The 52,294-nt window shown below is 40.4% G+C and overlaps 1 protein-coding gene across 1 annotated transcript; it reads left to right on the top strand.

Moving 5' to 3' along the window:
- Positions 1 to 9,343: 9,343 nt before the first annotated feature.
- On the top strand, positions 9,344 to 38,576 carry LOC149435007 (up-regulator of cell proliferation-like). Its single transcript, XM_089663104.1, has 3 exons — positions 9,344 to 9,414; positions 27,401 to 27,708; positions 31,989 to 38,576. The coding sequence occupies exons 2-3, from the start codon at positions 27,420 to 27,422 to the stop codon at positions 36,707 to 36,709; spliced, it is 5,010 nt and encodes a 1,669-aa protein (XP_089519230.1). The 5' UTR covers positions 9,344 to 9,414; positions 27,401 to 27,419; the 3' UTR covers positions 36,710 to 38,576.
- Positions 38,577 to 52,294: the final 13,718 nt, after the last annotated feature.

The following is a 52,294-nucleotide window of genomic DNA, read 5'->3' on the forward strand; positions in this document are numbered from 1 at the left end:
CCAAATCTTTAGCAGCTCTTAGGGGGTAGTGCTACATTTCAATACTAAAATCTCTAGGTTACACAGAATCTAACATCAGGCAAAGGCAAAAAAGGTTGTATATCATTAAAGGATAAGTTCACCTTTCATAACATGTTACACCCATATTCAGGGTGTAACAAGTTATGAAAGGACTGGCCCACACTCCCCAGCTTTGACAGCTGGTGGGGGATCTTCTGTCCCCCCCACTAGCAGTCAAATTAAAAAAGATTAGGGTCATGAGAAGCTCTGCCCTCCTGGTCACGTCACTTATTCACAGGGCGCACAGTGGCTAAATGGTTAGCACTTCCGCCTGGTTCAAATCCCAACCACTGCACCACCAGCCTGGAGTTTGCATGTTCTTACAGTGCCTGCGTGGGTTTCCTCCAGGTACTCCAGTTTCCTCCCACACTCCAAAGACATGCTGGTAGGTTAATTGGACCCTGTATATGTATGAATGTGAGTTAGGGACCTTAGATTGTAGTCCGTTGAGGGTCAGGGACTGATGTGAATGTACAATATATATGTAAAGTGCTGCATAAATTGATGGTGCTATATAAATACATGTAACAACAACAATAACAGTCCTCTGTGAATGAGAAACTACAAGTCCTGACAGCATTATCGGCGCTGTGGAGCACCGTGGTAGTTAATTGATTCTTCCTGTCAGTATATCTGCTTGCTCGTACATCCCGTAAACTCCATACATCCTGTAGAGGCAAGCAGATAGACAGGCAAGCAGGAGACCAACAATCTGCTGATCACTGGTGCAATGCTTTCCAGGCTCCAGCAGAAAATAACTGCACTTTTTTTTTTTTACCTGCTTAAAAATGTGAATTTAATATTTGTTAGCAAAAGGTGAACTTATCCTTTAACATCAATATTCAAAGATATAATTGAGGGTACTGTAAAGTAGACCAATTTTTTTATTTTTAATGCTATAAGCAATACCATGAAATTCCATGGTAAAAAAATTGTGCATATCTGAAAAACCATGTGTCTTGAGGCTTATCGGGTTTCCTTGCTGCTGTGCAGGTATATCAGCAATACCAGGGATTCCGTAAATTTCTTGGCTTCATCTCTGATGTCTGCAGTGTTCAGAGGCCATAGGATTTCCACTCCTCCCTCTTTGTATGTCATTTTGCTCCTATATTTGTGTAAGGAGTGGACATTATCACTGCACAGAAGAATGTGGCCGTTCCCAGTCTCACTCTACATTCTCCTTCTCTTTTTATTGGCAGTTGCGTTCAGTAAAAACAAGAAACAAGAGGCTGATAAAATAGCAGAGATAGGATGTATTAGGGTGAGGATAGAACCACCCTATTACATGCCCGTTTTCTGGCAAAGGATGAAAATTATTCCTACAGAAAACCTCCTGTGAGGGTATGACTAATTAATTTCTCACAGATGGTAGTTGCCAAAATTTCAAACATGATCCACCCAATCCCCACAGAAAATGAACCCAGGCAGATTCATTCATCCCTCCTGAGGAGAGTTGTTCAAATGAGTTCTAGTGGGAAAATCTGAGAGACCTTCCAAAAAGCTCCCCCCACCATGTGAATACGTATACATAGTACCCTTTGTTACTCATTCAGGAAAAAAAATTAAAAATGAAATAAAAAGAAACATACTGTGAAAAAAAGCCTTAAAAAAAGATTGTTACCACAGCGAATACCAGAAAGGCGTTGTGTCGGACCTGTACAAATGTCTCTCTAACACCCGATATGCAGGTATGGGAAAACGACTTGGGAATGGAAATTCCAAAGGAGGACTGGAGGGATTGGTCAGTGAGGACATATAAGGGTATCATGAATGTCTCCTTAGTAGAGGCTGCTTACAAGGTGACCTCTTGTTAGTACCCGAATGACTGCAGATGTACCCAGATTCCGCGGCCCTGTGCTTTAGGGGTCGCAGTCAAGAAGGTAAAACGATCCACACATGGTGGACATGTAGCAAAGTTAGATGAGTTTGGATTGGAGCCCACTCACTCGTATACTCTGTAACCATGGTGAATGTGATCAAGGACCCCAAAACGTCTCTACTTAATAAACTGGTCAAGTAGATTCCTCGACATATGCAGACCCTAAAAACTTCATGTTTCTAGCGACTAAATTAGCAATTGCTACCGCTTGGAAGAAGGCGGTGGTGGAGTTAGCGGTGATGAAACACAATCTTATCTGGATAATAATTAATGAGAAGCTAGTTAGTAGAGATGAGCGAATTTTTCAAAAATTTGATTCGCCTGATTCGCCGAATTTTCCGAAAAAAGTTGATTCGATTCGAATTTATTCGCTGCAAATTTTACTTATAAAAAGGGTTTCTAGGCTTCAGAGAGCCTTTATATTAGTGCAGAACACTGTACCTTTAATTTAAATGCCCTTGGAGTCTGCTGGGGAAGAGAAATAATACTGTCAGTCAGTATGACATGCAGATGAGTGCCGTCGATCTTAGAATCACCGCACACTTCACTCATTTGGGCAGTCACGGGGCCAAAGAAGAAGAAGGAGAAGAAGAAGAAGAATGAAAAGAATGAAAAGAAGAAGAAGAAGAAGAATGAAAAGAAGAAGAAGAAGAAGAATGAAAAGAATGAGAAGAAGAAGAAGAAGAAGAAGAAGAAGAAGAAGAATGAAAAGAATGAAAAGAAGAAGAATGAAAAGAATGAAAAGAAGAATGAAAAGAATGAAAAGAAGAATGAAAATAAGAAGAAGAATGAAAAGAAGAATGAAAAGAATGAAAAGAAGAATGAAAATAAGAAGAAGAATGAAAAGAATGAAAAGAAGAATGAAAAGAATGAAAAGAAGAATGAAAATAAGAAGAAGAATGAAAAGAAGAATGAAAAGAATGAAAAGAAGAATGAAAAGAAGAAGAAGAATGAAAAGAAGAATGAAAAGAATGAAAAGAAGAATGAAAAGAAGAAGAATGAAAAGAATGAAAAGAAGAATGAAAATAAGAAGAAGAATGAAAAGAATGAAAAGAAGAATGAAAATAAGAAGAAGAATGAAAATAAGAATGAAAAGAATGAAAAGAAGAATGAAAATAAGAAGAAGAATGAAAAGAAGAATGAAAAGAATGAAAAGAAGAAGAAGAATGAAAAGAAGAATGAAAAGAATGAAAAGAAGAATGAAAAGAATGACAAGAAGAATGAAAATAAGAATGAAAATAAGAAGAAGAATAAAAAGAAGAATGAAAAGAATGAAAAGAAAAATGAAAATAAGAAGAAGAATGAAAAGAAGAATGAAAAGAAGAATGAAAAGAATGAAAAGAAGAATGAAAAGAATGAAAATAAGAAGAAGAAGAATGAAAATAAGAATAATTCCAGTAAAGCAAAAAGTGTATGTGCAGAGTTCCTCTATTTCTGACAGTTCTCTGACAGTTCTTTCATATTTACAGCGATTGAAACATTGTATCTATTTGTTTCCTAATAAAAACATCTGTATCCTAAATGGAAACAAATACATACAATGTTTCAACCGCTGGAAATGTGAAAGAACTGTCAGACAGCTGACAGAAATAGCGGAGCTCTCTGCAGGGACATTTTTGCCGGCTGTAGAAGGGATGAAAACGGCCGATCAGGAAAAATTCGATTCGACCATCCGAAGTTGGCAAAAATTTGGATTCGTTGCGAATCGAATTTTTCCTGAAATTCGAAACGAATTCCACTTCGCCTGATTCAATTCGCTCATCTCTACTAGTTAGTATACTTCATGACACTACTACAAGGTTTCAGAGGGTCTGGAATCCTTGGATACAATACTCACAAACTCCTGCATGAAGAGTGTTCTGACAATGACCTGAGGGGTGGACAATCTATATCTTGACTTTGCTTTTCTCTTTCTTCCTTTTCTTTCTCCCTTCAATCCCCTTTTTTATTTTCCTCTCTCCCCTTTCCTTCTGGAAGCATGGCTTCTTTCAGAGGCCCAGTTCACAGTATTTATTTTCTCAGTTCTTTAGGATTGTTTTGCTTTGGGGTTTTTTCTCCCTTGGTTCGGTTCAGCTTTATAAATTCATTTGAGATTGATCATATGCTGGGGGAGGATTTGCCCATTGTCGCATGGCTCTATCGCCCTATGGAAACCTCATTAATGATATGATAGCATAGCTGTTAATAATATTCCTTAGTATATTATGAGCACCACCTGGTTGGTTTTAAGGCTGATTGTTGTCTTAATTTCTATGTACCCACTGTATACCACCTATGAGGTGATACCATCCCTTCTTTTATGGGTGAATATCTCAAACTGGATCACTTGCAGGCTGAAGGCTTTTATATTGTTTTTTTTTTATTTTCTGTATTGTATGTAAACTTTCAATAAACATTGTGGAAAAAGAAAAAATCTATTAATGCCACCCCAGTGTAAATCAAATGTCAATCACATCATCCAGTAGTTCCACATTAATCACAATCAGTGCTCCCTGATGATGTTGACCCACTGCCATGAGAACCCCTTGACCTGCCCTACCACAACCTGCAACAAATGACAGCTCCCAGAGCAACTGGGATGTAAAAATGACAGCACTGGGGATCCTGATCAATGTCATTGGCCAAAAATACAGCCGTGACCATATTTGATCAATGACATCACCCAGGATCCCCCAGTGCTGTTGCCTACATTCCAGCAGCACCAGAGATTTGATGTCATTTGGCTGTGCTACTGATAGTAATAGTTAAAAAATGTGTTTTTACTTGTGAGCCACTAAGAGGTGCTTACTAATATCTCTATATATACAGTCAGGTCCATAAATATTGGGACATCGACACAATTCTAACATTTTTGGCTCTATACACCACCACAATGGATTTGAAATGAAACGAACAAGATGTGCTTTAACTGCAGACTGTCCGCTTTAATTTGAGGGTATTTACATCCAAATCAGGTGAACGGAGTAGTGAAGCCTTTTGAACATTTTACTTTTTGAATTATTTTTTGAAAGCAAGCATCAAAGATTGGTCTTTGTTTTTATCATAACTTACATCTGTTTGAGATTTGACTGGACTTATCATTTTTTTTTTTTTTTCCAAAAACGTTTTATTGAAGTATGAAAGGTAAAACAAGTGATAGACAGATACGGATCGCAGTCCGTGCACATTCTCTTATATGTTCTCCCGTAATGCAGACGGGATCAGGACAATAGATTAATTTGTAGAACATCAGGAGACGGAGTCCCACAGTAAAACAGATGTAATAGCCGTAACCATAGCAATACTGACAATAGTATGTACTTTAGATAGTTATGGTATACGCTAGTCTCTATGTAAGGAGAGTTCACATAATAGGACTATGAAGTGGTCGACAAAAGTATCCTCTCAAGGCATCTATGACTTATGTTTCCATATCTAAAAAGTGTGGGTTAGTGTTGTGGAATATTGTTACATCTGTATATCTATGAGTGTTCCGTACCTAATGACAATTATAGCTAATTAGAATATGAGAAAAGGGGGTGCAAAAGAGAGAAAGAAAAGAAAGAGAGGAGCGTGGGAATGGAGGAAGAATATGAGATGTGATATCATAATGAGGCTGGAGGGGACGTACAGGACAAATAGATGGGGGGAATGGGGAGAGAGAGAGAGAAAAGAAAAAAAAAAAAAAAGGGGGGGGGTGAGGTTTATATTTAAATAGGCATAACCAAACCTGGACTTATAATTTATCTGCATCATGTAATAACTGATATGTGTTCCCAAATGTTTCGCCGGGCCCTGAGCTAAAGAACGCTCAACACTGCCTCAGTATAAAAGACTGAGAAATGGTCAAGTAGCACTTTGCCCAGCCTCTAAAGCCTTAATGGGAGGGATCTCTTTAGGTTCTGCCTACTACTGCTACATCATGTTTGGATGCATGCTTCCTATTTAGAGGAAAGTTTTAACCCCCCCCCAACCCTCCCCAATTCCAAAGATTACAGTGTTCCAGGTGGTTTCTGTGACTAGGTCACCAGTCAAGAAGGAGATGTCACTGTTCTGCAAAATAAGCTGCTCCCTAAGCTCGATGGAGCCTCTGAACAAAGCTCCATTCAACAAGACTTAAGTGGTTGTAAAGGCTCAAGTTTTTTTTAGCTTCATATTTCTAAAAAACCTTCTGTGTGCAGCAGTGCCCCCCAGGCCCCTCAATACTTACCTGAGCCTCATTGCTTCCCAGCAATGTGAACAGCCTCGGCTGTCCAGGGTCTCTGCCTCCTCATTGGCTGAGACAGCAAGAGGGAGGCATTGGCTCCCACTGCTGTTGATCACAGCCAGTCAGCCAATGAGAAAAAAGGGGGTGGGACAAGTCAAGGGTCTGTGTGTGAATGGACACACAAAGCAGCTAGTACCCTATAGCAAGCTGCTTACTGTGGGGACACCCGTCAGGAAGGAGGGGCCAGGAGAGCCTGCGGGGGACCCTAGAAGAGAAGGATCCAGGGTAAGTATAGACATGTTTGTTATTCTCAAAAAAAATAGAACCCTTAGAATCGCCCAGGTCAAAGATGTCAAATGGTGCCCCCCCCAAAAAAAAAAACGTGTGAGCATTATGTGTCAGCAAAAATCCCCTCCTTCCGCCCAGAAAAATTCTAGCACTAATCTCCACACTTGCGCCCTAAGCATGAATTCCCTTTGCAAGCCAAAATGCTCCCCAAACAAAAATTCCCCTTCTTCCAGTACAAATAACCTCTCCCCGCTCAAATTCTCTCCCTCCCCAAATGCACCCTGCTAGCACAAATTCTCTATCACTCAAATTTCCCCTCTGAGCATAAATTCTATATCCCTCTCCAAATCCCCCAAATACCCTCACCTAGTACTAATCTCCACCCCCCACCCACAAAGTTCCACTCCTAGCACAAATCCCCCAAGTCATCCCTACTAGCATAAATCCTCTCTCCAAAATCTCCTTTCCTAACAGAAATCCACTTTCCTAATACAAATTCTCCCTTCAAATCACACCTTCTAGCTCAACCCCCCAAATCCCCACCATGCCCAGGGCAGCCGCTCCTCCTGCCCACCTCTTGTCCCGGCCCTGAGCCCATTTATCCACTTGTGTTTTATTTGGCCCTATTTTGAGCAAGTCTTCCATCGAGTGAAAATTGGAAACCCTTATTACCTTACTTCTGCTTCTAGCTGTTGCCCAGGCTTCATGGAACAATGATGCAATGGTGCAATTACACTATTGCAAAAATATTAACTTGAACTGTTGGGTATCCCACCATGTTCCTGCATTTGCCTAAGGCAGTGTTTCTCAACTCCAGTCCTCATGGACCCCCAACAGGTCATGTTTTCAGGATTTACCTCAGATGAAACAGCTGTGGTAATTACTAAGGCAGTGAAACTGATCAAATCACCTGTGCAAAATAATGGAAATCCTGAAAACATGACCTGTTGGGGGTCCATGAGGACTGGAGTTGAGAAACACTGACCTAAGGGAACTTCTATAAATTGACTCGTTTATATGAGTCTGGATGGGTAGAGTCTCTACAGGGATGCTTCGTGTAGTGAGAACACGTCACATTCCCAGAGAAACTGTTTTTATCCCAATCCTGCATATTTTCAATGGATGGCCTGTTAGAGGTAATTCATGTGGGCTTGGGTAAAATTATTTTTACTGGTATTTCTAACAGCGCATTTTGAGGAAAAGGCTGTTTGTGTTGGGTAGCTAAATGCAAATGTATTCTTTATTTCTTTGAATTTCTTTCCTCTCTGGCGATTACTCATACTGCTTTACCAGGGCTGTGCAATAGATAGAGATGGAAAATAGGGATTGTGTGTATACATTCAAGGGCATGGCGAGTCAAAAAGGTATACAATCTGAATGTAACCTGTATATGTTACACTGTTCAACAGATTTTTATTTTTTGCCAGTTTTGGAAACAAAAGGATCCATTTCTTAATGAATTTCACATTCTGAGTTCAAATATAACAATGAAATTTGTCAATTGGCTCTAGTTTTTCTGTAAACGGAAAGTTTTCTACTATAGGCGTAATGACTACATAATGCACAATAATTATATAGATAGATGTCTTTCCACAAATATAAAGCAAGTGATATTGACTACATAACAAAGCCTAAATGGCATAATATATTGCATAGGATTACCAAGAAAAATTATAGCCATAAGCTAAGTTGAATCATTTTAATACTTAGGATTCTCACTAGTTTTGTCTTCAGTTTGTGTCGGTTTTGCTTCTCTTGGCTTTTCTCTTGTATTCGAGGAAAGGGCTATCTCTTACAACTGCACGTGACTACACGCTTCAGGTTCTTCCTCACTTGACTCAACCACGAAGGATTCTGGTGCTTTAGGAATTGGTAGCCCCTCTCCATGAGGAACTGGACGTATTGCCGATGGAATATTTGGATAGTGCACAGATAACTTTTTCTTCCTATTTAGCCCTTTTACAATTGAAGGCACCATACAAAAGTAACAATTACTAACATGATCTGTTGGCTCTCTCCAAATCATTGGCACAGAGAAAGACATAGATGCCTTTTTTCCATTCAACCATTGCTCCAGTGCCGTCCAACAAGAATTGCAGCATATATGTGGTGCCCAGCTCTTGTCCTGGTCTCCTATCTTGCAGCCAAAATACAAGTTGTAGGCTTTCTTAATCATTCCTGTTATCCTCCTTTTTTGTGAGATAAAAGTTATTTCACCGCAGATATAGCGGAAATTATCTGCTTTATTCACAAAAGTTCCAGGCATTACTGAGTAGCCTATATAAGCATAAAACGAAATGTAAAGACGAACTACAATCAGCTACAGATACTGCAGCTTTTATGCAGTGAAGTGATGCAATTAAAGGCTAATATTGCATCATCTCAGTATACATGCAATTTTCTATTGGTCACCAGTATCAATTGCGCAATATGCAGCTGAAGTTGCATCATAATTTTGAATGGCTTACGTCATTAGATGGGTGAATATATCATGGAAACTAGAGCCAATCAACATTTTTTAGGGTCATTTTCGTTTTCAGCACCCCAAAATTATGTAAGATTAGCTAATTTTATGCCCAAAACTTTTTACCTGTTGAACAGTGTTATCATTGTGCCTCTTTTCTCAATAAAATTGTTTTTGGAAAAAAAAATGTGTACAAGCAATAAGTAGGCTTGCTGTATAGGTCAAGGGTATCATCTGCAAACACCTTGAACTCCCTCCATCTTGCTACTTGAATAATGATACCACTCCATTCATTAATGGTTTGGGGGCTGCAGGCCACATTTTTATAATTAAAATTATGAAGTGTAGTATATCACAGTGAGTAATAATGAAAGTAAAACCAGTACTTGTTTAGTTAGTTGGAAATGGTTTTATGCCTTTAAAAGTCTTCCCCGCCTACACCTGACTTATTACAAAGCAAGTAAAACCTGATTGCAGTACAGAGGAGACTACCGCGACACTGCTGAGAGCTAACAGATCATTTTCATAAAGAATAAGGTAGGTACAATATAATTGGTATGAGTATTGCTGTTAGGGATGAGATTGGGTTGACCCTACCATGGTTTTTAGGCGAACCCTGCATGTTCAAAGTCTGCAGCCAAAGTAAATTAATTCAGGATTTCACTGGACTGAATTCTTTGTAACCATAATGCACTGTATGGCCATTGAACTTTGATCAGTTGGCTTACAAGGGCCAATAATGGGGGCTTTGTTATCTTCCGCCACCCCTCAGTATATAAGAGTGATTTCCCAGCAGCCATTTCTCAGTGTGTTGTAGTAATTTATGGTGCACTGACAGTTGGTGTGTAGGGACATTTAAGTTCTACTATACTGTGCTGTGTTGTGCTAAATTAATGTGGATTGAAGTGTGTGGACTGCATATTATTGCATACCCCCTGTGCTAATAGTTCAGAGACTCAAGAGTCATTTCTACTACCTTTTGGTATGTGACCGCAAAAATCTGTAGTTACTGTTAGCTCCAGTGTCCCCTCTTGTACATATATACACTATATCGCCAAAAGTATTGGGATGCCCGTCTTTACATGCACTGAACATTAACCTCCTCGGCGGTATGATTATTTCCGATTTTTTGTGCTGAAAGCGGTACCATTTTTTTGCATGGAAATATGTAGTTTTTTATTGTAGGCTGTAATTTTTAGGAATAACTCACTGAAATCTGTCCGAACAAGAGTCTAGTAAACATCCCGGGGATGATAAAATTTGAAACACGAAATCATAAATTATAATTTAATAAATAATCATAAAAAATAATAATATAATAATAATAAATTTAATTCAATAATATAATCAAACCAAAAACACTGAAATTTGAAATACAGAGGCAAATTCGTACATCGCTGAGCAAAGTCGCAGAATCGTTTTCAGTGTCTGATGACGAATTTCCCCCACAAATCATTATCACTCAATTCTGCAAGTGGTTCTGATTTACTATCGCTGTTCTCTAGCCGGTCTAAAACCGCTTTTGACGTAAAGGGACGCTTTTTGGACGCCATGGACGTTTCTAAGTTTCCAGGCAGAAAGAACAGTCAAAATGCAGGCAGGGCGCCGGACAAAGCACTCGGGACAAAATGTATGTGAAATGCATTGAAACAGCAATGTTTTACTATGTAATAGTCATTTTTAAAAAAATGACATTTTTAAAAAATTTCAAATTTGCCGCCGGTTCCGGCGCCCGTACGTCCCGACGTCACAGGGACCGGAACACGAAAGCCGGATGCCGGCATCGGCCTGAGGAGATGGCCGGGGACGCTGCAGGGGACACATCGCGGGAGCGAAGGACAAGGTAAGTGCTGCAGGGACTTCCTGAGCAACGCCGCATGGTAAGCCCGAGTGTAGCTCGGGGTTACAGCTTTTGGTATTGACATTTTACCCCGAGCTACACTCGGGAATACCGCTAAGGAGGTTAATGGCCCCCCAGTCTTAGTCCGTATGGTTCAATATTGAGTTGGCCCCGCCCTTTGCAGCTATAACTGTCAGGAACATCAATTGATGAATAATACATACAGTTCAAAGTACTTTGGGAACACTGCGACACAAACACCTAGATGTGAGAGGCAGAGTTCAACTTCTCTATTATTGATCAGGCCTTAAGTAATAAATGATAACACGGCATATTTCAGGTGGTTTTCATAAAACACCAATCAGATTACAGAAAAAAGATCTCAGAAAACTACTATATGGCTAGTCATAACAAAAATTCAACAGAGTAGTAACTTCTGCAATTTCTCAAGGGAAAAATGTGTGCATAGATAACAGCATTTCAATCCCAAGAGAACATCTTGATTAAAATAAAGCAGTTAGTAGGCACAAAGCAGAAGCGAGTGAACTATTAACCCTTTCACAAGCTCCCTTTTGTCACAAACTAACAACTGCTGTATTCACCTTTTATACCTTTCAGTATTGACTTACTGAACGTGCCATTGTCACTAAATTGGGGATACACTGTATACAACAGCACACTCCAATTAGGCCACAACATGATATTATCAATCCACCCATTATTTGCCTCAAACTTCCTAGGCCGGGTATTCATCCAAATACCCAGTCCCACCAATTGCCAGTAACATCCTGTTTAATTCCTGAGGCTAACTCATGTAAAGCCTTTATGTGTGATTGTATGGAGGTGGAATGCTCACTTACATTAAAACAGCACATTCCGTCACAATGTTCCCAACCATAATTATTTTTTAGCAGTAAATAATCTATCTAATAAATTCTTTTGTGATACACATACAAATCCCCCAAAATACCTCCAAATATAATATATTTAAATAAAACCACACATAATTTTAAGTAAATAAAATAAATACATATATCTAAAAATATATTAGCAAACCCCCTTCAGATGAAGTCCGGAAGTGACGAAACGCGTTAGGGAAGTGACGTCATCACGCACATACGCTAACCGGAAGTGTCGCCGCGGCCATTTTGTTGGTTGGAAACATGTGGTTTTCAACCTAGGATTTGAAAGATGATTGTTGGAAGCTGGATATCCCTGTTTTATAAGTAAGTTTTGATTAAAATCTGTTCCTTTTTATGGATCCTGCTTAAAGAGCCTTTCTTTACTTGCATGAGGAATACCCTGGAAAATGAAGGATTGAGAGATACCATTTCTCTATGTCAGCTTATGCCTGAAAATATTGGAAGAGGGTAATGGTACTTGGTATCACTTTTGGCTGGAGTTTAAAGGGTACTAGTACCTAGCAACACTATTCACTTGTGGTTGTAGTGATCACGATTTTTCACGTTTTTGGTCTTCTTTTATTTCATTTTTTCATTATTAATTTGGATTGATAATTTATTTAATTTAATTTGCACAATTTTGATGTGTTTTGTGTTGTGCACAGAGTGAAGTATATAAGTTTATATTTTAAGGGTAATACACTATGGATTTTTTTCTTTTCTTTTTTCTTTGAGGTTATCACGGAGTATTCTGAATCGTTTTTGCTTCACTGGATTTATAAGAAAATAATTTTTGAAATAATTTTTGGGACTTGGACACTTTGGGGTTTGCTAATATATTTTTAGATATATGTATTTATTTTATTTACTTAAAATTCTGTGTGGTTTTATTTAAATATATTATATTTGGAGGTATTTTGGGGGATTTGTATGTGTATCACAAAAGAATTTATTAGATCGTATACTTTCTAGGGAGAAAGTAGTGTTTTGTGGTAGGGGTGTAACATAGGAGTTTATTGATTGAGTAAATAATCTATAGTATCTAAATTCTGAAGAACAGATTTACGGGTTCTTTGGAAATCGAGCAACAGTTCCTACAAAGCCATAGAAGTATGATTAAGACGCATGACTTAAATCAAGGACGGTGTAATATTGAATTGTGCAGGGAATAGATGTCACCAAAGACGATACATCTGGGACAATTGGGGCCACTGATACTACAAGAGCATTAACTGCTCTCAAATCTTGAACAAATCTGTATGAACCATCAGACTTTTTAACAGGATTGACTGGGGTATTATAAGGTGATATCACAGGGGTCAAAATTCCCTCTTTAAAAATTATTTCAATCATGGATTGGATGCCTTCCAACTTTTCCTTGGCAAAGGGTATTGCTTTTGGAAAACTGGGTGTGTGTTAGGCTTCAGTGTGGCATTATATGGTGTACAAGGTATAAATCCAACATCCAACTTATCCCTTGCCCACACTTTGGATTCTACCTCCTCCAATTCCTCTCTAGCAACAAAACAATATGGGGATTCCATATGAACACCCATATTGAATCTCTGCCTAACAAATTTACCGGACAATTTGGAATGACCTTAAAAGAATGATTTACAATGTGACCTCACCCATAGGTATTGCTCACCTCTAACGGTGGAGCTTCCCAAGTTTTGGTTAAAACCCCAGTTATTCCCATAGAAGGTTCACACTCCAGTACAGCACCCTTGTAACACGCTGACCTTAAACATGAACGAGTAGCTCCCGTTAAGAAAGATAACATCACCCCTCCTACCAAAAGAGATATAGAGGGTTGTTCAGCAACTTCAGAAGAAAGCTGGGGAAGCATGAGGGGAACACCTTCCGGGCAGCCCTATTGTTGTTGATTTTGCCATTGGAGGGGATATTTCATGGCAGGCTATGCGGTGGGAATAAAGTGAGGTGTGTGTGGTGAAAGAGTTTGTGAAGACACACTTGATATATTGTGATTCTGTGGTGTCACATGTGGGCACTGATTTCTGCAATGTCCGGGCTGGCCACAGGTAAAACAGCGGTCATTTCTGGGATTAAAAACTCTAACTCTTCCCCCTCTACCCCCTCCCTCCCCCTGGGATGCTCATAAACTGTCCCCTCTGATCCCTCTGTCTGGCATTTCTAGGATCACAGTGCTGTAATACTTGGAAATTAACCTTTGTACTTGCTTTAGAAAAATAAAAACAGCCTGCTGAATCTTTCTCCATTACTCAGGTTTCAAATGTTTTAACATCCATGTTTGTCCACTCTGACACTGTTTGATCAGTAGTGAAATCTCTGGTCTCAACCCCTGTATAACTGCCTGTATATATATATACTGTAATTCCTAATTCACTTGTCAAATCTAATCCTGCCTCTTCTTTCCAGACCTTCTTAAAACTTTTTAAGAACTCCGTAGCTGATTCCTTGCTGCTCTGCTTACAAGCAACTGCTGTAGCTAGTGACCATTTATCTTTCCATAACCTTCGCATTTCTTCAGTTAGCTCCTTCCACTTCTGTCCCTCGACAGTTCTCCACTCGTTGTCTGCAGCCTGTTTACATGCAAATATCATACAACATGCAGAGCTTAAATGGCTCAATAATATCCTTAACCACTTCCCGACCGGCCGTTGCATATAAATGGCCGGACGGTGGCACTGCAGGGTCGGGTGGTCGTCTATAAACGGCCTCCCCGCACCCTGCTTGTGCGCGCTCCCTGGGAGCACGCAGCACCGCGATCCGGTGCCCGCTGTGTCCTCCGGACACAGTGAAACACCGATCGTCGGACGGGACCTCTGTACGAGGTCCCGATCATGTGATCACTGATTGGCCAATCAGTGATCACATGCAAAGTAGTAAGCAAGATGTCACTTGTGACATCATTGCTTACTACGTGTGAAATCTGTGAATGATCACAGAGGTCACATCGTACAAGCCTATTCACAACAGCCTTGTACCATGTGACAAGCTGTGACCAGTCACAGCTCACTCAGTACTTCTCAATGAGTGCAAGAATGCACACAGAGAGAAAGAGAAATGATTGCTTTTACATCCTATATGGGTGTAAAAGCAATCAGTGTAAAAAAAATAAAATAAAATCTTCATCACCCCCCACAAGTAGTACAGTGTCACCATGGTGACACTGTACTGCTAGGGTGACAGTATGTAAAAAAAAAATTAAAAAAAATAAAAAATAATATAAAAAAATAATAAAATAAAAATGTAAAAAAAAATGTTTGAAAATTATAATTTTTGTTATAAACTAATTTGGATTTTTTTTTTTTTTACTAAAAAGATAACGGAATAAATTTTGGCAAAGATTTATGATGAAATATTATTTATTTGCAAAATTTTATAAAAAAAAACTTTTCAAAATTTTTGGACATTTTCATTTACATAGCAAAAAAAATAAAAATCCCAGTGGTGAATAAATACCACCAAAATAAAGCCTTATCTGTTTTAAAAAAAATGGTAAAAAATTCATTTGGGTACAGCGTTGCATGACCGCGTAATTGTCATTCAAAGTGTGATAGCGCTGAAAGCTGAAAATTGCCCTGGTCAGGAAGGGGGTAAAAGTGTCCGGTCTTGAAGTGGTTAATGAATATCTGTATAGCGTCTCTGATGACAGATCCGAGTACCGGCTCCCGTTGCAGGTACCATGTGACCTGCTGTGACCAATCACAGCAGGTCACATGACAGTTGTATACAATGGATGGCTTCATTCATGATGCCATCCATTGTATACTAGTGCCTAGCTGTGAAAGGTCACAGCTAATCACATGCACATGTCATGTGATTAGCTGTGACCAAATCACAGCTAAGCACAAAAAAAAAAAAAAAAAAGAAAAGCTGAATGAATCGATTTCATTCAGGTAAATGCTTGCTTATAGCAAAGTATTTCTTTGCTATAAGCAAATTGTGCAAAAAAAAAAAATACTGATCACTTCCCCAAAGTAGTACAATGTTACTATGGTAACATTGTACTACTTTGGTCACAGTAAAATATGAAAAAAAAATGTTAAAAAAAAATAAAAAAAGTAATAAAAAATTAAAAATTAAAAAAAAAATAAAAAAAAATAAAAAAAATATATATTTTTTTTTTTTCCATACTGTCACCAGTCAGTGTCCCTGATCACCGCCATGCCAGTTATATGATGATGCTGTACTGCACTGGTGACAGTATGTAAAAAAAAAATAGTGAAAATAATTTTTTTAATTTTTTCATTTTCCGAAAAATTATGACAAAAAAAATACAACTTCAAAAAACTCGCCATGCCTCTTATGAAGTACGTCGGACTGTCTACTCTGCAAAAAGGGGTCATTTGGGGGATATCTGTACTATTCTGACATTCTTAGACCTCAAGAAATTAGATTGGCTGTCAGTACTTCAGGATTGATCAATAATCAGATCTATACCATAGTTTGTGAACTCTATAACTTTCCTACAAACTAAATAATACATCCTAATTTGGGTTATTTTCACCAAAGACATGTAGCAGAATACATCTCGGCCTAAATTTATGAAGAACAATTATTTATTTGTAAACTTTTATAACGGAAACAAAGAAAAACGTGTATTTTTTTCAACATTTTTGGTCTTTTTTTGTTAATTTAGCAAAAAATAAAAACCCCAGCGGTGATTAAATACCACCAAAAGAAAGCTCTAGTTGTGTGAAGAAAGTGATAAAATTTTAGTTTGGGTACAATGTTGTATGACCGCGCAATTGTCATTCAAAGTGTGAGAGCGCTGAAACCTGAAAAATGGCCTGGGGGCAGGAAGGGGTAAAATTGCACGGTATTGAAATGGTTAAAAAGGTGGACTCAAAGAAAAAAGAGCCCAAGCACAAAGAGTTCCATAGTGCAACACTGCTTTATTTAAATTGTGCATAAAATATAGAATAGTAACACTTACACTTAAAATTGCCTATTGGCACCTGGCCAGATGAAGCATCCACGTGGTAGGGTCACTGAGAGCAACTTCCTGACATGTTTCGTGCAATAGCACGTTATCAAAGAAAGCCTGTTTACATGGTTCATGAAACTCCGAAATAGTAGTCACATTGTCCCAATTCCAACCTGATTCTATTTCATATCCCAAAATTCCATCGATGATTATCCTCATGTCCTGTTATGGACATTGTCGTCCCTGAGTTGCTCTTTTCAAGTAGTTAGTGGCAGCAGTTGAGCTTTTCCGAGGATCAGGACAACCCTTTATAATGCCATTAATCTCATTCATATCCAATGGTTTAATTACAACATCATTGCTGACAATAATATAGGGGTAATCTTGGGTGGCTCCCTCGTCGTCTCCTGCGTCTTTCCTGGACCTCAAATGATACTCACTGAATTCTTCTGAATTATCCTGCTCCTGCTTACTCACCTCTCCATCTCCTGCTTCTTCTGAGTCCTCACTTGCTGTGTCTCTCTCCTGTACTGTCTGCTTTCTTACCATTGATGTCTGTCTGCCTGATTTAAAGTAATCTTAAGTAATAAATGATAACACGGCATATTTCCATAAAGCACCAATCAGAATACAGTAAAAAAGATTTCAGGAAACTACAATATGGCTACTCATAACAAAAATGCAACAGAGTAGTAACTTCTGCAATTTCTCAGGGGAAAAATGTGTGCATAGATAACAGCATTTCAATCCCAAGGGAACACCTTGAATAAAATAAACCAGTTAGTTGGCACAAAGCAAAAGTTAGTTAACTATTAACCCTTTCAATAACAGCTTCAACTCTTCTGGGAAGGCCGTCCACAAGGTTTAGGAGGGTGTCTATGGGAAGGTTGGACCATTCTTCCAGAAGCACATTTGTCAGGTCAGGCACTGATGTCGGGGGAGGAGGCCTGGCTCACAGTCTCCGCTCTAATTCATCCCAAAGGTGTTCTATGGGGTTGAGGTCAGGACTCTGTGCAGGACAGTCAAGTTCCTCCACCCCAAACTGGCTCCTCCATGTCTTTATGGACCTTGCCTTGTGCACTGGTGGGCAGTCATGTTGGAACATGACTGCCATCCCCAAACTCTTCCCACAAAGTTGGGAGCATGAAATTGTCCAGAATGTCTTGGTATGCTGACGCTTTAAGAGTTCCCTTCACTGCAACTAAGGGGCCAAGCCCAACCCCTGAAAAACAACCCCACACCATAATCCCTCCTCCACCAAACTTTACACTTGGCACAATGCAGTCAGGCAAGTACCGTTCTTCTGGCAACTTCCAAATCCAGACATGTCCACCAGATTTCCAGACAGAGAAGCATGATTGGTCCCTCCAGAGAACACGTCTCCACTGCTCTAGAGTCCAGTGGTGGCGTTCTTTACACCACGGCATCCAACGCTTTGCATTGCACTTGGTGATGTAAGGCTTGGATGCAGCTGCTCGGCCATGGAAACCCATTCCATGAAGCTCTCTACACACTGTTGTTGTGCTAAGCAGAAGTCCTCACAAAGTTTGGAGATCTTTAGCTATTTACTCTGCAGACAGTTGGCGACTTCTGTGCACTTCAGCATGCGCTGACCCCGCCCTGTCATGTGACGTGGCCTACCACTTGGTGGCTGAGTTGCTGTTCCCAGTGGCTTCCACTTTGTTATAATCCCACTAACAGTTGAGCGTGGAATATTTAATAGCCAGGAAATGTCACGGATGGACTTATTGCCCAGGTGGCCACCTATCACGGGACCACGCTTGGAGTCACTGAGCTCCTGAGAGCGACCCATTCTTTCACCAATGGGTCGGGCTTGATTGTATATACCTGTGGCCATGGAGGGGATTGGAACACCTGAATCCAATGATTGGGAGGGCAGGCCCAATACTTTTGGCAATATACTGTATATTTTGCTAGGTTAAAAAATGTTTTCTTTTCTTTTTTTTGCATATTGGGGTTGTAAAGTATTGTGCACCAAAGCACCACATACTGTATTTATTCCCCCTATTGTCATATTTGCCATTCATATGAATCCTCTTTATTGAAGATGCCAGGCAGGTCTAAAGTGAGAGACAGAGGTTCTGTAAGTGGTGGAAGTAGGAGCAAGCAAGTTCTGCAGAACAAAGTAGTGGTGGGGAAGCACCATCTATAGGTAGGGCAGTTTGCCTTTGTTATCTCAGAGTGGTCGTGCTATACTGCCATAGCAGACAGATGAGGTATTGTATGACTGATAGAACTGTCTTTTTTTTTCCTCCTCCCATGTGAAGAGCAGCCAGTTGCCTGCAATGGCTGTTAATATACCTTCTCCATTTTCTTCAACCTCATTTGCTAATTTTGCCATAGCCCTGCAGATTGTCATTGAAGAATCATCAGATTTAGTTCATAACATGATCAGTCACTTGTTTCAGAAGGATGTTCTTGGTTACGTGCAAGCAATTTTCATTTCAGATATCAAGGATGAGGTAGATATCACAATGACTATAGGGGAAGAGGACATCAAGCAGGGAGCAACAAAAGGCAGTGATGTTCCACCAGCTCAAGCTTACTGCCAAGTGGGTTCCAGCAATTATACAGGAGTGGATTAGACGTGAATAACAGATTGAAATACAACAGAATACAGTAGAAAATAATAGAGTAAAACGGAACAAAAGAGAATAGAAAAGAATAGAATCCATTAGAATAGAATAGAAAAGATTAGAATATAAAATCAAAGAATAAAATAGAAAAGATTAGAATATAAAATCAAATAATAGAATAGAAAAGAATAGAATCAATTAGAATAGAACAGAAAATAAAAGAATAGAATAGAAGCAATTATAATAGATTAGAATATAAAATCAAAGAATAGAATAGAAGAGAATAGAATAGAAAAGATTAGAATAGAGAATCAAAGGATAGAATAGAATAGTATCGAAAAACAATAGAATGGACTAAAATAGAAAGAATTTAACTGCCTTCCAAAATTTTAATTTTGAATAGAATGACTTTGAATTTGAACAGAATATATTAGAATAGAATATAAAAAAATAGCATAGATAAGACTAAAATACTTTACAAAAAATTGTGAGCTGTGCTATGGTGACGTGAGTAGTGATCAACAAAGGCACTGTGAAAATTTTGCTGAAACAGACATTTCCAATATGGTCACGCAACTCTTCATATAACCCATATATACCATCAAAAACACATTTGGATTGTGGATTATGGATTGGAACATTAGAATTATTATCGAATCCGTTCAAAATTTTAAATTCGGTCGAATACGAATAAACAAAACAAATTCCGAAAAACGAATTAAACAACTGTAACTATTCGAACAAAACGAAATTAGTCAAATAATGAATTGAAATGAAACGAAACACAACAATTATTTTTCATTTTGCACATGTCTAGGGTGGATAATGAGGTTGCAGATCATCCACAGGTGCCATCAATTGAAGAGAAGAGAAAGTTCTGATGGCAAGGCAGAATATTAGCCAGGGGTTATTTTTTTTTTTTTTCCAGGGACAAGGAGACTGGAGGGGCAGCCATCCTACTGCTCCACAGTTACAGGCCACTTTTATTCCCAGGACTAGTCCATAGAGCTCTGAAGTATAGGCCATTTTGTAACGTATCTGCTGCTGAAAGCATCCCTGTGATCTGCAACCACTGCCTGCAGTGTTTCAGCCGTAGTAAAAGTTCCATCGATTTGGGTAGCACATTCATGAGAACACACATGACTCTACAGTACAGAGTTTGGTTGGAGCAGCACCTTGGTGGGACAAGTCAGCAGCAAAAGGTCTTCTATTCAATCACTATAAGGCAGAGGCAGCAGACGACAGAGGAGAAAAAGGACAAGGAGGGTAGGAGTTCTGAGGGGAGGAAGAATGAGGTTCTAGGGAAAGGTTTCACACCTTCCAAACCCCAGGAGTTCTACATGGGTGAGGTGAGATTGTTGAGGACAGTGTTGTCCACTGTATAGTATTTGTTGCTATTGTCTCAAAATTATTACACTGTCAAGACAAAGCCTGCCTCATGTCCCCCTCATATATTGCAATTGTCATCTTATTGTTCTGTACAGCCACTCACAACTTGAAGGCATCTCTCAGGAATGTCATCTAACCTCTTCATGACCAAGGTCAAAACAAACCTTAATACCCAACCCCAATTTAACAGCTTTATCACGTGTTAGTAAAACTGTACATATAGACGTGTAGCACAGACCCCTGATGGGCTTTGCAGATTTTCCCCAGGTTCTCTTTGGTGCACAATCAACAGGCATACAGTGTTCCCTCGCCACTTCGCGCTTCATGTTTTGCGGCTTCAGTGCTTCGCGGGTCAGCAGCCACATTGTGGAAAGGAGCGTTGTTTCATGTTGATGCGCGAGAGAGAAGAATCCCTGCATGTTAACCAAAGAGATGAGTTGCGCGAGAGAGAAGGATCCCTGCATGTTAACCAAAGAGATGAGTTGCGCGAGAGAGAAGAATCCCTGCATGTTAACCAAAGATGAGTTGCGCGAGAGAGAAGGATCCCTGCATGTTAACCAAAGAGATGAGTTGACTCAGAGTACTGTACTGTACATACCACGGGCTTTGATAAAGGCGCGTGATTGGTTTCCAGTGTGACATCGACCAATAAGAGTACGAGTGGATTTATCCCTGTGAGTTGATTGTCTGCGCATCATTGCAGCCTCACCTAGCATCTTCTCTTGTTGTATCTCACCAGTCTTGTCCATGATGTTGACTGTCTCGCATACATTCCTGGGGGCAAATACTACTTCGCGGTTTTTCAGCTTTCGCGGAAGATTCTGGTCCCCATTAACCGCGAAAAATGAGGGATCACTGTATTTGTTCTTTGTACCCATAATAGGGTAAGAATTTTCTTTGCCCTACCTAAGCACACTGACACTAACACTAGCACTGACACCAAATATAAAGCTTTTTTTTTCTACCAAAACACACTGACCCTAGCACTGCCATTAACACGGCCACTAACTGACACTGACACAAACTGACACACTGCCACTAACTGACAATTACACATCATCTAACACTGGCAGTAACTCATATTTATACTAACACTGAATGATATGGAATGGCGATGATTGAGCTGTCTTTGGACAACTCAGATCATAATCGCAATGTACAGAGTCAATCAGAGTGGCTCTATACCTTGTGATCACTCTAAACCAATCGCAGCCATTGCAAGTGTAAAAACAGCTAGTGTTTACAAGTAGTCAGCCCATGCACAACAGAGGAAAGGAAGCGATAAATGTTTATGAACACAGGTGGAAAAGAGGAATTGAAATCCCAGTGTTTATGAAATATCACCAAAAAAGTTTTCTGTCTCAAAAAATGATGGTAACTTAATGTGTGTTTAGTGCTTGAGGTTCTTTCTAGTAGTCTACATGTTCATGTTTATGATGTACCGTATTTTCCGGCGTATAAGATGACTTTTTACCCCTTGAAAATCTTCTCAAAAGTCGGGGGTCGTCTTATACGCCGGTATACGGCATGCTGACACTTTTTAGGGGGGCGGCAACAGAAGGGACACTAAGTACAGGGGTGGGCAGGGGCTGCTGTCTCTTACCTGGCTCCGGTCCCACGACGATCCGGTCCAGGAAGCGCGGCTGCTCCTTCATTCGGTTCAGCCACTGGATGTTCGCGCGGCTGCTCGGCTCTGCCTCCTCACCGGTGATTGGCCGCCAGAACTGTAGCTCAGGAAAGGCACACAGGCGGCCAATCACCGGTGAGGAGGCGGAGCCGAGCGGCCCCACGAAAATCGAGTGAAGGAGCGGCCGGTAAGTGTGCCGTGCAGAGGTGCTGCTGCAACCACGTATGCTGGCTGCAGCAGCACCATACTAGAACAGGGGTCAGCAAGTGTAATTGGTGTCAGTGGGAGAAATAGTGCTCCATCATTGGTGTCACTGATACTAATGATGGGGCATTATTCCTCCCTCTGACACCAACGATGGGGCACTTTTCCTCCCCCCCACTGACACCAACGATGGGGCACTATTCCTCCCCCCCCACTGACACCAATGATGGGGCACTATTCCACCCCCCACTGACACCAATGATGGGGTACTATTCCTCCCACTGACACCAATGATGGGGCACTATTCCTCCCACTGACACCAATGATGGGGCACGATTCCTTCCACTGACACCAAAGATGGGGCACTATTCCTCCCACTGACACCAATCATGGGGTACGATTCGTCGCTCTGACACCAATAATGGGGCACTATTCCTCCCACTGACACCAATGATGGGGCGCTATTCCTCCCACTGACACCAATGATGGGGCGCTATTCCTCCCATTGACACCAATGATGGGGCACTATTCCTCCCACTGACACTAATGATGGGGCACTATTCCTCCCACTGATACCAATGATGGGGCACTATTCCTCCCACTGACACCAATGATGGGGCGCTATTCCTCCCACTGACACTAATGATGGGGCACTATTCCTCCCATTGACACCAATGATGGGGTGCTATTCCTTCCACTGACACCAATGATGGGGCTCGATTCTTCCCACTGGTGTGCATTGGAAGAGGGGTAGTCTTATACGGCGAGTATAGCCCAAACACTAAATTTTAACAGGAAAAGTAGGGGGTCGTCTTATATGCCCAGTCGTCTTATATGCCGGAAAATACGGTAATTTCTGGTTCTAATAAACCAGGAAGGGCTCTGAGCAATGTGTGCCGTAGCATCTGACTGGTAAGAAAACACATCTGTAGCAGCTATCCAACATACCCAAACATAGCTCAATAAATGATTTGCTTAGCATACACTTTAGGATAAAAAAAAGTAAATTATAGGGTCACTAAAATCTATTTCCCCAGACGTCTTCCAGGACAGCCCTTGGAAGATGGCGCTCCACCCCTCCAGGCAGGAAAGATGTTTTAATTAATTATTAAAGCCCCAACAGCCCCTGGTCAGTTGTTTGTATTTCCTCCATCTGGAGGAGACATGTTGCCAAAAGGAGCCATCTTTTTTGGTATAGAGGGATCCATCCCTCAAAGGCTAGCCTGATGGGTTTTCCTTATTTTTGTATGCTGTGTCCCCAGGAACCTCCTCTGTATGGGTAGGAGGTAACCCGCCACCTTCCTGATGCTTCCATGTCCAGGGAGGGTAGACTGGTGGCAATGTTGTCCACTTGGCAGTTGTATTTGGCAGAGACTGGGCCAGCATCAAGGGAAAAGGGAGGGAGATCACTCCTGTATCAGCCGCCTTGGAACTCTGATTGACTGAAAGACGCCAGTTGTCATTTCTGATAGGATCAATGTCATCATTGGGTGGCGGAGGCCTCGGTTCTGGCCTTGGACAGCACAGCCAGGAAGGGGTGGGCTTCTCAGATGCTATTTCCAGATACTGCACACCAGAGATTCTAACTTTGGACCTGGAATTAAGCTAAATTAAATGAACAGGTGATCCTACCAACTAAAATCAAGAGGACTCTATGGTGGTGAAGAGTTCAACTGAATCTAAACAGAAGGCTGTTGTGGACCAATATCCCTAAGACTGAACACAGATGCAAGCAGGTGGTGCTCAGGGAAGATGGTAGGTGGGGGATTCAAAGGCTTCTTCCAACTGGAGAGAATTAAGTGCAGTAGCAAGAGCCCTCATGGCCCTCCATTTACAATTGAAAGGCCATCATCTCTTAGTGCTGTCTGACAACACCACCACAGTGGCCTAGCTAAACAAGCAGGGAGGCAGGAGTGCCTCCCTAATGATGGTTGTGAAAGAGATTTGGGCAGAGATAAACCTGAAATCAATATCCGCAGTACACCTAAAAGGGGAGAACAACAAATTGGCAGATTATCTAAGATGGCAGGAAATTACTCAAAAAGAATGGACTTTACACCCCAAGATTTTTTGGAGATCACAGTAATACGGGGTCTTCTGTAAATAGATCTTTTCACCTCTGAAGAGAACAGGAAGTCATCGCTTTTTTATTTTATAGACTCAAGAGATCATTGTCTATCAATGCTCTGCAAATTCTTGGTAGTTCAGCCTATGTTACACTTTTCCTCCACTTGATCCCATGAGCATTGCAGTTCCTACTAACAGACACAACTTTGATTCTAATCACCACTTATCGGCCAAAAAGAGCATGGTTTCCCAGTTCTTCTTTCTCGCAGTGGCCCCTCTTTACATTCTACCCCCCAGGAAGGATCTGATCTTCCAGGGGCCAGTCCTACAGTACATCCTTGGTTGCAGACTTTAAAACTAATGGCCTGGTACTGAAGAACAAATCCTTAAATCAAAAGAATAGAGTAGTTCAGACCCTCACACACAGTTGTAGATCTGTTACAAGAAAGTTCTATCGGAAAGTTGGAAAAAAGTTTAATTCCTAGTTATAACCTAATAAAGGCAACCATTTTAGAATTTCTGCAGGAAGGAGGGGAGCTCAAAACTGTTCTTAAGTGCTATTAAAGTTCAGATGCAATACTGAGAGGTTTCTTACAAAGGTTGCTGCAGCTTGATCCTCTCATTTCGATGTTCTGTAAAGCTTTACCCAGGAAAAGATGGGTAAGAAGCCAAAGATGTCCTAATTTGGATTTAGGATTAGTCCTTAGGGGCATTGTGGAATTCCCCTTTGAACCTCTCCAGGAGGCCTCTTTAAGAATCTTAACACATACAGTAAAACAGTATTTCTGGTCACTGTCACTTAGGGAGCTTCAGGCCTTTTTCATCTGAAAACCCTTTCTCAGGATGCTAGAGGATTGTGACATTCCTAAAGTGATTGTAAATGAACTCCTTGTAAAACAACTCATTTAGTTTAAAATAAAAATGAAAGGGAACACGTTTGTGTATACTGTATATATACAAAAAAACATCATAAATTCCTTTTTCCCCCTTTTTTATAAGTGATCTCATTCCCTCTGTCCTCAGCTGCATGGGAGCTGGGGTGGAAGAGAAGCAATGGTACACTGAGCTTCCCAGTAATAGGCTGTGCAGGGGGGGGGGGGTGTCAGGACAAGTCTGATCATTGGAGGAGAATAGCTACTAGAGAACTGACCAGGCTGTGCTTTCCTGCTTAGTGTGGTCAGTATAAATAGAAAAAATATATATAATGGCACCTATGGAAAAAGAAAGAAATATATCTATATATATATCTATAAATCACTTATTATAATATACCAGCTGCAAAAAATCACCATAAATCAATAAGGTGTAGCAAATAACGGACGTCGATGACGAAACGCGTAGGGCGGAGCTTGATCGATGTGACGTCATTACGTTTCCCATGAGCTACTGCGCATGTGCCGAGTAGCTGGGTCTGTTTTGCTGTGATTGCTGTTGATGCTGGTGTCGGCTGGGACACCCTTTGAGCTAAGTGCAATGAGTACTTAAATAAAAGAAGTTGTTTTAATAATACTGCACCATGAAGTTCTTCTGTTTCTTCCGAGTGTCTGGCATTTCCCTCCTTGGATACGTTTAAAGGTGGCTTTCTTGAGAAGTGGATTTCCTTGATGATAATTGATTTGAAAGCAATTTGTTCCATCTGAAATTGGTCTATGTGGATCTGGGCTCTGCAGAATACTATTCCTTGAAGATACATCTATGAATGACTTATCAATTATTAATACTACTGTTCCCAGAGCAATACATGGTTTAAAAAAAATTTTTTTTAGCTCTGGTGAGTTTATTCATATTTTTGGTGGTGGGATTGTCACATTTATTTATATTTTTTGGTGCACGTTTTTTGTGTCACATATTTTAAAGTGTGGACGTTTTTGAACAATTTAAATTTTTTTGCACCATTTATATATTTGATTTATGGATATAATTTTATATTTACTAGCGCAAATTATTTTTTTTGTGTTAGTGTGGTCAGTGTTTAATAGAAAAGCAGAGGGAATGACAGGAGCACCAGAGATTTCACACAAAGGAAGCAATACAAACAACAGGATCATTTTTCACACAAGTACACTGTACATTAGACACATACCAGGAAAATAAAATGTTGTTTTTACATACTCTTTAAGACTGACCCAGGTCTGAGGACATTGTTCTTCCGACATACTGCCATAACCCGACAAATAAAAAAGAAGAAAAGCTGGGTTTCTTGAATGTACATAGATGTTTGCTGACTTACCTCCTGGCTACTAAGAACTTTTAAGTTTCTGACAACCTATTTGTACTTTACTCAGGCATATATAAAGGTAAGTAGGCGCCCAGATTTACCTTAGCCAGGTGGGTTTGAGCTGCTATCTTGAAAACCTATAGGATCATGGCTGTCCAGCCTCTGCAGTTTGTGAATGCACATTCTACCAGGGCCTTATCAACATCATGGGCAGAAAAAGCTGGTACCACACCGGAGGTAATATTTAAAGCAGCGACATGGTCCAACTACTCCACCTTTGTGTGCCATTCCCGGCTTGACCTACTCACTAGTCATAATCAAGCTTTTGGGAAGAAGGTCCTCCAAACAGTGGTCTCGCCCTAAGTGGTGAGTAACTCTCAAAGGCTGTCTTGGAGGATGTCTGGGGAAAAACAATTACGCTTACTGATAACTCTATTTCTAGTAGCCTCCCAGGACAGCATGCCCCCCACATGCTCTTTTTTAGATTGTGGTTTGGGTGAAGTTAGCATGTTTGTCTGTCTTTCAGTTCTGTCTTTCGGTTCTTTGCTCTACAAACCAGGGGCTTGAGGGACCATCTTGTTAATCATTATTTGCTAACATGTTTCCTGTCTGGAAGGTAGGAGCTAAATCTCTCAAGGGTTGCCCTGGAAGACTAATGGATACAGAGTTACCATTAACCCTAACTCATGCTTTTCTCCTTAAAAGATGAATAGTCACAGATTGTATAGTTACTTTATTCTATTTTATTTTTTCTTTATTTTTAGATTATGAAATAAAGAAATCATGGCTTCTGGAAGAGAAGCTGCAGAGATGATAAAACGTTTTCAATGGAAATTAACTGAAGTGTTTGAGGAAAATGTGGAGGGTTTGTGTGATGAGCTAGCAACTCAAGGCCTTATAACCCCGGATGAGATGATTCTTCTCCAACATGATGAAGATCCAAGAAGCAGAGTTGAAAAAATAATCAACATCATACTTCAGAAAGAAGCCTGTCAGACATTCCTGTGTTATCTTAAGAACATGTGCCCCAGATTTCCAGCACTGAGAGACCTGTTCCAACACTTTCCAGAAAGTGAGTCATCTCAGCCATAGGAATATTTGACGCTGGGTGTTATTTGTGTGTCTACTAAGCTTCCAGATTCTATCATGCTATACCCAATAGAGAAGGTGGAGATGGCCAAATGTTACTTCAGCCCCTCAGTGACTCCTTTTAATTTATGTTTAATGCACTTATGCTTCAGAGCATCCGTTCCCTAATTATTGGTCAGTTAGCTGCAGGGGTCAGTGATCTTCAGTGATCTGCACTGTATGGCCTCCCAGAACTGCACAGCTGTGTCTGCAAAATCTACCTAGTCAGCACCCTATGCATGAACACTGAAGTATTCTATTCATTTTATTAATTCTCTGTTATGTTTTCTACTCATTTCATTCATTCAAATAGAAACTATAGTGTGCATGCACATGGAGTGTATTGGCCAGCAATGTGTATTTTTTAGAAAAGGCTGTTGAGTGGCAAGAGGTCACACAGTTATTATATCATTATAAGAGCTTACAATCTAAAGGTACGGGCAAGTGATCCAAAAGGTAGTAACTGTTAGGGGACTAATTGTTCAAGAAAGTAAAATTCAGTTACTAGCTAGAGGTGAGAAAAGCTTGCCTGAAGAGATGAGGTTTCATGGAATACCTAAAGGTGTACAGAGTGGAAGATATCCTGGCAAGTTGGAGTAGGGAGTTCCAGAAGATGGAGGAGACTCAGGATAAGTCCTGGGGCCAAGCAAGTGAAGAGGTGATGAGGAGAGATGAGGTTGGTGAGGTAGTTCAGGACAGAGTTGTTAATGGCTTTGAAATTTGCTGTAAATGTTTTGAATTTTATTTGTTGGGTGATTGGAAGCCAGTGGAAGAATTGGCAGACAGGGGTGGCAAACATTCAACAGTTGGTAAGATTGAGTCTGGTAATATTCATGAAAAACCTGAAGAGGGGATAGTCTGTGAAGGGGTAGGTTAATGAGGAGGGAGTTGCAGTGGTCATGGCAAGAAATAACAAGGGAGTAAATTAGTAGCTTGGTGGTGTCATTGGTTAAAAAGAAGAGAATGTTGGGAATGTCACAGAAGTGAAGGCGACATGATTTGGACAGTGATTGGATGTGGGCCTGAAGGGAGAGGTCAGAGTCCAGGATCACACCTTGCTCCCTGAGAGGAGGGAAGGATGGTTGTGCTATCAATCTCACTGGGAAAATCTGGAGAGAGGCACGGGGGTTGTGGGCCATATTATGAGTTCAGTTTTTGAAAGATTGAGTTTGTAAATTAGTGATGCGCAAGGAGACTGAAGAGGTAAGCTGAGGACTAGAGAGGTAGATCTGAGTGTTGTCAGCATTGAGATGTATTGGAAGGAATGCAAGGTTATCAAATGACCAAGGGAAGAGGTGTAGATAGAGAATAGAAGGGACTCAGGGACAGAATGAACAAACAGCCGTGAAAGGCTAAGCCAAGAGAGTTATCCTTTAATGAAAGTCCCCAATGGGCATCTATAGTAAACTGAATCTAAGCTTTTGGGTTTATAGTAGTGCAGCTTTACCCCTCAACAATTAATTTAAGTTTATTTACTTATATTCTCTCCCAATCTGAGCAGATGTATCTGGCTACAGCTAAGGTACAGGTCTGTGAGAGCCAGAAATCTTGCTTGTTTGTAGGTGACCAAATACTTATTTTCCACAAAAATTTGCAAATAAATTCTTTCCAGATCAGCCAATGTGATTGTCTGGATTTGTTTTCTCATTTTGTCTCTCATAGTTGAGGTCTACCTATGATGCCAAACAGGCCTCTCTCATCTCTGTAAGTGGGAGAACTTGCACAATTGGTGGTGACTAAATACTTTTTTGCCCCACTGTATGTGAACAAGAGGTTATGCAAACATTTGAATATTTAAGGAAGCAACATGATATTTCCCATAATTTGTTCTAAAAAAAAAAAAACTGAGGAATGCTTTAAATGCTCAATTTGGTAAAGACTACAGGATATCAAAATATCCTTTTATAGTAATTCTGAGGTCCCAGAGGCCGAAAAGATTATAAGCAATGCTATATTCATTTTTATTAAAAGATAAAATTGGTAGAGAACCGTTGCGTGTGACGGACAGGTGGCAAGAAATCATTCCAAATATCACAGATAAGATATGGGATGAGATATGTTCCTCGCACCTGGTGGTTTCACCAGCAATTAATAAAATGAAGCAACTTTATATTATACATCAGACGTACCTTTGGATGTATAGAATGGGAAGAAGCACCGCGTCTGAATGTTTACGTTGTCATCAAAGTGAAGCAGATTTTGGTCATTTGATTTTAACATGTAGAGAGGTAAGGGGATATTGCAGTCAAGTAATAGCTAACTTATCAGAAATACTTAAAAAATTGGTGCCCTGCCGTCCAGAAGTATGTTTGATGGGGATATTGGATGATAAGAAATGGTCGAGATATGTAAAGATCTTTTTGCAAGAACCATTATTTATGGTGCAAAAACCGATTGCTATGAGATGAATGCAACAAAAACTCCCCTCTATCAATCAATGGATTGAAGCAGTTAACTGCAGTATATCATATGAAAAAGTTATGTATGAACATAGGCAACACATCCAATCAGGAAAGGAAAACTTTTGAACTAAGAATGATAATTCTATTTGGCACAAGAGATAACGGCCTTAATTTGGACATGGGATTCCTCAATCATTATCCAATATTTTTATGACTCCCTCTGTGAGTGTTGTTCTCCCCCCCCAGTCTTTGCTTTTGCTTTGCTGTGTTTTATCCCTAGTATAACCCTAGGCTTGTTTTTCTTTCTGCTTTTTTTTGTCTCATCCCCCACATCTCTTCTAAGATTCTGCTAAGACTTTGTAATAGTACTGCTTGGACCTTGAAGAAGGGGACACTCCCCAAAACCTTGTCCTCAAAATTGTATGTTAGTGCAAATAAAAAAAAGTATCACAGACAGTACTCAATTGTTTCTGTATGAACATAGGAAAACTCCACAGAAATGTTATAGTATTTGGAGTAAGTGGTGTAAAACAGAAACTACTGAATATGAAAACAGACAGGAGGGATGGAAAAAGATAAAAGAAGAAGAAATAATGGGAAGATATGGAGAGTTAAAAAAAATGATAAGATTAGGAATGTAAGATAGTGAATGGCAGCCACAAGGATGATTGCTAAGTGAGATTGATTACATTTTTTAAAAGAATATGTAGCTAATGTTGTATAAAGAAGAAAGAAATGTATCGGGTTTTGTATTTTATATTTTAAAGGTGTAATAAGCAATACAGAGTAATACAAAAAAGGTACCAGAAACTGATCTTGAATTTCGCAATAATGCCAATCCAATTCCTTAGTGAATGCAAACAGCCTATAATATCCATTAATGAATTCCAAATTTCTTAGCACAACATGCAGTAAAAAGGTGCAAACATGCTTCTTTCAGAAAAGTGCCATGATGAATCACATGCTGATCCCCCCAGTTTCATCTTTTAGAAATTAATATGTTCACCAGAAGAGGTTGACCACATAAATCATTTGGTCAAATAGCGCTTAATGCTCAAATCTACAGTGGTCATTCACGCAGGGTTATCTCTTGCCACTGCTCCTCCGCCAGTAATACACTAAATATTATAGCATCTTATGGCACCTTATTTGGAAATTACTGTGGACTGGTTAATTATTTAGCACTTGTTTGCACATTATAGTAGTTTATTTTATTTCTTAATTAATATTTTTAATTAATGCAGGGCACCTTACAATACATATTTTCATAGATGTGCACTAAAATCCGGAAAGACATTGCACTCGCTTTTGTTAGCATATTATGGAGTGAATAGAAGTGTCATCCAAAGCATCCAACATATTTGTTGTGAACTTGGGATTAATGTGGAGATGAATATTTTAATGTTTTTAATCCATTCAAACATACATGTATTATTAGTAGCAGTAGTATTAGTATTAATATTGTTGTTTCTTTACATTGGAACTCCAAAATTTTTTGTCTGTCTTCAGTTTCAGTCAACAGCAAAGAAAGACTCTCCTGCCAACCAGCCATTTCAGGACCCTTGTAACATATGAACATGTTTGTGTTGTAGGTATGTGTAGTCAGTCTGTTCCTACAGTCCTGAAGTGGCCCACGGACTTGGCCTTGCGTGTCTAAATAGGATATAAAATAACCGTATCCTAGTAAACGTATTACTCTTAGTCGGTGTCCAAATCCAGTTCCACCTTGGAAACCAGAAACACATTTATTGTTTTAAATAATTTATATTTGTAGTTATTTGGCAATAGGTTATATGATAACAACATTATTTTTCTTTTTCAGATAAACTGAAGATTTTCCATGAACTTCTTGTCAGTTTAAATATGGAGCATTTACTTGATTCCAAACTGACACTGAGTCACATCCTAGAAATCGGAGCAGAGACTCTGAGTGATCTCCATCCCCAAACCATTCAAGATGTTCCGTGGCATTTTTTGAGAAAGCTGATGGCCTTGAACAGAACTGCACTTATTACTCAGTATGAACAAGATGAAGAAAAAATCAGTTTAAATGAAAACACCTTGTTTGACTCATCAATGATCGAAGAAGAAAGTAGTTCAGCTGAATCTATTCACCCCCTGGATGTCTTGTGTCTCCTCCTGCATTGTTCAGACAGTTTTCTCCAACAAGAGATTGTAACCAAACTGTCCATGTGCCAGTTTTCTGTCCCTTTGCTGCTCCCTTCTGGTGATGGGTCACACTGCACCCTCATGCTTTGGGCAATGAGGGACATTGTGAAGAAGTGGAGACCTCAGTCACTATCTGACAGAAAAGGGTTCAGAGAGGAAAATGTGGTGAATAATTCCATGCCAATTTTCTCCTTCGTCAGACTAGGTAACACCAAACTATCCAAATCTAAAATCCTGAATCAAGTTCTTAATCCAGCCCAACAAATCCACAACTTCTTCATCCACAATGATATGGAGGGAGGAAACATTGAGAGGAAAATATCTGATGGACTTGTGGAAATGTCCTGGTATTTTCCCTGTGGTAAGTCTGATGTTTTCCCAGAACCCATCGCAGTGACCAACCTACGAGGAGACCTGGAGACCAACTGGGACCAATATGCATTTCTGGCTCGAGTCTCATCAGCAGTGTTTATATTTATTGAGAGTATTTCTGAGAAACAATTCAAATTGTTATCAACCTTCACTAATGCTGACACCCAGTTTTATCTTATTGTTACTCCAGAAAAGGGAAAAAAAATAAACATGGAGACCTCAAAATGCATAAACAATCTAATAAAAATTTTAAAGATGAGTCCAGCAAATATTATTACAAAAACCAGCACAGCAAATGATGCAGCACTGGTGAAAAAAATTCACAATGGCATTGAAAATGTTTTAAAAAACTGTCAGGACGAAAGACAAAATCTGTGTAATACTAAAAATAAAATTGAAGGACTTCAGATCTTTGTTGATGAGAACTCTGTTGAATGTCAGAAAGCAAAAGAAATAGCAAGCCAAATTACTTCTGTAATAAAAGATGTGGAAGTGTATAAAAATGAAACACTGAAATTACAGGGAGATTTGTGGAAAGAGTTGTCAAAGATAGAAAAAGAACTTTGCAGAATGACAAAGCAAGGAGGAAAAGATGCACAAGAATATAAATCTGAGCTCAAACAAAAACGCAATTCACTCCACAAAAAACAAAATCAGCATGAAATTCCTGTAGGCATATCAGATTTTACTGCAGCAATTACTGACCTCTCCAAGGCTGAAAAACATTATTTCTTGAAATGGATGAAATTTGAACTGGATTCAGTTGCAAGAAACAATATTTCCTTTTTGCAGTCTGAATACAAAGAAAAATGTAACAATAAACCAGATATATCTGAGCTTAAGCAGCTAGATCAGAAGATCTCAGACAGTTCTTTAGGAATAGAAAATTTTGTACGTGAGCTGGGACAGTTTTATGAGGCTGAGTATTCCATGGTTGATAACAAACAGAATAAAGAAGCTGAAAGACAATTCACCAAACTTCCAGGAATTGCTGCTGATCTCCTACTAGATGGGTTTCCATTGGAGTTGATTGATGGTGAAGCCTCTAATATTCCTTTACAATGGATAACTGATGTTCTGACTGAGCTAGACAATAAGACAGGAGGACAATGCAAAATGAGAGTAATCACAGTGCTGGGAGTGCAGAGTACAGGGAAGTCCACCCTTCTGAACACCATGTTTGGTCTGCAGTTCCCGGTGGCCAGTGGACGATGTACACGAGGAGCCTTCATGACTCTTCTAAAAGTGAAAGAGAACTTCCGAGAAGATCTGGGCTGTGACTTCATCCTTGTGATTGACACTGAGGGGCTGAAAGCTCCAGAGTTGGCCTCCCTGGAGGACAGTTATGAACATGACAATGAACTGGCCACACTGGTGGTGGGGTTGAGTGATATCACCATCATTAATATGTCCATGGAGAACACATCAGAAATGAAGGATATTTTACAGATTGTGGTCCATGCTTTTCTTCGGATGAAAGAAATTGGGAAGAAACCCAGCTGTCAGTTTGTACATCAGAATGTCAGTGATGTGTCTGCTCATGAAAAGAACCTGAGGGAGAGGAAAAAATTTCTGGAACAGCTAAATGAAATGACAAAAGTAGCTGCAAATATGGAAAAAAAACGTGGAATTACCTGTTTCAGTGATGTGATGAATTATGATCCTGAGGAGCACAACTGGTACATTCCTGGACTGTGGCAAGGGGTTCCACCAATGGCTCCGGTAAACTTTGGCTACAGTGAAAATGTTTATGAATTAAATAAATATTTGCTGGGATTTTTAAAATCTCAAAACGCTAATAGAACTCAGTGCCAAATCCGTGACTTCATCACATGGATAAAAAGTTTGTGGAGAGCAGTGAAACATGAGAAATTCATCTTCAGTTTCAGAAACAGTCTGGTGGCAGAAGCGTATACCAAGCTGTCTATGCAATACTCTCTGTGGGAATGGGACTTCACCAAAAAGATCCATAGCTGGATGATCACCAAAGAAACTCACATCAGAAATCAATCTGCAGCCAGTCTCAGTGCTGAGATGTGCATGCAGTTTAAAGATGATCTTCAGAGCTTACTGTCAGAAGAAGAAAATAAAATGCTGGAGCTACTAGAAAATTATTTTGACAGCAAATGTGAGAATGTTCATCTCATTGAGCGATACAAGGATGATTTTGTCATGAGTGTGAGTTTCCTGAAGAAGGAACTGGAAAGGAATGCCCTTACTAAGCTCAATGAGGCAGTTTCAATCCAGAAAGGCAAATATAAGATTCTGGATATTCAGAGGACATCTCAGGAACTGATCGTAAATGAGATAACAAATCTCCTGAACAGCTGCAGGGAAAGAAATTGTGAACTTTTTGACATGGAAGCAAAGCAAGAATTTGAAGAGATGTGGAAGAAAACCCTCTCTGATTTACAAACAGACGGACTAATAAGACGTAACATTGGACAAATGATTCTTCAACAACTTAAGAATGAAATGGGTGTAAAGGGAGGCGGTATTAATGAAAACCTAACCAGTGTGATGAGCTTGGATGACTATGGGAACAGTCCGTTTGTTCCTGACAAAAGCCACATTGACTGGACATTTTTTTCCCTAGGTCGCAATCCGGTCAATGTAGATAAAGCACACCTGGACAATATAGAAGGTCTTGCAATAACTTTGATAGATATGTGTGACACATACATCAAAGAGAAGACAGGCAACATAGAGGATTATGATGATACTTACTTTCAGGAGTTGCTGCACATGGTCAATGCTAAACTCAAAGATAAAACAACAGCAAAACTTCATTTTTCTCCCAGGTTTGAACTAGATATAAAACTTTTTATCTTTGGAAAAGCATCTAGAGTATTTCAGGGCATACATGACAGGTTCATTGAAGAAAATGACCCCAAACTTTGCCTTGAAAGATTAAAACCTCAGTACTTGGCCACCTTTGAGAGCATATTCCATGAGAAAGAGTGTGAGAGCAGGGCCAAAACATTTTGTGAACATTACCTGAAGCCGGCTCTAACTGATTATATTCTCCGACATCTCGGCAAAGAAATCATTGATGAAATTTTACAAAGTTCTGACAGTCATATATTTAGCAGCAGAAGTACTTTTCAGGTTGTTGTGCTGGAGGACTTACTGAAGAAAATGGAATTTAAACAATATTTGTTGTACATTAATAATTACAGGGTCTTTTTAAAACGCTGGATCCGTCAGTACATTACTGAGAAATATCAGAGTCCATCAACTCTAAACACCTTAGCAGAAAAACTTCTACCTCCAGTCATTGAAAAAATTGAAGAAGTCCTGAAGAGTGAGGAATGTGTGAAAACAGAAAGCATTGTGACATTTTTGGAAAGTTTTTGCAAGTCACTAGACAAAGAAATAGTGATCTCACAGAATGAAATGACAATGATTACTTTCCACAACACAGCAAATGTCACCCAGTTCTCTGAGGACATTCTTTTATATCTTCCAAATATAAAGCAGGAAATGTTATCAGACACAGAATTGTTGGACATTGAACGCCTTCTCTCCAGAGTCACACTGAAGCCTCATGAGGAATTGATGCATAAAGTGATTGGTTGCAGTAAGCAGTGTCCATTCTGTAATGTCCCCTGTGAGAATGCCGGTGGTGACCACAAAGAGCATTCTGCATCTCTCCATAGACCTCGGGGGCTGGGAGGATACAAATCGGACATAGATGGAACTTTAGTCACTGACATCTGCTCCACTGCTGTGGTATCTAACACTACATTTAGAAATTCTGACACAGACGGAGATTTTCACCCACACAAAGACTATCGTAAATACTATCCAGATTGGGTCATTCAGCCTGACCCCAGCCTCGAATCTTCCGATTACTGGAAATACATTTTTGTACATTTTAATAGTGAATTTGCAGAAGAACATATCGCAAAGCCAGCTAAGCCTCCACAAGACTGGATGGAAATCACAGAAGAACAGGCTCATGCAACTTTATTGGAAACTTTTAATATGAAACGTAAATAACATGGCTGCATTTGTCTCATCACTCACATATACAATGTCTATGTTGGTTCCAGACATTACAGATATATTCTGTTAAATTCATTTTTTGTATATTGACTCTCATTAGCCTAAAATCCTCATTTGCATACTCTTGTCTCTCTGAACCTGAAATCTCCTGCAAATAGTAAGCATGGATGACAGTAAACATATTTAAAGTCAGGCATAGGAATGGGGCTGGATTCAAAGCTTGTTTTTAAAATGTTCCCCCAATTGTGCATTGAGTCCTAAGAACTCTGTGAATTGAGAATGCATTGTGAAGGAGAGCAGTAAGATCTAAGGAGTCAATTTTTTAATTACTATGGCAACTATCCCCAACATTTGCAAATTTTAAAAACTACAGTACATGTTCAGAATCAGAAATGGCATTGGAACTGTGTGTTTATTTTGCTTGCATTTTCATGAACATTCTTTAACGTATTTAAATAACAATATTTCTGCATGCATCAAAAAAGGTGATAGCAATGAACAAAGAAGTAACTCTTCATGAAAAGGGAGCTCATTTACAATCTTCATCATCACCCCCCACCCATTGAAAAGCCATATTGCCATGCCATTGTGGGGTCCTTTTCTGACTTAAAGCCATGCGATCTGCTCAAAAGTCATTTTTTTGTACAAGCAGGGGAAGTTAGTATACAATACCCAACAAAATGAATGGGCCTACCAAACCCTTTACCTCTCTGGAGTCTATGGTGACTTTATGTTCAACTTAAGCATGCCAATAAATTTCAGATGATGTGAAGCAGTTCAGCTGGATAATACTGTATACACTCCTTAGGACAGAAATTTAAGTCCACTTCCACAATTAAATCCACAATTAATAGTGTCTAATGGATGTGCACATCAATCACCCAGTTTAGAAGATTCATGTTACTCTACTTTTTGGCAAGCCTTGCTTTTCATATCTTACATATAAAGAGAATTATTTTTCTTGTGACTGATTTGTCTAGATTTATACCCACTCATTCTCCAATGTCCATGCAAAGTTATAGAAAATTTGCTGGTAATTGTATTGTCAGGAATGGACTCAGCACTGGTGGTGGGACTCACCTGCCGTGTGGGCTGCAGTACCAGAGCTGACCAGCGGGTGCTCTCAGCAGCCAGAAGCTCACTTCTGCAATCAGCCAAACCTGGGACTGATTGCAGAAAGGTGTATTTAAGGCATGGCCAGGCCTGTGATCTGGGCCTTGGTGTATGTTCTCCCATGAGCCTCTGTACCTGGTATCTTGTGTTCCTGCTTTGTTGCTGACCCGGCTTGATCCTGACCTCTGCTGACCGTCTCCTGTTGAACCCCTGGCTTGCCTGACCATCCTTCTGCCTGATCCCCTGTACCGCGCTGCCCGTGAGTTACTGAACCCGGCTTGTGACCCTGACCATTCTCTGCCTGCTCCTTTGGTACCTTGCTGCCCGCACGTTGCTGACTTGGCCCGTCTGACCACGCTAACTACTCTGCCATCCATCCATCCTGCACGGATCCAGCCGTACCTGCACATACCTCTGGCGGATCCCTCTACCACTAGCAGGTGTACTCAGGGGCCGCGACCTGGTTCCTGTCTGCTCCAAGTCCATCCCCACCATCAGGGGCCCTGGTGAATAAGCAGACTGGGACTTAGACTCCGCGCCCTGGGGAATCCTGTCCTGGGGACCACTAGAGGTACCACCAAACGGTCATTACAGAACCCTACGGCCGGCCTGACCGTTCCACCTCTCCAGCCCTGACTACGCCTGTATTCCTGCACCTCCTAAGATTAGTGGAAGGTTGGTTTGCTCACTGTGCGTTTATATATATATATATATCTGGGCGGCTAATAATAAACTGTATTATACTGTACCTGAGACCTGCGTTTCCCTGTGTCAGTCCACACCTTTCTGGTCATTCCTAGATTCCTGACATGTATATAATATTTTCCACATACCTAATGGGACTTTGTGTCTTGTATATGTCTATATGGCATTCTGTCCTGTCATATTTTGGCTTATAATGCACTAGGCTTTTAATGATGTGCTCTTTGATATACAGTTTTAGTCCTAATTTTATTGGGGGGGCTGATAACATTATTGAAAGCATATGGGTGTTTTTGGAAGGAATCATGGGCTTCATTTTAATGGAAATTGCTACATGACGGTAATTTTTTAAAATCTTGTAGAATAAATTATCTTTTTTGGATAGAAGAGGCATGGAGGAGCTCAACTATGATGGAAAGATTAGAGTTTATGTTTGGAGGAAAAGAGATTTAATCTCCAAACGCGGAAAGGTTTCTTCCCAGTGAGAGCTGTGAGAATGTGGAATAGACTCCCTCAAGAGTTGAATTGCTTTAGGAAAGTCCTGGATTCTTCTTCTTCTTTCCTAGATACACAGAATATAACTGGATACTAACATTTATAATATAACTGGATACTAACATTTATAGGGAAAGTTGATCCAGGGAATATCCGATTGCCTCTCGGGGGATCAGGAAGGAATTTTTTCCCCTGCAGGCGCAGATTGGATCGTGCTTTGCTGGGTTTTTTTTGCCTTCCTCTGGATCAACTGTGGGTGTAGGATTATAACTTTTTTTTTTTATTTTCTATGGTTGAACTGGATGGACTTTTGTCTTTTTTCAGCCAGACTAACTATGTAACTATGATATGATCTTATCAAAGCGTGTTTTGGTTATTTGCCATTGTTTTAGATTTTATATATATATATATATAAACTATATAATAATCTGCTGTAGTGGTGTGTGATTTGTTTTTGTTGAAATTTTGTTGTTGAAATTAGTATAAACTATGTGATGTTTTTTCCTTAATAAAAAGTTTTATAGTTGGGTTAAAAAGAAAACATTTGTCTATCAAGTTTAACCTTAACATTAAAAAACAAATATGATGTAGAAGATGCACAAAAAAGCTCTCACAGAGAATAGATCCCTTTATAACCTCTAAACAATCAATTTTTTTAAAATTTTTATTCTAGGATAACCACTGTCACAGGCTAGCAGGATTGTGGACCCTCTTTGCCATGTGCATGATTTGTGAACATGTGAGCTCTAAAAAGACCCAAGACACAGAGTCTAAGCAACCACCAGGCATTTACCAGAATACCCCACATGGGGTGATAAACTATGCCGTGGGATGGTTCCCATATTACTGCCCTTGAACATGCAGACAGCAGCTGACCTAGGAAGGAACCAATGTGTAGTGAAAATGGGAACAGACTTAAGGCCAGGGCAGACAGTGAGCACAGTTAAAAAGCTAAGTTCATTAACTGTAGAGACAGGAACTTTTGAACATGGGAGAACAGAGGGGGACAAAGGAAGTACTGGAGTACCCTGGGATGCTCTGGGGTAATGGGGTGACATGGAATCCTTTGGGGGCTACTAGGTGACACTGGATGCTCAGGGGTCACTGAGGGACACAGGATTCCTTTGAAAACAAAAGAGCACTGGGGATCATTGAAGATACTGGGGCCAGCGGAGACACAGAATAAGAGATACAATGGTGCAGAGGTTGCTGGAGACACTGTACTCTCAAATCACTATGGGACTTTATACATGCTATCATCCTAAGATGCAGACATTTTACACCCTGCCAAAAGGCCACAAGGACCTTAAGAATACCCCTGGCAGGGCAATTATTTCTGTTCTTGAGTCCCAGACTGAGAATCTTAGCCAATTTGTTGATGAACAATTGAGACGTTTATGGTCTAATCTTTCATCTTATATTAGAGATACCATCCATCTGTTATAAAATTTAGAATGGATCCCTCTGTCCAAGGAAATGATGCTTGTAGCAGTGGATGTGGAAACTCTTCACAGCTCCATTCCCCATGACAAGGGGTTGTGGGCCATTCGTCATACTTTGTCCCAAAAACATAGAATATAAACTAATTTACTGTCTTGCTTTGGAATACATCATTACTCACAATATTTTTACGTTTGAAGGTTCCCACTTCCTCCAGGCACAGGGTATACCAATGGGGATATGTTGAGCCCCATCCTACGCCAATTTGTACCTGAGGGAGTGGGAATGCTCATTTCTCACAGATGAGTATTTGGCATCATAACGGCTCAATTCACTATGTGGTATTGTTATATAGATGACATCTTTCTCACCTGGAAGGGACCACTAGAATTACTTCATCATTGTATTCAAACCATGAACAACAACAATTTTAACCTACAGTTCACCATATCATATACTTCAACAATGATTACTTTCCTTGATGTAATTAAAAAGGAACCCAATGGTGAACTCTCAAGCAGGCTTTATCATAAACCCACTGCAGGCAATACCATCTTACAGGCACATAGCTCACACCCGCGATCTTTAGTCACTTCCATTCCATTCCTCCGAGTCAATATCTCCGAATTAGACATAATTGCTCAGATGAAGACAACATTCTTGAAGAAGCAGACAAACTTAGAGGAAGCCTACTCCAATGGGGGTACACACCGACGTGCCCCAAGAAGGCATTCAAATGTGCCAGACAAAAATCCAGACATGACCTTCTGTTTACTAAAAAAAAATGAAAAATCTAGGGGAATCTGAGTCATTAACCGGTATACCAGGCAACACAACAGCATTAGAAGGATCTTTCAAAGATATTGGCATCTTCTACAATTAGATGCTACCTTGAGCCCCCACATTTCGAAGACCCCCATGATTACTTACCATTGGGCCAAATCCATAAGGGACCATTTGGTACGCAGCAAACTTGTGGACAGTTTTAGGAAAGATCTATATAAAAATCTAGGCACTTTTAAATGAGGGGGATGTTCATATTGCCGATACATGAATTCTAACAAAAATACTGTCTTACCAAATGGTCACCATCTAGACCCAAAGATTCTGTGCATTGTAAGATTGTTGGGGTCATCTATTTACCTGCACAGGGATCGCTAAAGACACTGTGGTCACAGGAGAGCACATGGGTCAATGAATCACTGGTGCTATATGTGTACAGAGATCCATGAGAGTAACTGGGGTAACAACAGTGCACAGGGTTAACTGAGTTACTGGGGGTACTGAAATTCTGGGGAGACTATCGGGTCACAGAAGAGAACAGGGCTGAAAACAGGAACTGGGATCACTCAGGAGCTGGGGCCTGTAACCAGGAATGACACCTATTGCTCAGGCAATGGATGGTGGTATGAGCACAGCCTAAATGCACAGGTAGATTGACAGGGTGGGAGGGTCTGACCAAAAACATCTAATCTCTGACATCAGCCCCATCCTTTTTGTAAACAATTCACAGTATTCAACAGTTTCACAGCTCTTGCAGCGAGGAATCCTTTACATAAAAAAAACACACACCATAGATAGGGGTTTAAAGTGATTCTAAGGTCTTCTCTCAATCCAGAACTTCATTGTTCTTTCTTCCTTCTCCAACAAGACAAAATGAGAGCAGACAGAACCATTGGCTCATGCTGCTGTCAGTCAAATCCTGTGAGGATGTAGTGGGGTTGGCAGGGCCAAGCCGCACTGTGTGTATCTATGGACACACACAACCCAACGAAGGGGTGCATCTGCACAGTTGCCCCAATGTCAAGTGGCTTGCTTTGGGGGCACTCAGAGAAGAGGAGGAGAAGAGAGCGTCAGCGGGGGACCCTAGAAGAGGAGGTAAGGGGCCAGAGCAGGTAAGTATAACATCATTTTTTATTTTAGGGAAAGAGTACAAGTCTTTATTATCACTTTAACCTTTCCATAGTCTACACAAAACTAAAATAAATTATTAAAAAAAAACTTATAAGCAAAAGTATCAAAAGGTTTTCCACTTAATTTTCAGTATGATACATTTTTATATTTACACTTAAATTTTAAACTGCCTTTAACCCAATAAAAAGTAGAGTTCTTTGACACCAGCCTGTTATAAATCCACACTATCATGTTGTATTATGATTTTCAGTTTTAGCAAGCTTCCATTTAAGATATTCATTTTGATCACATATTTTAAATGGCCATTACTAACTCCTCAAATATATTTCCAACATTGGAAGCAAATTTTACAGCTCTATATTTACATTACTTTTAAAAACAGATATCACAATAGCTTTACATCCATCTATTGATACTATAATGGTCATCATAAATTGTATTACACAGAACCAATGAAACTTGGTTGTTCCAGGACTAGTGAATGTACAGTAAATATTCTTATCCAGGTATATCAGTCAAAATTGTAGTTACGAATGTATGTTGTTTCTGATTGTTCTCACTATTAGGCCTAGGCAGGGCATTTGCCATTGTGTCAATGAGATTTGTATATTTTTTTTAGGAGCTCCACATGTTACCACTTCTCTAATAATATAATTTGTATCTGTTTTTTGGGGGGATGGGCTATTATTTTATAGTATTTGCCTTAATATCTTTAGCAATTTGTCTTTCGTGTTAAACTTTTGGCAGCCTTATTTATTTTTCAAAGTTTCTTACCTATTCTATACCTGTAATGCCCCTTTCACACATGCAGGCCGTGTATCCGTGTTTCATCCATCCATTGATGAATGAAAAATGGACATCAGTGCATCTCTATGAAAAAAAGCTATGTAAATGAATGATCATCTGTTTGCGTCCGCATCCGTCAACTTCTGTTTTTTTAAACAGATCAAAGCCTTATACTTGTTCTGCTAACCCCTCGCCCTCCAGAGGATTTGACCCTCCTTCCTGAGCAGGCCATTTTTTGCATTACGGCACTGAGTTACATTAACTGACAATTGCGCGGTCATGCAACGCTGCACCCAAATAAAATTTATGGCCTTTTTTTCACACAAATTGAGCTTTCCTTCGGTGTTACTCTCTTGCAGCCTCCTTGGATACTTTCATCACATCTCCCAAAAGGCTGCAGGATCAGCACAGAGTGGCCAGTGGGTCCTGGTGTGCCAGCTGCACCTAGAAGAGATACAAAAGAATAAAAAATAAATAAATAATAGATGTTTTTTAAAGTGGTCCTAAGGTCTTCTCTCAATCCAGTACTTTGCCCATTTGCATCAGAGCTGTTCTCTCTTCCTGCTCTCACAAGACAGGCTGAAAGCAGTAGGAGCCATTGGAGCCACAGGAGAGGATCTGCTGAGGATTTCCGGAGGTCTGGCTGGGCTGATTTCTTGTTTGATGGCAATTTTAAAGATGAAGATATATGTAAGCAGATGAATAAAGTGTATTCTGTTTATGTTTTTACGGAATTACGCTATTGTGGTTTCATTTATGGTGGGCATCGTTTGGAGACTGATGTGGAGAGGAGTATAATACTGCGGCTGTGAAGATCCCTCTGGAGGAACGTATTATATATTGGTACCCTGCCTGGAGGATTACTAAGCTTGTGTTTATATATTTTTTTGGTAAGGGTATTTAATTTGCACACTCTAGAAGTGAAAATCAAAATAAATGTGGAAGAATCCTCAAAATACCCCACACAACCCCACAATTCCAAATAGAAACAACTCTCCACCCCAGAAAGTTATAAACATCAAAATATTTTTCTCTAAAAAGAATCATCCAACCCACCACTAGTGAAAAGATCCCCTGTTCAAAAAATATATTAACACGTGTTTTTCAAATAATAAGTGTCCGAACACATATAATCATACACACTATGTCCAAAAGTGTCCAGTGTCTTATAGTCCAAAAAACATAAAAATGAATACGTCCCACTTGAAATCACTTCTTAGTACTGTTGAAGATCCTCAAAGGCCAGCTTCCACAGAGACCCTCAAAGAAATCAAAAACTCAACATAGTGCATTACCTTAATAACCTAATATATAACACTCCACACGTGTATTTAAAGTATATAAGTGCAAAAAAAACGTGAAAAAAGAAATAACCACTGCAACTTGTGCCAAAACAGTGATGTGTTCCACTCAGTGTAATCACTACAATAGTGTATCACTTCTAATGCTTCTGGCATATATACCCTTACCAGAAAAAAATATCAAAACCGCTGTAAGGTACAGTATGGAGAAGTCCACAACACTACTCAACCTCCTTGTCTCCACTCCTGACTTTATAGTAGTATTCTCATCCCCTCATGGTATCACCAGCCAGTCCCCCGGTCATTCGGATCCATGCGTTTTGGGGAAGCTTGTGAATAAGGGAAGGGTACACCGTATTTAATTGTTATCATTACAACCTTGTAGCCGGCAGCATTCTAACAACCAATGACGCCATCAGTTGATATGGAAGATATCGGTCGCCGGCACAGCACCCTTGTTTGACCCTCCCCTAGCCCTTTCTGTCAGTAATGGGGGCAAATTAGCTGAGTAAGAGGGAGAAATTGAGGTAGAAGATACACATTGGAATACTATTCAGTACCAGTGTGTATTTGCATTGGAAGAATAAATCCCCTCTAACATTGGGTGTCCTACATGTGTGGGTGTTGCTGCATTAGATAAAACTAGAAAAGCTACAATTTCTGGGGAAATTGTGTGAAGTGTTCTTGCCTCCACCAGTAGTCTACATTCATTCCTATGGGACTAATTTCACCACAAAAACTGCGATATTTTGTGAACCATTCAGTGAAACATTCCACAAAGTAATAGCACACCAATCAGGAACAATCCGCACGTTTCGGTATATTACTGTCTATGTAGTGTAAAAAATAGTTTTTTTTTACATTTTAGAATGGAGTGCTGTGAGACTGTCCATAATTTTAAAGGGTGCCTCAAGACTGTTCATAACTTTAAAGGGTGCCTTGACTGAAAAAATGCAGTATTCTTACACAGAAGTGTCCCTAGGGTTGGTGTCACCCGGTGCGGTAACACTTGGTGACACCCCCTCTGACAATCCCCGCAGAATGGATCATATCTCATATTGAGCATAATGGATTGGACTCCGATCCATTATGTTCAATCTGTAGATCTGATGCATCCTGCGGGGATCGTCGGCTTTCTTCACAACTTACCTTTTCTTGGAGCTAGTCCGGTGTAGCAGCAAGATAAGTCTCCCATGTAGATATGTCCCTCCCTGAAACAACTGTGCATGTCCCGGTTGAAACCGGGACATGTGCAGTTGCTTCAGGGGGACATCTACATGGGAGACACATCTTGCCACTACACTGATGTCACCCCGTATAGGTTGCATGCCGATGATCCCCGCAGGATTGTCAGCATGCAACCTATACTGGGTGACACGGGACCCACTCCAAGAAAAGGTAAGTTGTAAAGAAAGCTGACGATCCCCGCAGGATGTATCGGATTCATCCTGCGGGGATCATCGGCTTGCTTTACAACTTACCTTTTCATGGAGTGGGTCCGGTGTCACCCCGTGTGGTTGGTGTCACCTGGGGCGGACGCACCTGCCTCGGGATGCTACTGTTCTTACATTCCTGCTCATCCATATCTTCACTTAGGAAGAGTCTGAAGATGATTGTCTGCCTGGGAAAGCTTGGAGACTGCTCATTGCCAGAATAGGTAACCCCTTCACAGGGTGAGTGGAAACACTCTTTTAGAGTGTATTGACCACATGTTTCATGAATGTGACAGCTAGTGACGGTCTGGATGTTGGAGTCGAATGTAAGTTGGACTCGAACATCGGCCGTTCATGTGTTCACAGTGCATTGTGATTAGCCAAAGCAATGAACCTAACACAGATCATAAAATGTTTCTTCCTATTCTTCTCCCACCTAAGTTAGAACTCTTCAACAGTTTTCTTTATAAAGATCCCATACCTTATAATACACAGCATTCATATATTGGATTAATTCCTAAACCTGATAAGGGCCACTCCCTCTGCACTAACTACAGGCCTATTGCTCTACTAAATTCAAATTTTAAGATATTCACTAAATTACTCTCATTTATGCTGGAAATGGTTCTCCCTTCTTTGATACATAAAGGCCAGGTGGGTTTTGTTCCTTTTCAGCAAGCAGGCGGGGATGTGGTTGATAGGGAAAAGACAGAGACCCTTCTGTTAAGTTTTGATGCTGAAAAGTCTTTAGATCGATTAATCTGGCCCTTCCTTTTTGCAACTCTTCAGTACGTGGGCTCAAATGACCCTTTCTTCAAGCATATGTATTCCAATCCTATGGTGCAGGTAAAAACTCCTTATGCTGCTTCACATTCACTCACCATATTGAGTGGCACGAGATAAGGTTGCCCCTCATCTCCTCTCTTATTTGCTGTTTATATTGAACCTCTAGCAGCTCATATTCATAATGACCTGGTAGAGGTGGAGAGTTCAAAATCTCACTCTTCACAGACAACATACTTCTTACAATAACACAAAGTCGGGTTACTCTTCCCAAATTGCACAAAGCTTTGGAAGCATATGGTCTCTTATCTGGATATAAAATCAACTTCTCAAAATCCCAAACTTTTCCGCTAAATTTATCCCTCTCTGAGATTCAATATCTTTTTAACCACTTCTCATATACCTGGAGGTCCAATGCGATAAAATACTTGAGCATAAAAATGAATCCCTCCTATGGCATGTTGTATAGAGAGAACTTTTAACCCCTTTTTAAAACTATCCAGGTGACTATCTCCCAGTGGAACAATTATCGCATCTCTACACTTCAGTCAAGATTAATATTCTTTCCAAGATCTTTTATCTCTTTGAAATGTTGCCGATATCAATCCCTACTTCCAATCTTAAAAAAACTACAAGCAGACATATTAAATTTTGTTTGCAAATACAAAAGGCATAGGATCTCTAAATTAGTCCTTTTTACCTCTTGGAATGATAGTGGCCTAGCATTTCCAAACTTGCTGACGTGTTATCACATAACTCAGTTGTAAGTTGTAACCTCGTGGTCTTCCTTACATTCATGCGATCACTGGACCGAAATTGAAGAGCTTTGGTTAGCATTATTCCACCCTAATAATCTCCTGTAGAATGCGGATGCAGCTGTAGTTTCCCATAGTCTCCTCCACACTATGGCTCTTCTCCGGTCTTTATGGCTTTTCTCCGGGGTTTATGGAGAGTCCTGAAATGTAGATATACTCCTATGCTAACAGCATCTTTAGTGGCTGTCTCTCTTTTTAATCCCAGAGTGCCAGATAGTCTGACTTCTCAAATGTCCCATCCATGGATTTCAGAGAAATGATTTCACTCTCGCCACCTAGTTGACACCAGGACTCAGAAACTGTTACCTTTTAAAACTCCTGAAGATAGATCCTGCTTACCAAATCATGCAGTTTATGTATTCTTGCAAATGAATCATTATTCTCAGTCTTACAACTCCCGCCCTACAATTTTCCAAACTGACTTCTTATGAAAGAACCATTCTACCAGGCCCTTCCCAGAAAGGTTTAATATCAGATATTTATAAAATACTAAACGCATACCCAACACAAACTCTAGGAAAGTATCCCTATATGCTTAGGTGGGAGGGAGCCTTTGGCAATGAGCTGACTCTTGAAGCCTGCCGGGTCATTTGGTCTGAAGCTGCAAAAAGTTCAATTTACACCCTTTACAAAGAAAACTCCTATAAAATACTTTGCGTTTGGTAACTGATCCCGGAGCTTCCCCAGTCTATACATCCTGTGGTCAGTGATTTTTTGCTGGAGGTTCTCTTTGCCATATACTGAATATTGGTGACATCCACAAATTGAACCATATTGGAGGTATCATTTATTACAACACCTCTTTGATTTAACCATTCCCTTTACCCCTGAATTATGTCTCCTAGGCTTATCTCCTTTAGATCTTTCAAAATCCATTAAGAAATTGTTAAGGCATATCATTATTCCAGTGAGATGCCTAATCACGCTTCTGTATACAAAGAAAATCAGCGAGCGCTAATGGAAACAGCAGCTAATTGCACCAGAAAAAGGAACTACAAGTCCTCTCAATAAAATCAAAGAAAACAAAGAAAAGTGCAGTGCAAGTGATAAAACTGATGTGTCTGATAAATATCTATAACATCATTATTAACAACCAGAAATCGTTAAAAAGCACATATAAGTCCCATTGAATAGCTCTGTGGCGTGAAGGCGCTAATTCAAAGTGAAATCCCAACAGGCTGTGCGTAAATATTCTGGGAATCAGAAATATATCATAAGGTGAGACGTGGTTATCATCCGGTGGTGTGCGACAGATTCCTAATCATGCTTAATTGGAAAAAAAGAGCCTTCATCATCTGTAGAATTCATCATCATCATAGAATTAAGGAAAATGACCTTATAGACACACTCACAGCATGACTACATGATACCCTGGATAAACAGAACAAGGTATGGGAGCTGGCACATTAACCACTTGCCTACCGGGCACTTATACCCCCTTATTTACCAGGCCAATTTTCAGCTTTCAGCGCTGCCGCACTTTGATTGACAATTGCGCGGTCATGCAACATTGTACCCATATGAAATTTTGATAATTTTTTTCTCACAAATAGAGCTTTCTTTTGGTGGTATTTAATCGCCACTGCCCATTTTATTTTTTGCGCTATAAATAAAAAAAATTGCAAAAAATTTGAAAAAAAAAAAAAAGTTTCTTTGTTTCTATTTTAAAATTTTTCAAACAGGTAATTTTTCTCCTTCACTGATGTGCGTTGATGAGGCAGCACTGATGGGCACTGATAGGCGGCACTGATGGGCACTGATAGGCAGCACTGATAGACAGCACTAATGAGGTGGCACAGATAGGCAGCACTAATATGCAGCACTGATAGGCGGCACTGATAGGTGACACTGATGATGGGTACTGATAGACGGCACTGACTGGCATCACTGCTGGGCACTGACTGGCGGCACTGACTGGCACAACCGCTGGACACTGACTGGTGGCACTGACTGGCAGCACTTCTGGGCTGCACTGGTGGGTGGCACTGGTGGGCAGCACTGGTGGGCAGCACTGGTGGGTGGGCACAGGTGGGTGGCACTGGTGGGCACAGGTGGGTGGGCACAGGTGGGTGGCACTGCTGGGCACAGGTAGGTGGCACTTCTGGGCACAGGTGGGTGACACTGCAGAGTGGCACAGGTGGGTGCACTGCTGGGCACAGGTGGGTGATCTGCAGGGCACAGGTGGGCGGAGCTAGTGGGCGCACTGCTGGGCACAGGTGGGTGGAACTTGCGGGTGCCACTGCTGGGCACCGATCATCAGGGCACTGATCATCAGTGCCCTGATGATCGGTGCCGATCCCCGCTCTGACAACTGCCGGTTCTCGGCAGTACTTTCCTCACGATCTGACAGCGTGAGGAAAGTGCAGCCGAGAACCGGCACTTGCATTTCCCTCTGATCAGCGTGTCATTGGACACCGCTGATCACGTGGTAAAAGGCCGCTGTGATTGGCCTTTTACCACATCACGTGATCAGCTGTGTCCTACGGACACAGCGATCATGGAGATCGCCGGGTGCGCGCCCCCTGGGGCGCGCAGGAGAGCGCGTTCTGGGGGGACGTCATATGACGTCCACTCAGAACTGGCCGCAGTGCAGCCGTCATTCGGCTATCTGCGGTCGGCAACAAGTTAAAAAAGGCCTGCCTTGGTCGGGATCCACTTCTTTATTATCACTTTATGTAAACAGTGTGTGATTGCTGGTTAGTGGGGTGGAGAGATTGGTACTTCTTCTTCATGTTTTATTTTCTTACTCCTCTTCTTTCTTTGGTATACGATGTCCTCAGGAGGGTTATACAGAAAATAGTTTACTCTCTCAGAGCATGAGCTGTAATGATCTCCACCTCGGCATACTGGACTAACTTGCTAATATTGCTGTATTAGACACTGGGTGTTTTTTTTCTATCTTTTTTTATGCAGCATGAGATATATCATTACTTTTAATTGCCTGTCACTGGAGATTATGCTATTTCCTCTGTAAATTGTACACATGCATTTCTCCTTCTATTTGTACTACAGCGTGCCATGTACACTCTTTGTTTTGGAAAATGTATTTAATAAAAAATAGCATTTATTAAAAAAAATATATTAGCTGTGAAGTTTTAGAATGCTGATGTCAATCACAGCCAGTAAGCCAATGAGAAGAGAGAGAGGGCGGGACTGAGCCATGGCTCCATGTGTGAATGGACATATGGAGCAGCGACTGGGGAGTGCACATGCTCAGGTGTCCCCATAGAAAGCTGTTTGCTGTGTGGGCACCCGACAGGAAGGAGGGGTCAGGAGCCCAAGAAGAGGAGGATCCAGGCTGCTCTGTGCAAAACCTCCGCATTTAGCAGGTAAGTATAGATATGTTTGTTATTTTTTAAAAGCCTTTAGAATTACTTTAAACCGGCCAAAAACAGATTGAAATTTGTCCGGTATAGCAGGAACCAGCCAATGTGCCATCAATCTATGGGCAGGCTGATTGTACAACCAGTCTGTTGGATTTTTCCATACAATCACTACCTGGCTAGTTAACTGGCAGCAGTGATTATTGTGTTCTGATGGTGGGAAGGTGGCAGCGGGAAGGATTCCCCCCTCAGCACTGACTGTGTGGATTGGGAAATCAAGTGATTTTCCTTCCTTGAACCTGTGGTTGAAGGAAAGAAAATTGCATAATGTATAGCCAGCCTTAGGTTTACTGAATACAAGAAAAATGGTGCACTAACGATGTCTGATGATGTAATTGAGACAATGGTAAATACCTTGCCTGGGTCTAAAAATGAAAAAGTTCAGCAACAACTACACAACATAATTGTGATGTACCTGGACCACAGCGTTTACATCCATGAGTCCTAGAAGAGTCCTTTGGCTGAGCTTATTCCCCCCCAGGATCACAGGGGACCTGCCCCAATGGATGGATGGATGGAGCTGCAGGATTAGATCCAGAGCTGTCAGTAGACCACTGCACCCCCAGATGTGTGATAAAAACAAATGTGCATTATTATTTACTGTCTGGTGAGTGTACATCCGTCCAAGGTGGTGGATTCCTTTCATGAAATTCTGCACGGTTGCACTTCATGAATAATTGCACATTTGCACTTTGGCACTTCAAATAATACCTTATCATAAAGGACATCAGCAGTTTTTACTGCCCCCTGAATTACATTTACAGTTGTCACGGATGCATATTGATGCACATAGTTGCACTTTTGATGCACTTCTCTGCACTTTACTGATTAGATGTGATATATGATATTTATGTTACATGCGTTTATAGCGCTGTACTTATACCTTTTATGTTGATTTTGGGACAGTTGCCGATATCCAGAGTGCTAGCAGCTATTCTCATATTAATAGTTCTATATTTATATACAGTCAGGTCCATAAATATAATGTATTTATTGATGATGTGACTGCTGACAGAAGCAGCCGGATGAATTGTGAAGTGTTTCGGGAATATTATCGGCTCATATTCAGCCAAATGCTTCACAACTCATTGGACACTTCACAGTGCAGATGGACAATGACCCAAAGCAGACTGCAAAAGCAACCAAAGAGTTTTTTAAGGGAAAGAAGTGGAATGTTCTGCAATGGCCAAGTCCATCACCTGACCTGAATCCGATTGAGCATTTCACTTGCTGAAGACAAAACTGAAGGGAAAATGCCCCAAGAACAAGCAGGAACTGAAGACAGTTGCAGTAGAGGCCTGGCAGAGCATCACCAGGGAGGATGAAACCCAGCGTCTGGTGATGTCTATGCGTTCCAGACTTCAGGCTGTCATTGACTGCAAAGGATTTGCAACCAAGTATTAAAAAGTGAAAG

Source organism: Staurois parvus, unplaced genomic scaffold (genome assembly GCF_062004578.1).
Source record: "Staurois parvus isolate SC_StPar_1 unplaced genomic scaffold, SC_StPar_1.0 ptg001626l, whole genome shotgun sequence".
In the NCBI taxonomy this organism is placed as follows: Eukaryota; Metazoa; Chordata; class Amphibia; order Anura; family Ranidae; genus Staurois; species Staurois parvus.

Excerpts from the sequence above, each read along its gene's own strand:
- LOC149435007 (XM_089663104.1), top strand. The coding sequence starts at position 27,420 with ATGGCTTCTGGAAGAGAAGCTGCAGAGATGATAAAACGTTTTCAATGG. Across the intron at positions 27,709-31,988 it reads GTTCCAACACTTTCCAGAAA|ATAAACTGAAGATTTTCCAT; the intron begins GTGAGTCATCTC and ends TTTCTTTTTCAG.